General features: G+C 37.9%; 2 protein-coding genes across 2 annotated transcripts in view; one reads left to right on the top strand and one right to left on the bottom strand.

Moving 5' to 3' along the window:
• Positions 1–17,510: 17,510 nt before the first annotated feature.
• VTA1 (vesicle trafficking 1) lies at positions 17,511–42,849 on the bottom strand. Its single transcript, XM_081944690.1, has 8 exons — positions 42,619–42,849; positions 37,532–37,626; positions 32,259–32,386; positions 31,684–31,759; positions 27,412–27,520; positions 24,595–24,762; positions 23,114–23,194; positions 17,511–18,544 (listed from the first exon to the last, which is right to left on the bottom strand). Exons 1-8 carry the CDS (start codon positions 42,725–42,727, stop codon positions 18,399–18,401), a joined length of 912 nt encoding a protein of 303 aa, XP_081800816.1. The 5' UTR covers positions 42,728–42,849; the 3' UTR covers positions 17,511–18,398.
• Positions 42,850–57,071: 14,222 nt separating this feature from the next.
• Positions 57,072–72,089, top strand: part of NMBR (neuromedin B receptor) — a gene marked incomplete at its 5' end in the record, with an annotated part of 16,389 nt that continues 1,371 nt past the window's right edge. Inside the window, 2 exons of the mRNA XM_081943906.1 lie at positions 57,072–57,481; positions 69,317–69,665. Coding sequence (XP_081800032.1) covers positions 57,072–57,481; positions 69,317–69,665 — 759 coding nt within the window. The remainder of the gene's footprint in view (positions 57,482–69,316; positions 69,666–72,089) is intronic.

Here is a 72,089-nt window from a genome sequence, read left to right as displayed (position 1 = left end):
ACTATGTTGAATATACATGATATTATGGTGACTTCTCAGTTTCATAGACTAAACAAGGGAAGTGTTAAAGCAAAATATCTCTCGAATCTGAATGGAATTTTTGGCACGAGTATTTCATGTATTGTACAAGACACATTTAATGCATGTGCAAAAGCATTACAGTGTACAGACAGATGACACCCCTTGCATCCAACATCTGCTAAACCAAAAGCTGCTAAATTGAGGGTAGCTTTTCTTTCTCTTACTCCTTTTGTTCTGAATGAAGAATTTCTACCTCTAACCTCATGAGGAGATATATATGTCCCTCTTCTGAGGGAGAAGAAGCAAATGTAAGCCTTTGTGAGTTCTATTTAAGTGGAATTAATGTTTAAAAAGCATCAGGTAAAATTTGAAGACTACCTAAAATGTGTGTGTGTGGCAGAGTGGAATGATAGTAGACCAGGGTGTCAAACTTGATTCCATTGAGGGGCACATCAGGGTTGTGTTTGACCTTGGGGCCAGGTGGGCATGGCCACGGTGGGCATGGGCAGTTCAACATCACTCATGTCGGGGGCACCTGTGTTGGCCTGAGCACTCTGCCAGCGGAAATGCAGCTCGGGAGGGCTGCATATGGCTCTTATGCTTCCGTTTTCGCTAGCAGAGGGTTGCAGGAGGTTGTTGCAGCTGAAAACGTTAGCCGTTTTTGCTGGCAGAGGTACTGCGGGCCAGTCCTTCACTGTTTCCAGGGTGGCCCTGTGGTCCAGATCTAAGCACCTTACAGGCCGGATCTGGTCTGCGGGCCTTGATTTTGACAACACTGCTCTAGGTCCTGCACATTTTCTCTGCATCTTATGAATAACAATCAGAAATAAATTACTAATTTGTAGACCAACCTTCCATTGTTAACCACTTCGGGTAGGAATTATGGGAACTATGTTCTCACATAGCTGAGACGGTTTTAGATAAATTCTGAATCTTTGGTTGTCCAGTGCATCAAAGAATGGAAAGGATGCCGAAGGCTATTGAGCTGGCACCATTTTGGGTGGTATAAAAGTAGTGCTTGAATATAGGGATGGATGAAATAGGCAAATGGACTAACAGGCTACATGAAAGTTTCTGGTAGGTTATGATATTTGTTTATGGATGCACTCAACTGTATAAAAATGTTTTTTCAATGTGATTTAGCTGAAAATTTCTTTTTATATAGCAAAAAAGGAATGTTTTCTATGGATAGTGGTCAAGACATTCAGAGATGGGCAGCAAATATATTTGATAAAAATAAGTATATCAATCAACCAATCCACTCTTCCAACAGGCTAGGCCAAAAATTAGTTTAAATAATCAAGAAATTTCTTTGGCAATCAAAGGGTCACTCTTCATTTAACTCACACTGCCAAGTGTCAAGAATAGCTGTGATTTCATCAGCTAAACATATGAAAAAAAGTGATAATGGTTTCCTTTTGCACAAAGTGATTGGGTAGAATAGAGTGTGAATATTTTTCCTTCTCTGGCTTCAAGGACTTAAGATTGATTCTTTTTTTAATTGGAAAATTAAAATTGTGGGGTAAGACTATAAAGAATGATGTTGACAAAGTAGTTTGATTTCCTTTTCTGTTCTCTTCTGTCTTCAATTCCTTTTGGCTAACTGCTTTGTGTATCTTTTTTTTTTGCACTTGGTACATTGTGACCTATTCCCTAAATAATAACATACAGGATATGTAATGATATGTGTGGATAAACACAAACATTTGGGATATCTAGCAGTAGCACCTGGGAGAGGGAGGATGTCAGATGCCACATTGCAATGTAAAACCCATCCTGTTTGAACATGTGTGCAGTGTCCTAGTGGGTAAGAAAAAGGGGCTTTCTTCACAACTTTCCCACCTGCTGATTCTTAACTTCCACCCACAGATACTGTTGATAATTATTGAGATCCCCTAAGATTGAGAACAAGGAGTTGCGGACCTTTACCCAATGAGGCAGTCCCCAACTATTTGTAAGGAAAAATAAAGAAGACTTCTGTAACTAGTTCCTTCTATTCAAGCTTTACCTGGTTCCTCTCTGCCTGGTTCTTTCTACCAACACCTTCTTTGCTACATATCTGACTGCCTAGATTCTGTTTCTTGAAAGCATTGGTAGGGGAAGCATTTATTTTCCTAAATGTAGAGATATCAGGCCCACCACCTATATATTTAACATCTGCATATAATGATTTTAATATGGTACTGTACCAGAGGTAGGTTTCTACCAGTTCGCAATGGTTCAGGTGAACCAGTGGTAATTTGGCCTGGGTTGCAGAACCGGCAGCGACCCAGGCTGGCCACACCCCAAACCGGTTCCCCGGTCTCCACTGCTGTTGCTGGCATGTTTTTTTAAAAATTTCATGATCTTTTCGCATGTGCAGAACAATTTGCAGTGAACTGCACACACACACACACACACACACACACACACACACACACACACACAGAGCGTGCGTCTGGGGTGCACACACTTGTGAACCGGTACCAATGCAGGTAGGATTCCACCCCTGTACTGTTCAACTGGGTGTATAATGGATTCTGAGTAAATTATAGCTGGGAGAGTGGAAAAATGCATCCTCTTCTCCAGCCTAAGTAAATAGAAGCATCAGGGCAAATTGACGGGTGATATGGATCCATCTTCTATTATGAGTGAGTCAGATGATATTCAGTTGTTTGTTAGATTCATAAAGTGTGTTTCTCCATGCTTCTTTTCAAAAAGCTTATATTCCCCTGAATGTCTTATTAGACATCTTGGTTTAATATTCATTCTTGACAGGAAAGAATGGTTTGCCATTTGTTCTCTTCTCTCCACAGTATTTTAAATCAAAGCTTCCATTCTGAGAGAAATAAAAAATAAAAAATGTTGTGCATTAGTTACAAACATTAAGAGGTTGTGGAACACTTTCATAAACCCTAATTTGAAAGTGTCTGGATGTCTGAGAATAAGTGGTTATATGTCTTTGTGTGTATGCAAGTGTGCAGTATGTTTGTATTTGTGTGGATGTGTATATTCAAGGACTGGGAGGAAGAATACAGAAGGCAATTCCTAGCCCCTCTATTAGCCCAGTTCATATACATGTGCACCACTGATGATTCTGGCTACGTGTTTAATAACAGAAATTTTCTCTGGAAATACTGTGTCTATTATAGGTCATTGCTGGTCTCCATTCTTAGATTCATTTGGTCCACGGTTATCCTATGCCAGCGCACACAAAGCTGGCCACTCCCTTGTCCCAGGAATAAGAATGCCTGGTTGCAATTTATTTTGTTATTAATTTTTTTTTTGTAGGATTTCAAATGTTCCATCCTATTGGCAAGTGTTTTATTATAGAATTTGAACGCTTTAATTATATTCAGAGCAAAATTACATTCCTTCAGTCCTGGCATTGTAACTTAGAAGCAGAAAGCCATTAAAAGTCTCTGGGACAAACTTTTCCATAAACATGGTTAGGGCTGGGAAGCAATTTCTATTGTTCACAATTGTAGAACATGTACAAAATTGACTGTACTTGAATTCAATTCAGATCCAGCAGTTCCAGCTATGAAATGACATCCCTTTGTTGATTTTTAAAGCCAGATTTGGAACACAACACTTTCCATTTCTTTTCTCTATTGGGGCTATCTATTCCTGAAAAATAATATTGACGGCAACCTTTGATCCCCAGATGGTAATCTATCTTTCCCTTATTCATGTACTAAATTCTTTTACGTTACATTGACCTTATTTTTGAATGAACAACAGTACATAACTGAATGGCAGAGCATATGGATTCCGTATAACCATGATGGTGAACCTATGGCTTCCGGTTGGTCTGTTGGGCCTGATTTTCACCCTCCCCAGGCTCCAGAGGCTTTTCTGAAGCCTAGGGAGGGTGAAAACGGCCTCCCCCAGTCTCCCAGAGACCTCCGGAGGGCCAGGAGGCCATTTTCGCCCTCTGTAGGTTTCAGGTAAGCCTCCAGAACCTAGGGAGGGTGAAAATTCCCCCCACATGGGGGTCACTCACCCATGCACAGTGGGGAGTCACTCGTGCATGCACAGGTGCAGGGTTGCTCAGGCATGCACAGATGGTGGGAACGTGTGCCTGTGCACACCTACAGTTTTGGCATACCTTTAGAAAAAGTTAGCCATCACTGCCCTATAGTTATTCTTATTGAACTCATGGCACTTCCAGGAAGATGGGAAAATGTTTCCAAAAATCTGGATAATCATGGTCAAGAATCCTAGGCTAACTGAACCACTCTGAACCACACTCAGATAATGTTCTGATATGGTGCTCTAAGATATTATACTTAGCTGGCACAGAAAGCCATCTAGATTACCCCTAGTGAGTAGGAAGCTCCACAGACAAATAGACAAGAGCACAGTGTCTAATCCAACAATTGTATTACTTCATAGAGTTACTCCATTGGCCATCGTCTTAAATGATTGCAGAAAAAAATTGACGAAGAATCTTCTATCAATGACATAACATTTGAGGGTTAAAATAGCCATCATGTTTGAAGATCATACATAATATATGGGATGTTGGGTTCATACAGCAGAGAAGAATCTGTTAAGCCATGTAGGATATTAACATGCTAAGCTTGGCAGAGAATGTATTTTTTCATATATGAGAATACATTTCTTTAAAATTTCCAAATGATTTAATTCAATACAATAGCAGAGTTGGAAGGGACCTTAGAGGTCTTCTAGTCGAACCCCCTGCCTAGGCAGGAAACCCTATACCATTTCAGACAAATGGCTATCCAACATCTTCTTAAAGACTTCCAGTGTTGGGGCATTCGCAACTTCTGGAGGCAAGCTGTTCCACTGATTAATTGTTCTAACTGTCAGGAAATTTCTCCTCAGTTCTAAGTTTCTTCTCTCCTTGATTAGTTTCCACCCATTGCTTCTTGTTGTACCTTCAGGTGCCTTGGCTGACTCCCTCTTCTTTGTGGCAACCCCTGAGATATTGGAACACTGCTATCATGTCTCCCCCAGTCCTTCTTTCTATTAAACTAGACTTCTTTCTATTAAACTAGATACTCATTGGATAATTCAATGAGTATCCAAAGATTTAGCACTGGAAACATAGTTAATAACAATAAACTTGTGCATAAACTATATATAAGACCAGTCTGTAGAGCATTTACAAATGTTGATCTCAAATGTCTGAATTTCAGACTTGGAAATTTAAGTAGATTTTTTTATTGTGGATTGTTGCTGTTGTTCTGGGAACAGCTATTGATGTGGCAATGCAGAGCAAGTGCCAAACATTTTTGCCATGCAATCAGATAAACAGGATTATATAAAAAAACTTGGCACCATGATTGAACTATATTTTATACTGGAACTCAAAGGGGCATGTACAGCACTCCTTATTTGCCTACAAGAACAACCCTATGGGGCATATTGACTGGCCTAAATTCTTCCCGGGACCTTGTATGTACTGAGAGTAGACTAGAACCTTGTTCACCACCTTGAACTACTTATAAAGTAATAAATGTAGGATAAAAATCTAATAAATAAACAAGATTCAGAATGTAGTAGGATGGGGGACATATCCCATTATCCCCAGGTGACTCTATTGCTGCAAGCTGTACTGATTATCCATCAGTTTTTGGGTACAATTGAAGAAACTTGTAATTACCCATAAAGTCCTTCTTGGCCTAGGACAGCGATGGGAAACCTTTTTTTTGCTCGTGTGCCATAAGTGGGGGGAGCTCAGGGGGGTCGTGTGCGGGCGTGCCGCACCCATAATGCAATGCACGATCCCCCCAGTGCGCATGCGCGCACTACAGGCACGACCCCCATTTTTACATGCTTTTTTCAATGTCCCCAGGCTCCAGAGGCTTTATAGGAGCCTGGGGAGGGTGAAAAGAGCCCCCCTGGAGGCCCTCCGGAGGCTTCATGAGCTTCCCTGATGCCTTTGGAGCGCTCAAAACAACCCTCCGAGCAAACCGGAAGTCACTTCCTGTTTGCTTGGAGGGTCGTTTTGAGTGTTCCGAAGGCTTCAGGGACCGTCCGGAGGCTTCCCTGATGCCTTCGGAGTGCTCAAAACGACCCTCCAAGCAAACCGGAAGCCACTTCTGGTTTGCTCGGAGGGTCGTTTTAAGCAATCCGAAGGCTTCAGGGAAGCCTCCGGACAGTCCCTGAAGCCTTCAGAGTGCTCAAAACGATCCTCTGAGCAAACAGGAAGTGACTTCCAGTTTGCTCGGAGGGTCGTTTTGAGCGCTCCGAAGGCGTCAGGGAAGCTCATGAAGCCTCCAGAGGGCCTCTGGGGGGGGGCTGGGGAGGCTCTTTTCACTCTCCCCAGGCTCCTATAAAGCCTCTGGAGCCTGGGGAGGGCGAAAAATGGCTTTAAAAAGGGTGAACTCTCCTGGCCAGCACGCACATGCACGCTGGCCAGCTGACAGGGCAGCGCCCCGCATGCCCTGACAAATGGCTCCATGTGCCACCTGTGGCATGCATGCCATAGGTTCGCCATCACTGGCCTAGGACATGTTATTTGAAGGGCCTGCCGTCTCTGGTTGTTTCTATACATCTGGTGACATCTGTAGGGTGGGTGTGCTTTCTAATAAGCAGCATAATTTAGGGACACCCAGGGTTTCTGTATCATGGCTCCTCTCTCTGGAATAATATGAGCTGTAGATGGCCTCCATCTTCATGATGATTAGGAAGGTATTAAAGACTTGGCTGTTCTGACCAAACGTGACCAAATGATCTAATTTTACTTTATTGTAAGGGTACATTAACAGAAACTTGTAAGTCTAAAAGTACTTATTTTTCTTTGTTCCTTTTATAGCTCCCAAGGAAGGGAGGAGCTTCTAAACCACATTCATGCTATCGGCTGCAGTCCTTTTATCTGTGTCTTCTTTTGATGGTGTCTTGTTGCCTGTCGCCAGTGCTGGGATATGACCGGTATGCCCCAGTACAGTGCTCCGGAGGGCCCACCTGCCCATCCCCTCTCCTTACCTGCATTTGAGCTGATCGGGGCTTTCGCGCATGGAGCATACTGCGCCTATGTGATGCTCTGGAGAACAGCTGGATAGTCGCGGGTGGTAAGTATGCATGAGCGCCCTGCGCACGTGCTGTGCATGTGCACATGGTGGACACCAGGCCCCGTTGTAGCGTACTAGCTGCAACGGTATCCGGAACCCACCACTGCCTGTCGCCCACTGTCTTTCTCACATATCATTACACAGGGATTTGTGTGGGAATGTGCCAAGCCCCAATTTATCATGTTTGCCTTTTTGTATCACATGCAGGAGTGAAATGCTACCGGTTCCTACTAGTTCACCCGAACTGGTAGTAAAAAAAATGCTACTGGTTCGGCCAAACTGGTATTTCCAACGATCAGTTGTGATGCTTGATTTATATTAGCTAGAAAGCAGGATTTCCTTTGCATGGCAAATTTCATGGCACAGTGGATTTCCCCCCCCCCCCGGCAAATGTGACCGTGCGCTCATATTTGTGAACCGGTAGCAAAGGTAAGTAGATTTCATCCCTGACCACAGGTCCATGCTAACCAGGTCATATGCAGTTGCTTTCTGTGTATAATACTGTAAATGCAGGTTCTGTGTTAACTTAGGAATCTAAATACTAAAATTAACAAGATTATAAAAGTCTAAAATATCTACATACTAAATAATAAGCTGCGGTTGACCACATGTCTAAATAAAAAAACACTATGAAGGTCAGCAATATAAATTCTGTACAATATATACAGCTATTAAAAGTTAAGGGACTAAGAGGTGCAAATAGTCAATGGGACATGCACACTTTACAACAGGCAAACCTCTATTTGAGGAAAGGTAGGAGGTCTTGATATTATCCATCAATCTATTAGCATCTGGAAAGTAGACTGAGCAGGAAGGAACATGGGAACAGAATAACTGGAAACACAGGAGGACAAATAGGATATCATAATGTATTTTAAATGTATTTTATTGTTATGTCTGTATTTTATGCACTGACTGTACACCGCCCCGAGTCCCTTTCTGGGAGAGGGGGCGGTTTAAAAATCTAATAAATAAATAAATAAATAAATAAATAAGCATCACTGAATTTGGTGGGATAACACACAATTGGAATATGTCTTGGAAAGCTCCAATTGATTTAAATGGGACAGACTCAATAGAAAGGGATGTTGCACCGTACCTAAAGCAAATGCCTGCACAGATGTTAATGAAATGGAGCATGAAAATCCTGTTGAAAGTCTTTGGGTAAAAATAAAAGAGAGTCTTTATTAAACATTGCCTGGATAGATTAAAAAAAATAGAAATGTTGGTATATCAGATGAGCAAGCTTTCAAAAAGGCTTGTGATGAGCCACTGTGGTGCAGTGGTTAGAATGCAGTACTGCAGGCTACTTCTGCTGATCACCGGCTGCCAGCAGTTCAGCAGTTCAAATCTCACCAGGCTCAAGGTTGACTCAGCCTTCCATCATTCCAAGGTTGGTAAAATGAGATTGTTGGGGGCAATATATTGACTCTGTAAAACTGCTTCACAGTGCTTTATTGCCATCTCTAAGTGGTCTAAGTGCTATTGTTATAGTGACAATGGAGGGTTTTAGTAGTCTCAGATGAGAATCTGACTCTGACAAGAATCAGAGGTCCACCAAATTCTTGTACCTTTTATTGGCAATTTCATTTATCAGAAGATGCGGGGGAAAAGAATAAAGAAATCTATTACCCTAGATCTAATCCTCACCAACATGGAGGAATCATTTCAAGGTGTAATGATGAATGGAAATGGTGTTGAATCCACTGGAGAAAAATATCTGTTAACAGGGAACATTCTAAAAAACGAGATCCTGAAGGCACGATTGCAAACAATTTGTATTTGAAGAAAAAAACCAGGAGTCCACCTGTGGAAGAATAAAAATAGAAATATCCCTTCTGATGCAATATGCTACAAGACACTGATAAGTTTGCAGCATAATGTAGTTTATTTAATGTTGACTTTGCCTCATGTGTGAATCCGGGCACTCTGTGCCTTAGTCCATTGCGCAACCATATTAAAATAAACCCAAATGGATAACTTATTTGTTTTAACTAAGAACAATTGATAAATAGTGGAAACATGGATGGATGGTTCAGAAATTGCAAAATACAACCTCTATCATTCTTCCTTATTTTTGCTTCCCGAAGTTGCTGAGAATTGTAGTTTGACAGCATCTGGATGATTAATGTTCTTTAGGCCTGATTTAAAACAATTGTTCTAAGAGATCTCCAAGATGAAATGAGCAAAACTCTATTAGAATAATTGTTTTAGGGGTAGAATATTTCTGCTTCCCGTACAGGATCAAGGCAGCTAAACTTATTAATGAGTTTCTTAAGAAAGCAGGATTGCAGCTTCATCCGGTGGAAAATGGGATTCCTGTGGGGAGAAGGAAGCTTGGGGTAACATCTTCCTGCTGTGTTCTTAAGTCGGTTCAGAAAAATGTTTCTCCCTCTCAGTAGTATAAATACAAAGCTAATTATAGCAACATATGGACTGGAGATTAAGTTTTATTTTGAATTCATAAAATATAAATTAGTTCCAGTCATTACCATTACTACATGCAATGGTTTCTACTCCAGATGAGCTAAGCAATGGAGGAAACAATTTGGTAGAAAGAATAGGGATTCACCTTTTGTGTCTTTAATGAGCACTGCCTGTGTATTCATATAGAAAAGCTTTCTTACTGCTTGGTATTCTTCTTTTTAACTGGTTCTAAAGAAGCCTACAGTATTTCAGAGTGATGTCTCAAATGAATTTGGCTTTCAATTATCTGTCTATCAAGCCCCCTCCTCCATGTAATTTTTCATGTTGATTTTTCAAAGGGGAAAGCCTCTGTTTCCTATTACTTCCAATGAGTCAGTACATTGAAGGAACTGTAATTTAGCTGACACTTAAACAATGACAGTACATCTTCATCTTATTACAGCATTCACATGGCAGAACATAAATAGAGCATCCCAGAGCAACCAGTAAACAAGGAAGAAGCAAAATACTGTTCTTTTTTTTTTTAAGTCACAACATGTAGCAGGTAGGAGAGGTCTGAATTACAGCACTGGGATCTCTTTTTGTGATTACCCGTCTTTGTTTGGAAAAATTCTGGACATTATTTATGGGACAAATAACATTTTCACTGTGTCCCCAAGCTGTTGGAAATGTAAACAAACATCAGGCACATACTACCACATGTGGTAGATCTGTAAAAAAGCATGGAAATTTTCGTTACAAATTCATACGTGGTTAGGAAAAATGGTTAGACAACGTATAGCGTTCAGAATTATTTCTACTAGGCATTATCACAGATGGCTACAATAACGGAACAATATACCTAATACTACACATCCTGACCGCAGCAAGAATGGTATATGCGCAGCAATGGAAGAGTGAAATCACCCCTTCGAAGAATGAGATAAAAAGGAAGATACTAGTCTGCGCAGAAATGGATAGACTAACATTAAAAATAAAAGACAAAGGAGAGACAGAATATTATGACACATGGAACAGATTCTATAAATGGTTAGAAGCATGAGGTGGAAGTCGGATTATGAAAAAATTAGGGTAGGGGGCCTGGAAATCTATATATGAATTGTGGTATTAGAATGAATAGGATGGTTAAAAATAATTGTACAACACAAGCACTGTTTACGTAGCATATATGCTATTTGTTTTCACTTTGGTTTTTATGGCAAGTGAAATGCCAGGACAATTACACTGAGTGTTCAATATACTTATATGTAAATAATAAAATATAAATTTTTAAAAAAGAAATTTTCACTGTAAATTATATGCTATAGGTAGCCATGAAATGTAATGTTATTGTATCATGCCACCAGGACTCACAAGGAAATGTAGTTTGGAGGGTTCAAGATTTTAACCAGTCAGTTGCACCCTTTTCCTGGACTTTCAAACTCTTATGATACCCTATTTACCACAAAGGAAGTTAATATTAATTAAAGCAGTCATCTCCATGGAAGATTATAAACACAAACAAAAACCATCTATTGCATTGCCGTAGCTTCAATGAGAAGAAATGAGAATGTCTTCTATTTTTAAGGCAAATTATTTGAGGGGAGAAAAAAAAAACCCTAGCCTTACTTTTCACTTCCTTTTAATGCACAGATGGTCTGCCTAGTATTTACTTTTACAGAATTGTATTTTACGTACTGCTAGTGCTTAGAATATTTTTTGAAATGACAGAAATTCATAATTTTCCTTTGCTGAATTGGGAGGTCTATGGAGATAACAATGAAATACGATGGCTTTAATTATTATAGCCGTTCCTAGTTCATCTCACAAATTGGGGTTTTTAAATTCTGTCAAATACTGGAATTGACATATCATCAGACATGACAAGAAAGCTACTGCTCAAAGTTTACACTGGTGCATATAGTCCATGAAATACATATCAAAAAATGAATCCAGTTGGATTATCTAAGGAGGTTTCCTTCTCATGCCATTATTGATACGTAATATAGGCAAGAAACCTGTAAAGAGAGATGGAATCTGTACTGGGAAATCGTAAACTCTGAGCAGCAAATGATTGAGAATAAAGCATGGATGCAAACCTCTTTTCTGACCATGAGCCATCCACACCTGAGGGGCTTAATTCAAAAGCAGGTAGGACAAAAAAATGGGTCTTGCACATGCACTTAATTTCATTTCATTATTTAAACACATTATTATTTTTCATATTTTTAATTACTTTCTTCTCCTGACCTCCACATTTACTATTCACCATTAAGTTCTGAGGGTGTGCTGTCAAAACGTTTCAGGATTATCCCTACAAAAATCTAACTGGTTATACTGCTTTAAGATCTACTGAATCAATTTTCCCACCTTGGTCAACCTTCAAATGGCAGGACTCAAGCTGCAAGAACTCTGCCGCATTCTCAGTCTTCAAAACTGAAAACACTGCAAGATCCCACTGGTTCTATTACGTGATATTTAATTCCAAGCAAATATTCTTTTGCTTTCTCAGCAAAATATCTTATGAAACTATTTGTTCACAGAAAAGTCCATCAACCTGCCCTGTAGAATGAGGCAGGTTTCTGGATGGCACTCCACGGATGCCACAAGGGTGGAGAAACACTGGTGTTTCATTGTCCTGATTGCCAAAGAGTAGGCCTGTACTTGGCTAGACTCAGGGGTTTTTTCCATGTTGTTTTCCACCAGAAGTTGTTCAAACATTCTTTTGTTTCTTTATTTCCTGGTGTAGCAAGAATCTTCCAGAATTTAATTTAATTTTTCATTTAATCTTGATTGCAGGAAAAACGATTTCAGCAATAAAATAGTAAATGCGTGAAACACCCCACCTAATCCTGTTAGTTCCTCTAACCCCCATACCTTTTACCTTAAGCTGTCTACCATGGATCTTACGCATTTCATAAGAGGTCCCTAAGGGGGCGTGCATAAGCGCACCAGCGTGCCTACCGTCCCTGTCCTACTATCCCATTTATATGTATTCTTTTTATGTGTTTATGGCTATGTTTTGCTTATTTTTATCCATTTAGTTGTGCCATATTTTTCGTGTGTTTTTCCTATTTGTTTCCTTGTAATTATTAACAAATTAAAATAAATAAAAAAATACTTTTTTTTAGTCAAGAAGGTCCCACAAGAGCACTATGTTGTTTAATATACTTGCAAAAGTAGAGCTAAAGGTTTTCCCTGCCAGTTGTGTCTGGGGATAGATACTCCTCTCTGTTTCTTACCTGAGGCAGCCAGGATCGTCCAATTGACCTTTCTGTGGTCATGTGGCCAGCATTACAATACACCACGGTCCATGGAATGCTGTTACCAGCCCACCAAAGTGGTACCTGTTTATCTACATGCTTTTGAACTGCAAGGTGAACAGGAGCTGGGGCAGGAATAGAAGCTCACCCCATTGTACAGTCCTCAGGTCTCAAACTCAGGCTGTCAGCTTCCAGCTGAGAAGCTTTAACCACTGAGCCATTGTGCCTCGAATATACTTGTAGTCTCCCTATTCTGGAGGCTAACCAGGTTTGTGAAAGGATGGCTAATCATATTGCAATGAAATTCACCAAGCCATCTGTTGAAAGTTGAGCACTATTCATTCATGCACACCCTTGCATACAATGTAGGGAAGCCTTGAAAGCAGTCATACAAATCTTCCAGAGGCTACTTTAGCCTCAGCGTTTTGAGGGGCCCTTTGTACAAGCCTACTTGCTAAAAGTCACATCCATATTGATGGTAGGAAGTAAATGAACAGACTACAGGGTACTGATTCCATCAGAGAACTGTTTCATGATCAGCCAATGAATGCTGTGGTTGAGTTAAATATTCTTCTAGTTACACAGATAAATGGCTTCCATATGGTGGAAGGTCTAAAAGGAAACACTGTGCTCTCATGATACAAAGCCATTACTCTTTTGGAAACTCTGAAGGAAGATCTAAACTACTATGCATTGTCAGAAGAAGTTCAGGCAATGAAAATACCAGAAGTTCAGGTATGTTTTTTTAGAAAGTGTAGAATTGTTAGGAGACAGATTGGAATTTCCATCTTGGAAGCTTCAGGAAAATACTGCTTCAGGTATACAATAAATTAATTTTTCATAGTCTGCCAAAGAAAACGTGGGAGTATTAAAAAGAAACCACGACATGGCTTAAAAGAGAAACAGCTCTTATAAATGCAACTGTCTGTAAGTAGGGGCTTCTACAAAGGAAGCCAACATTGCAGCCTTCAGTGTTCCTAAACAAGAGCTTCTATTTCTTCTTGTGAAATAGTTGAATCACTGGAGAAAAAAATAAAACATTCCACTTTCTATCAATGCCAGGAAAATTTGGAGAATGTAGTAATTTTAATTTTTGAAATTTGCAAATTCTCCAAGATTTCTTTGGATGAAGGATACTATGTAGATTTCTCCTGGCTTTGCAAAGCTGAGCAAACTGAAATCTGCGTTCATGGATACAGTGGAGAATTCTAAAATGAGAACTCGGAAAGTAGCAATGGGTAAAACATTTAAACCTGATATATTCTCACCTTGGAAGACTCATTTTGATTGTTTGGAGGAGGAAAGAAGATGTATTTTGAATTTGGAGTGTTTTGCTGTTTGGTTTCAAGCATGAAACAAACATTGGCTGGTATCAGTTGTTCTTAGCACTGGGACTGTTGTTTCTTTGGCTAGTGAGTCAGTGCCTTTTTCAAACTTTTTCCAGTCTATCCAGCGCATGTCTCTGCTAATATTTTAACCTAATAGCTAAGAGGAATGTTAAAAGACATGAAGCAGTTGAGGATGCGCTACAACAGAAGAAAACTACTCACATCTTACAGTTGCTATTTTTTTAAACAAAATTCTTTGTTCTGGAGAAAAATTCAAATGAATGTATTGGTAAGTTTGCATCAATGTTTTGCTTGTTTGATACTGCAAGCAAATACAGTAGTGCAAATAAAACATTACTGCTGGTCACTTATAAAGCATGCTAATTATGCTCAAATGTGAATACAAAGATCAGCGCTGCAGAGTTGATGTGCAAACTCTCGTCTCCCATTGATGTTAAGCTTCAGAAAGCACACACACACACACACACACATCCTTTTTGATTGGGCCAGTTTGTGCAGTATAGCACTTTGTCTACTCTATATGTACTTTTTGTTGTGATATATTATCTAATGAAGCAACATTGGCAATTTTATTTTTTGCAATTGGCAGCCCCTATCTCTCTCCTCACTGCCAAAATGTGATACACTGCAATAAGGAAAGGGCCCCATGGTGGAAAAAATCCTTCTCTGAGGTGACCAGGGCCTGGGGTTGAGTAGTAACTGAAAAATTAGGCCCTTTGCTGCAACCACTATCTCTTCATTATGAACCAGTTTCTTCCTTTTGCCCCAGTTCTCTGAGGTACCAGGAGAGGGTTGAAGGGAAATCCTCTTCCTGCCCCAGGGTTTGGGCTGGACTACAGGAAGGGAAACCAAACAAAACTTTTGGAAGTCTGCACCTCAGCCAAGCTAAGGCGGGTCTTAAAAGGCCACCGGTCAACTCCAAGATTTAAACAAAAATCAACTTTATGAAAGCTGCCAAAAGAAGATAAGGTTCTACACACCCAACATATAGTTGAAAAGAGGTAAAACACGAAAACCTTAACACAATTCTAGTTACAGCCAAGCAACTCAATTTCTAGCCTTGCCTGTGGTGGTCCTTCCAGAATTCAAGGCAACTATCTCAAAAACCCTAAAATTCCTCCTGCCTCCCAACCTGATCTAGCTCATTTCATTTTGTTTATTGATTCTCAGGGGTCAGGTCATTCCTGCTGGGGGAATCAGCTGGGTTATGATTTAAATAGCCAGTTATTGCCCTCTACGCACCTTTATTGTATAAGTGGAATATTACTCTCTCCGGGAAAACTGGGCAAAAAAAGCTGTTATTTTAGTAAGGAAATCTCATAACTGTATCTAATTGAAATAAGCGATAAAAGTATTACAGGGGGGAAAAAAAGAACAGCTAATCTGTTGGCTGACAAACCAGGGTGTTTATTTGAAGAAACTGATAAAAATGGGTTTCCTCTGTTGAAAAGCTGGGGTGGGATCATTTTAATAGCAGATTCTAAACCAATTCTTTGTATCCTATTTAGGTTTTAAAATGTTCATCTTGAACCAGTTCAAAACAAAATGCATTTCATGCATACCCACCTATTTCAAGTAGCTGGCCTGGCTCAACCATAGTTCGTTCACACTGCTCCTGACGGGTTTTTTAATTTTGTGACTTTTGGAATTTTATTAGGGGATTTTAAATTGTTTTAACTGTTTTTATTCATCTTCTTACCTCCTCCATGTACACGTATTAGTTTATTTTGTCTGTGTATTGTCTATATTGTTTTTATTTGTTTTATTGTACGCCGCCCCGAGTCCTTTGGGAGAGGGTGCGGCTAAGAAATATTATTATTATTATTATTATTATTATTATTATTATTATTATTATTATTATTATTATTATTATTATTATTATTATTATTATTATTACTACTACTACTACTACTACTACTTCCTCCTGAAAGTTGCTGATACGGTCCAGGCAAGGTAAATAAGAAATGGTGTAAGGCAAGTCTTAGGAACATTCATTTTTGCTGTACGCACACTGTAACACGATCAATAATATAGCTTGAAGGGATATGTGCTATTTTATGAAATGAATGCCTTAAAGATTAATTAGGCATACTTGCTGAATGAATAGAAAATTGTCCAGCTCTCTGCTTCTAAAGCTGTTTTGAAAGGCTTTCCTGGTTTGGGAGAAAGGGGGGGGGGGATGAAGCTGCACAAATACTGGAGGGCAACTCAGTATTTGGCTATTTCTATTCACATACAATTGTGCATCTTGCTTGTACATGGTGCTTATGATCCAATTAGTCTTAGAAGAACTGGAAAGTTTAATTGAAGAACCTGAATACAAGCAGACTAGCATAGGGGAACCATGCTATTGCCCCTTTCCAAAGTTCATCATGTTCAGAAGTTTAAAATACACAACTTACATTTGGAGCACATTAGGATTTTAAAGTGACATTAAAAAAGTTATATTGAAATCATGAAGATCAATGAATGCACATAAATCCTCAAATCCCCATTCACATTATTTGTGACATTAAAAAAGTTATATTGAAATCATGAAGATCAATGAATGCACATAAATCCTCAAATCCCCATTCACATTATTTTAAAATGTGTAACTAAATGACCTAAGAGCAGCAGACTTGTAATGTCCTGATATTAATTTCCCATAATTTTGAATTCCGTTGCAAATAACAGAAGCACCAATTTTTAAGAATGCTTTTTTAATCTCTGAAAAGCAAGCATTCATAAAAGCCCAGCAGAGAGAAACACATATAAAGTTATTTTAATGTAGCCCTTGAACAATATAGTAACATAAAACCAAAAGATATAATTTTATTGCTATTACCTGGCCTTTTCTTTTTAATGTGCACACACAGTGTGCACTTCTATACTAGGCAGTTTGGTAACAAAGGAAAAAAAGCACAGTATTTGCATTTAGCATGTAGTGAGAAAATTCAACAGGAGGGCACTATTTACTGAACAAAAGAGTTCAGTGAAGAAAAGAGTTTTTTTGTTAAATGTAGCACTTGGAATGCTAGAAATGGCAAAGTTTTGTTTTAAGCTTAGTATATACCTAATTTGGACAACATTGCTCAAAGGTAGGTTTTATTCTGAACTTGAAACAGTAGAATGTGTTCCCCATTCCATTAATGTATACAGGAAAAGTTAGGAAAGTCAATGATTCAAACTCTGAAATAATAATTGAATTTGAGCTCTGAGTCAAATCAAGAGGTGAAGAATTCTGTAACATTCAAAGGGAAATCACTGTTTTTCAATTTCCCAAATTTGGGACCTAAAATAAATCTTGATATGTTATTTGTAGAACAAATATTTTTGACATTTAAACTGTTTCTTCCACCTCCACCCAATTGAGTTGGTGATGCACAGTGTAAGGCAGAACTAAACTATTGTTTATAAAAGAAAAGCTGAGACAAAAAAGGGAGGCATATCATATTTTGTACAAAATATCCATTTAAACTAAATTTATTAACAAAAACATATTTAATACTAAAATATTTTTATTTGTTAAAACATTTATGCATTTCAACATTAATAATTCAAACACATACTTAAAGGTTCCACAATATTTTAATAGTCTACAGAAGTTAAACATTTCCATTTTTTTAAATGATGGCAATAAATATTAAATTCCAGATGTTTCTAATTTTGATTAGGTTCTTAGTGTTAGAATTAAGCATGGCTGCTTTCAAAGTTCAAGATATCTAAAGCTAGGCTTTACATTTCAGATGTATATTTCCTTTATCCTCAAAACTGAAATGAACCACACAATGAAAAAAAAAACCACACACACACAAAATTATATTGCTTTAATGAGTACTGAAACCAGGAAACATTACAATGGCTTTCCAGCAATATCAGTAAAGCTAAGTATACCTTCCCAACTTAATTAGAATGTTTCTAAAAAAAATCATTTCTGCCTTATTTGCTGCATTGGTTTTACTATACAGTGTCCTCTCCCCCCAAATGGTCTGGAGATTTCAATTAAATGCATGTTGCATTTCAAACAATCTTCTCTTATAACAAATTCCAAACAAATACGCTGTCAGAAAGCATTTCCCTCCTTTCCCTGCCCTATCTTGTAAAAAGGACAGCACAGCCATGGGAGCATTTTATAGTTTTGGGCAAGGAGTGCCACAATTGGTGTGCTGAATGTAAACCTCTGGCCCCAGATAGTTCTTATTCATCTGACAGAAAGAATGAGACAGACATAGAGGCTGTATTCTTATCACAGAAATCAAAAGCTTTTGTGCAAATGCATTTTCCTGACAAGAGTTAAGAGTAACCGCCTGTTAGGTTTTTTTAGGTACAAGTGATGAAGCCAGCAGACAAAGGCATCATTCTCTGCCTGTCGTCAGTAACTTGAGGGCTTTCTGTAAATTCTGCACAGCAGTGCTCACATCTTCATACTGCAAAGCACTGCCAGCAAATTTGCAGTATTTCTGGGCCCTGGCAAAATCTTCGGGAGTCAAACGAATTTCCCCTATGAAAACAGAGACAGATGACTAAGGTTCAGCTTCCATAAATGACACACACACATATTTATTTACCACCTGAAATGTTTTGTTAAGCTCAGTGAACAGAAACGCTGTCTGAAGCTTAAAGTGTAACCCAATACTTTGAGAGAGATTTGCCCTTTATCTATGTCTTCTATGTCTTTAGAAGCTTCAGTAATCATGTTACAATCTGCACAAAAAACAAGGACAATATCCTGTGTGTTAACTTTAGATTCTCCCTTCCCCCCCCCCTCAAGTCTGGGGTGCAACTGAGGCCATTAATTGATTCTGCCTTTGTATAATTTGCAGAGATATGGGATCATCTCGTTACAAAATAACACCCATTCCCTAGTAGAAGAATCGAGCGCTGTGATATTTTATTTTTCCTGTCAGGTGAAAGAAAAGGCCAAACGTGCATAAGATACCAAGGCACTAGAAACTTAAAAGCAGTAACTTTTTTGTAATTTTCATTTTGCCTAATGTAGAAGAATGAAAAATGTCCTCATTTCTAATAAAACTATACAGCAGTATAGTTGTTAAGCATTATTTCAAATTGAATACACTCTATAGAGGTCAAAACAAATGACAAAGGAAAAGTTCGCATTAAGTCTTTTTTACACTGAATGGAAAGTAGTATTACTGAACGATGCAATTTCTGTTACAATTTTTTAATCAACAAAAGCAAACAAATGCTAGCTACTATACAGCTAATATTGACATATTCATATGATCTGTTTTGATCGTTTTGAATACTGTGGCCAGACAGATATATGCTTACCATTTATCCTGATCAATCTGCATCTAACAAAGCCTGAGAGGCATACTGTATTTATGCATTGTTTAAAATAAAGTTTTGTTTGTTTTGCTGCATTTCAAAGGAATGAGCCTATCATGTTAAAAATACATTATAAACACAGAAATTTAGTATCCTATGTCAGAAGTTCCAGCTTTTTAAAATCTTAGTTTTCGTAACTCTCTAAGAGAAAGAACATTACAGTTATCTTCTGTTGATGGATTGACGTTGCAAACAGTTCTGAATCAGTATTGCCTTATTTCCACTTCAACAAAACCTTAGGACACAGTATGATACGTGCTTTAGAGGCAAGAATTTAATAATATATACAGTAGGATTTTATACATATTTATATATGCATTTATACATTATCTTTTCCTCACTTTAGTTATCATTGTGATGTTATCACAATTATTTATATGTGAAATTTTATCCACTATAACCTAAGAGTGATAAAGATAAAAAATGTTTTAATTTGTTTCAGCTTTATGTAATTATTGGTTTCTTCATTCATAACTCAAATTTGTAACATAAAAATGTTTTTATCTTTTTTCTTTGAGAGATTAGATGGTTTGCTTTAGCAAATTAAAAAAAAGTTTTCACACACAGGCTAGGCTGTTTCTTTTGGTACACATTTGTCTTTTTGAAGTGGATAAATTTTTAATCCAGTCCATATTTTTCAAAAATTGTTAATCAATTAGCTAAATCTGATTTTAATCAGTGTAGCCCTACCTACAGTTTAAAAAAAACTCTTGCAACAAGCCTATTATTTAGTAAGTTCACTCTGCATGTTGTAGAAAAAAACCTGAACTTCAAACGGATTTATTTCAACAGGAGTCAAGTGTGTATTTGCATAGAGCAGCAATTTTTTTCAAAGAACACGCCATGTCACAAAATATAGAGTCACTTAAACGTTCAATCTGTAACGTAACATCCATGACCTGATAAATGTATAAATCCACAATTAACTTTTAAGGTTTGGTCAATGGTGGCCTCCCTCTCTTTGAAAAACACAGTGTGAATACATTACCTCAAAGACTATCTCAAGGACATTTTGTTTTCTCATATTATGATGCCAAAAGAAACTTGAAAATCATTCTTTTAGAAAACAGCCAAGGCATCAGTCCAGTATTCAACTGATTTTCTGGAACAAAGCCTAAATTAACCAATCTAATCTTATTTTTACAGTATCTACTCTATTACATGCTCTGTTGGCAAAAAGCCTTATTTATTGTTGAGCCTACTTCAAATATTATTAATAATGTGCATCATGCAAAATTTTAGTTTTAATTTTAGATATTATTAATCACATCATTGGGCAGAACTAAAATTCTGAGGTGCCAAAAAAAGTGACACATATTCATGGCTTATGCTGCCTACCAGAAGCGAGACATTTTGCAAATAGAAAGATAATATTTATATTTATTTATTTATTTATTTTTTCAAAAAGTTTTATTGGTTTTTTTAAAAACATTTATGTGGAAAAGGGTAGGTGGAATTACAAATTTTGGCAGTTGCAAATGTGGCAGACGCCCCCTCCCTCCAAACTCCTAGGTTACATCAAAATATCAAATCTTAATACATAATCATAAAAAATCAGCATCTTAATTCTAGAAAGAATAATTTTCAATCAATCTATATAATTATAATATATAGTCTAGTTATAAATTCATTTTTACTTTCGGTCTGTTTATAACATTGTGATTTTCTTATTTATTTTTGTGATCTGAGCTTTCTTGGTGTTGACCCTTCACCCCCCGCTGGCAGAGCTCCGGCCCCTCCCGTGTCCTGTATGACCGTTGTGGTGTCTTCTGTTTTTTCTAGGTTGGCTTTATTTTTTTCCATAAAGGCCTGTGCCTCTATGGGTGTATTAATTCTGATTCTTGTCTCCTCCCAGAATATCAGCATACCTTCAGGCATCAACCATCTAAACCACACCCCCTTCTGGTATAATTTATTCGCCAATTGCGAATAATTTTTCCTTTTTTCCCTAATTTTTTTGGGAATCTGCTTTAGAATGGTTATCTCCCTACAGGGCCAGGAGGAAATTAAGAAACAGTTAAGGGAAATGAAAGATGAAATTAAACAGAACCAAGCCCAAATCTTTAAGAACTCACAGAGACTGGACCTTGTGGAGGGTGGGGTGGTGGAGGCGAGGGGGGGGGTAGAGGCTTTACAGAAGGGGAACAAAGAACTTGACATCCAACAAATGAAAATAGAGTTTGAGAGAATGTCCTTTTATCTTAGATTTCAAAATGTAATAGAAGCAGATGGGGAAAACATAAGGGACATTATGACTAATATTTTAGCTGAATACATACACAAAGATAAACAGCAGATGGAATGGGAGATAGACCTAGCTTATAGAGTGAATTCAGCATATGCCAGAACACATAATGTACCCAGGGAGGTTCACATTAAATTCCTTAGGAAAACCACAAGAGATGAAATTCTGGGTGTGCAAAGGGGGCAAACATTGACATACAATATTTATATTTATTTTTGTTAAGCTTTTATCAAGTACACTTTATAATTAATGATAAGTCACTTAACATTAAATAAATTTGTCCATTTAGCCATATACTTGAAGTACCTTCGAAGTTCTATGTGAAATTTATTTGAAATTCTTTGTAAATTTCTATGTGAAAAGCATTTGCTTAGGTATCAATATAAAGAGCTTAATTTGAATATGCTGCCTGAGATTGGCAAATCTTTATGCATTTTTTTTTAAAAAAGAACCGCTGTCCTTGCTAAATGCAAAATTAACAAAAGTAAAATCTTTCTCAAAACACAAAAAGTTAACAGTTCATAGATAAGACCACATAAGAATTATTTCTCCTTATCCACTCAAATATATTATAGTCAGGTCTTTCAGAACTCTAGTGGTAGTAGGTAATGATGAAAAATTGGTAATCACCCATCATTCTTTGGCCTAGATAATGAGCTCCTAGGTCGATTCATAGGTTATAATTGTAAATACATGAAATGTTGGGATCACAATACAGTCTACATTGTATCTGCTACATGTTTTGATACCAATTATGATTATGAATTCAATCTATAGTCCCGCCTTTCTATCAGAGGGCACTCAAGATGGCTGCCAATATATTGCCTCAACATACTAAAATGGAACTCCTTTTTCCAGGAATTGTGGAATCACATGATCAATTAAGATTCTCTACTAGAGATACCCGATTTCTATATTTTCCCCTTTACTTTGAAATTATTGCTTTTGCACTGAGTTTCATATATGTTATTCCTTATACACAAATACAGGAACAAACTTTTAAGTAGTACCAACAGTATTTTTTTTTTCTTTATGGTCAGTATTAGGTTCCAGAGGGAACTATTTTGCACTAAAAAGACTTGTGTTAGGACTGGGCTATTTCAATTATTTTGGAAGTGTTTTCTGCTTAAAACAGAATGCTGGGAATGTGGAAAAAACGTTGTTCTGAACTCAAAACACCTATAGAATCATTGAGGCAGTCCGTTTTTAATAAACCTAACCTAATATTTCAAATACAAAATGGCGGCTTTGAACTTGATGTATTTCTTATTTGAAATACTCTGAATCCAAATGTCTTGCATATTCTGAAATATTCTTGAATCTATGATTGTAAACATGGATACTTTTTTCTTGGAGTACCTCCATGGAATTCAGCAAGAATTATTTTGAAACAAATTCATGGTTGTGTTTATAAGTGCAGGTGTGCTGTAGCCAATTCTTGTCAATGATGGAAACTATCAGGAAAACAAAACTTACCTGCAGTTTGGACATTATAAAGTGAAGGATCAACCAGGGGAACATTCTGAGGTGTGGGTTGAATTGGATTACTTGTTTCTCCTATAAATAATAAGAAGAGAAAAACAAACGTGCAAATTTAGAAATATCATATTAGCTGGAAAGGAATCTATGATTTCAGAATAATATTTGAGAACTTCTAAATAGTAATTAGAAATTGGGAAGAATGTAATGCTTATATAGCATTAATGTTTCATATCCATTAGCAATTTAGTTTCTATAGTACAAAAATGTGCCTAACTTGATGATTAATAGAAATTTCTGGTAATTGCATGTCAGTTCTACTAAGAACAAAATGAGAGAAGAAAAGATCTAGTAAGTCCAGTACTTTTATCCCCACAAGAATGTAGAATCCCTCTCTATGTTATTTAACTATGTTGAAAGAGCATTAGAATGAATCAACATAAGCCACTGATATGGCTTACGTTGATTTTTTTAAACTATATACTTTCATTTTTTCCTTGTAAAGTTAATGCCATAGTCCAAAATATAATGGAACTACTTCAAAAGGAAGCAGCCTTTTTAAAATATAATGTCTTTCACTGCTTACCTGTACCACCTAATTTTACAGTGATTAGATGAGTGAAAAATAGGCAGAGCACTTAATATGCAAGTCTAAAATTATGATTTTAGACAGATATACTTAACATAACTTATTTGAATAGTATATTAAAAGTATTTTTACTTGGTTGGTTACAGAGTTGGCAACCACTTGTTTAACCTATGAGTTCAAACCTATGATAGCACTGAATGGGTGGTAGTTACAACTTTAATATTGCTGATGCATCGTCATTCCTGCAATCAATTGATATCAATGTGCAACTTTCCCTGCTGGCTTCCCATAAACAAAGTCAATGGAGAAATTGGCAGGATATCAGAAATTGTGGTCAGATGAAGTCCTTGCTTAACAACCTTCATGGTCTTAATTCAACAACAGAAAATGGGACTAATGGAACTGCCAGCACTAAATGATGCAGTCACATGTTGTTTTTTTTACTTATGAACATGTCACCTAATGATGGAACTTTCAGTCCCAATAAGCACCAAGAAACAAGGACTACCTGTAATGGAAGTAGGAGGTCTCTTAATATGAATTGCTAAAGAGCACAAATGGGGTTAGTGTAGGTTGCATCCCTTGCCATAGATTTCATATTAATGGTATTTGCTTTTGGTTATTCAGTATGGGAACAGAACAATTATCCCTCTTTGGACCTTTTGGTGTAATTGAGCATAGTTTTTCCTTTGTATTTATATGGTGCAATTAAATAGTTTCTCTTATCTTTTTAAACCAGCCTGGATTTATAATAAATCTGACGGCACTATTTGGGATAGCTTCCTTTCACTGCAAAAACTCTAAGAAATAGTTTCCAATGTCTTATTACGTGGTTAACAAATCTAGGAAATGATAAACACACACTGTTAAAAATATACAGATTACTCACCTGTGCTATGGGGTACCTCTGCAGGAGTGTTAGCAGGAGCATGCGCACCTGGTGGGATATGTATGCCACTGTAACTGCTTGTGGGAATATTACTTGATGGAAAGGTAGATGATGGTTCTGATTCTTGGCTGGATGGTGTTGGAGAACCTGCTTGTTCATTTTCATCATCTTGCAAATAAAAATAGAGACATGTTGATTTAAAAACCAAATAGCCTTTGTTTAGCAACTGTTTTATTTAAATGACCATTTGCAGTTACAATAGTGATGAATAAGTAACTTTATGGTCACTTTTTGCAGTCTGCAAATTTTATAAGGCTGTAAAACAAAGGAAAGTTGAAGTAAGATCATAAGAACAGTTGTGTTTCATTTAGTGACTGTTTTGCTTAATGAGTGATCCAAACTGTGGTTGTTAAACAGGAACTACTGATAGAATTAATATCTGTGGATAATGCCTTCCAACTTCACCTATTTTGGATAAGCACCGTGAAGGTAACTAAAAGCATCTTGCAATGTTATTTATTATGCTATAAGAATGTAGCAAATGTTTAGGATAAATTAACACATTCATAGGATCAGTATTCAGTAGCTATTATTAACATCATCTAAAATTGACTGGGGGGAGGGAGACAACATTTATAGAGTCATCTTTGATGAGATGGATAGCACAAAAATTTAATGAAAAAACAAACATGGATGCAATTATATTGACAGAAAATTTAGTCCAAGAAACTAAGAGGTTCTGCTGGCACAATAATAAGTATAAGTATAATCTTTATTGTCATTGTACTTAAATACAACAAAATTGGTTTTAACCTCACTGGTGCAAAATTATAACAGAAACTAAAAAAGAAAGAAAAAGAAAAAACATAGCATGTTCATGGAGTGATTGTGGTTGTATTTAAAAGTCTCACAGCCCAAGGATAGAAACTTTAAACCTGTTTGTTCGGCTGGCTATTCTTTGATGCCTTCTGCCTGATGGTAGAAGTGCAAAGAGACACTGACCAGGGTGTGAATCATCTCTGAGTAAGTAATAATGCTAAGATTTGAACAGAAAATGCCCATGCTCTGATTTCAGCACAAGAAAGTTGCTATTCCTTTTACCCTTAGGGTATTCAGTTCAGAAATTACTTTTCTGCATAGCAGCTGCTCCTATTATTCTCCATTATAATTCTCATGACCTTGTTATCCAATCAATTGGCAATGATGACTATCAGTGTGTCTAATATTATAAGACTAAGATTTTCAAGAATAATACTTTCAGAAAACACAGTGATATCTAAACGTTAGCTCATTCTAGTTCAGTACTTTTTAGTTTCAAGAGAAGGAAGAAACTGAGCAAGCTGAAAGGAATGGGGGAAGTCTTTCAGTACATTTAAACAATGCTGCTTTTCTTTCTGAAATGCACAAAGCAAGAACTATGAGTTCTTCAGATATTCTGGAATACAAACATTTCCATATGAACTTTGGCACGATAATACCCTAAACTTTGTGGGTCACATATCATATAAAATAGAACTTTAACAACATTATTTAAAACCAATATACTCATTTTTATCTTACAAAATTAGTGTAGTAAATATACCATGAGCTAGAAATTCATCCTATCCAATGAATAAATTTATTATGTATTGTATTATTTAATTTTTATTATGAAATGAACCAAATATTTCAAAATATTGATTTTTAAGCAATGATATATACTGCTGTATCTGGTGATTTCTCAAATTATTACTATGCAAAACTATGCATTTAATACATAAACAGACACACAATATATTTTGTAGTTATTAAATTGTGTCAAATGTCAAGTTTTCTTTCAAAGCTGAATTAAACAAACAACTCTCCATACCCCAAGCTCAGTCACCCAGCAAAACATGATTAGCATCAAAATGAAGGATGCATAAAAATGCTATTCTCCTCAGTGCTACAGATGTTATAAATATTATTTGTAATAGCTTTTAGTTATATCAACACCTTTATATTTATTAGCCACAATGGGAACATGGCTGCAACTTTTTTTTTGAATCTCTCAAAGGTAAGTCTAACTTAAAACAAATGGTTTTAAGGAGAGGGAAGTTTCTAGAAGGACTTCTGAATGTATCTCATTTGACATATCCAATGGCAAGAGTTTGTAACAGATTTTGACAACCTAAGTCTATAAATTGTTGCAACCAATGCTAAGTTAAGCAATGACCATGCCATTGTGGTTAAATTTCAGACACGTAAAGACATAAATAAAACATACTTTTACCCATATTTCATTTTGTTTCCAAAAAGTGTTTTTATTCACTAATAAAGTTTCAACCAGACCTAAAAAAAATAAAGTTTCAACCAGCCCAGAGCAAATAATTTTTAAAGTAATGTTCACGTCTGTTTCAGTGCCCCTAAGATATACAATATGGAAATTTGAACTGTTACATAAAATACTCATTTATGTGTAACTGTTATATAAAACACTTATTAATGGATGAACATGGTTTCATGCTCATTCATAAATAAAAACTTATTTTGACAAATTATATATGCTAACCCAAAGTTGTTGGATTATACTTATACCCAAAGAAATATAGTCACTCAAGGAGCAATGTTTCTGAATTTTGAAAAGTAGGGGAAAAAAGCTGAATTGGGTGATTAATATATGTTAATATAATTGTATGAGGGACAACTACCATTTCAACTTTTTGGAATACCTTGACAAAATGAGTCTGACAGATTGAGAAATGGGGATGAGAAAAAATTATAAAAGACAGACTTTTATCACATTAAATATATTTCATATGCTATTTATATTTAACAAAACATGAACAATAATGTTACCAAGTTCTTCTTCCATTCCAATAGGTCCAGATTGGGGAACCTCTCCATTTTTTAGACAGTTATGAATATATGTTGCCTTCCACCGGGCATATTTTCTATGCTGAACATTCTAGAAAGTTAATGGAGAATTTATAATTTAAATTTGTTCATGTCTTAGGTTGCGTAAGTTCAAAATTGAAAAGTAAAATAGAAGAGTTTCTATACAAATTTAATAATTTAAATTATATATACAGTAGAACCTCTGGTCACGATCATAATTCGTTCCATAACTTTGGTTGCAAACCTATTTGGTCATGACCCGAACCTAATTTTGGAAATTTGGTGCTTACAAAAAAAAATGATACTGAAGGGGAAATCAGCTGCGGAAAAAAATATTGTGAATTTTTTGGTCAGAACCCGATTTGGTTGTGGTGAGAAGTGTTTGGGACCAGAGGTTCTACTGTATTATTTACTACTTAATTCTGCTACATTTATTCCTTGTAAAATAAGAACTGCAATATGAACTTTTACTGGTCTTCTAACTTGCATTTTTACAAATTTATAGTGTAAAAGGGAAACCTAGCCCAAATGAATGGATAAAGCCATCTTAGAGGAAGTTCTTGTTCCCCACTATATCTGTTTCATGATGAGCCATGCACTATGTATCTGGATCCATTGAAAAAGTTGTAAAATGGATAAAATGTTCAGGGAACTTCTCCCTGAACATGGGGGATATGGGCAAAGTACAGCTGATGCTTTGCCTAGCACAGTGATGGCGAACCAGTGGCACGCGTGCCACAAGTGGCACGCAGAGCCATTTGTCAGGGCACGTGAGGCGCTGCCCTGTCAGCTGGCCAGCGCGCGCTGGCCAGCTAAGTTCACTTTTTTAAAAGCTATTTTTCGCCTTCCCCAGGCTCGAGAGGCTTTATAGGAGCCTGGGGAGGGCAGAAAGAGCCTACCCCGCCCCCCTGGAGGCTTCAGGGACCGTCCCTGAAGCCTTCGGAGCGCTTAAAACCACCCTCTGAGCAAACCGGAAGTGACTTCCGGGTTGCTCGGAGGGTCGTTTTAAGCGTTCCGAAGGCTTCAGGGACCGTCTGAGGCTTCCCTGATGCCTTCGGAGCGCTTAAAACGACCTTCCGAGCAACCCGGAAGTCACTTCCGGTTTGCTCGGAGGGTGGTTTTAAGCGTTCCGAAGGCTTCAGGGACCGTCCGAGGCTTCCCTGATGCCTTCGGAGCGCTTAAAACAACCCTCCGAGCAACCCGGAAGTCGGGTTGCTCGGAGGGTGGTTTTAAGCGCTCCGAAGGCTTCAGGGAAGCCTCTGGACGGTCCCTGAAGCCTCCGGGGGGTCGGGGGAAGCTCTTTTCGCCCTCCCCAGGCTCCTATAAAGCCCCTGGAGCCTCGGGAGAGCGAAAAAAGCATGTAAAAACGGGGGGGGGGTCATGCGTTGTGCGCGCATTCACACTGGGGGGGTCGCGAGTTGCATTATGGGTGCGGCACGCCCGCACTCGACCCCCCTGCGCTCCCCCCACTTGTGGCACGCAAGCCAAAAAAGGTTCGCCATCACTGGCCTAGCACATCCTGAAAGCCATCCTAATGAAGAAGGCATACAGTGAAATTGCTAGTCTGACAATGATAAGGGAATGATGACTTTTATCTTTATTCTGCACAGGGATAGAAAGACATAGACAGCTATTGCTTCTTATCTCCTCCTCAGGAAAATGCTGACAAGAGAGTAGGGCTCTTTCCTTTTAGCTCAGCATCCATTGAATCATCTGGCCCATTAGGGAAGGTATTTAGGAGTTAACTTTAATATCATTAATACATAGACAAGATTTCTAGGCCTACAACTCTAAAATTCCAAAATGGGCATTATTAAAAACAATTCCAAAATGTACATAATAAAATACAAACTATTCTCTCACATTTGGTATGAACAACTCTTCATCCTTCAAATCTATACACTCTGACTTATTCCTTTAAGCCTCAAAATATTCCTCTTAGCCCTCAAAACATGTTTTTTGCAGAGGAAGGACAAGAAGTTTACTGTAGAATCATAACTATTTGTATTTATTTGATTTGATTTTATTTGATTTGATTTCTAGACCGCCCCCTCTCCCCAAAGGGACTCTCGGCAGATGCTTTTTAAATCAATTTTCCCTTCAATAAAAATGTTTGGGATGGTGTCACTAAAGAGTTAGCTACCAGCTGGGTTTTCGTCTTTACTAAATATTTGGGAAGAAGATAAACGACAGAAGTGTTGTGAATGTTCTAGTCAGTCCTTAGAATGAAGCCTTGAAGCAAGCAATTTTCTAGTCAGTGCTTAGCAACATGAAATTCCTTTTGGCTCAATAATTGTAATTTCTTTCAGATCATTTTAGGCGCCAACAATAAAACTGTTTTGAAGCAATTATTTTTCTCTCATGCAGCTTTTTTTAACCAGGTAGCAACCCAACAGCTTAACAGTTTTCTATAATTTTTTATTATTCAGAAAGTAGTACTTTCCTAAGTAAATTTTCAACAGGAAACAGTCACAATAACAGGAATGCAGCCCAGTTCTTACGGATGCTAGGTTATTTACTCTCTGGAACATTTGTGATTGCTGAGGAGAGAAGGTCATAACTTTGAATCTCAACAGGAATAATCTGTCTTGCCTCACGAGTGGCATTAAACCAAAAATCTAGGATGGCTATACATTATTTCTAAAACACCAAGTGTACAGTGTAGTTTCAAAAAAAGTTAAGATATATCCTAACTCATTCCTTGTTCCTACCAGAGAAATATAATGATCCTGAACAAGCCATTCAATTTCTGTTGTTTTTGTCAAGTATATGACATGTGAATTGAAAATATATTTATTCAATCTCACAAGTGGTGTCTTTTGCAAGTTTTCAGGAATTCATGTGTCTTGCTTCTGGGTGATATGTTTAATGTGCATTAATTATCGTTTTAGAATGTTTTTATTTCAGAATTACTTTTGACATCTGCCTATATTAGTTTCATGAATTTCAAAGATGGCTTTTCATCTTATACAATTCCTTCAATTTTAATCACCAACAGCTAAGTGAAAAAAAAAATAGAACTCCTTGTTAAAATTTGTACTTCAGCACATCCAGTAAAACCTCCTGCATATTTAAGAAAATAAATTGGCAGGGGAACTGGCATGCAGAATTTGAAGCAGTTTTTACAATAGTTTACTCTTTCCTCTTCTGTCTGGCATATCTAACTCTAATCCAATGCGGCCAAAATCAAATAATGTCTGTATAAATAGTTTCTTAATATGAAAAAATATATTTAAAAGGACAGATAGTTTAATAGGTAACCATTGCATAGATTTCTTTGTAGTCAATGGAATCTCCCAACCAAAGTGCTATTTATTAAAAAAAAAATAAAAAGGCATTTGGGGTGTGCCTCAATATATTTATAGTCCTCAATTTATAATTGTTTAACTACAGTCTGAAATTACAAGGATTATGGAACAGGTGGTTTCTGGCCACTGCAAAAGGTCTCACACATCTATCCCTCACAAGATACATAATAATGATCTAGGTGATGGCAATCTATTTACACTTATAACTGATTGCCAAATGTACTGCGATCATGTGTAATCCATTTGCAGTCTTCTCTGCTGATTTCCCAATAAAGTTTATGGGATTATGGTCATTGAGCAAAGCAATCACGTGATATCTCATTTAATGACTGCTCTGCTCAACAACCAAGATTCCGGTTTCTAATTGTAGTCATAAGTTGAAGACTACCTGTACTAAGCATAATAAAAAGGATATATCTATTTATACGGTATAGTTTTCTTTCTGATTATACTGGAGAAATTAATTGTCAATGAATTCTAAATTAGAAGCCGGAACAGGAATATACATTGCCGGTAAGTCACTCTCTTCTTGAAAGGACATCTGTCATGCTTTGTCCTATTCTGTGATTTTTGTTGCCCCTTTTTGGAGTATATTAATTCTGGTTAGACATTTAAACTGGCCATACTGTAATATTCCATAGTTTTGTTCTAATCTGTAAACAATGATAATGCATTTCAATGACAATGTCTCTTCATTGAGGATTCCGGAAATAAATTTCTCCAAAGCCCAAAGAAAACTGTTGCATTTGCATTAGAATTCTTCTCCGCAATTAATATAACTAAATGGTTACTAAATATGAGTTTTCTTATAATTAATATGTAACACTTGTAACCAGGATAGTTAAGTACAAATTTAAGATGATTAAATTACAATGTTAAAAATTGTTTCCTTTGTGTTTGATTATTTATAATATCTTTTACTTACCTCATCTGTTAGTTCTCCAAACACTGTCAAGACATCTATGAGAAGACTTGCAGTATAAAAGGATTTAATCATATTTCTGGAAAAAATAGGTTTTTTTTAAGAATAGGAATAAAAATACACATTTGAATAATAATTAGACAAGTACACATTTTTTACATTAAACTCACAGGCAAGGGCAGAACTGAGAGCACTTTCAAGTTACATTCATTCTAGTAGTTTTCCAGAGTTTTATGCAACATGAAAGTTTTAATATTTTTATTTATTTATATCCCGTCTTTATATTATATTTACAAATAACTCAAGACAACAAACATATCCAATATACCTTTTCCCTCCCATTTCCCCCACCACAATACCCCAATGAGGTGGGTTGGGGCTAAGAGAAAGTGACTGGTTCAAAACCACCTAGTTGGCTTTCTTGGCTAAGGCGGGATTTGTACTCGCAGTCTCCTGCTTTCTAGTCTGGTCTAATAAAAACCATTAGCCAAGATGGCTTTTTATTTAGATCAAATTTAGGCTGCATTGCTTCAATAGCTCATTATTACATCTAATATATATTTTCCTTTGCTACCTACTTGTGAAACTGACCAGCGCGATCTTCATTATCAGCATAAAGAAACATTTTCAATGCATAATTCTCCACATGGGCACAGCCAACTATTTCCTGAGTAATTGCTTCATTATCGCCAAGCTGTTTCTTCATCTAAAATATATATATATACACACACACAATTTAGCTGGTTATTTATCAGGCTCCATATTGTAACTGCAGGAGCAAATCAGGATTTCTGCTTCTCAAGTTGGGTTGCAAACTTTACTTATGTCAACAGGGAGAATAAGATGGCAACGTTTACATTTTGTTCTTGTCAGTGCAAGTTGACAAGTTAGATTTTAATCTTTCACATGATTTAGAAATAAGAGGGTATAAATTATAGTAATTATAATAAATTCCAAGTCTTTTGTTTTCAAAATTCAATTCACTCATACTGTGAATTTATTAATATAATTTAATATAGTTATTAAAATAAGCTGAAGATCTCAAAATGGCGTCTTGTCTTCTCACTGACATGGATGAATAACATGCAGATAGGATGAGCAAGGAAATATAGGAAATAATTGTATAGGTCAAGCAAACCTACATGGGCATGTTGAAAATAACATTTTTAAAACTCGATTTTTTCATAAGGTTATTTCTTTCCTCTGTCCACTTTTTCAATCTTAAATAGCAATAGTTCTTAGATTTATATATTGCTTAATATTTCTTTACAGCACGCTCTAAGCAGTTTACAGTCAGCATATTGCCCACAACGATCTGGCACTTCACTTTGCTGACCTCAGAAGGATGGAAAGCTGAGTCAACCTTGAGTCAGTCAGAATCAAACTACTGGCTGTCAGCAGAGTTAGCCTGCAATACTCCATTTTAATCATTGTGACACCATGGCTCAGTGGAAATGGAAATCACACTAAGCAGTTAACGAAATATAAAGTCCTACAAAGAAGCCTGGGAGTATCAGATATACTTTCTAAGCCACGTAATGAAAATCCTTGGTGTGACTATTTATTTACTTGACCTATAAGTCACTCCAATCAGCCAACTATGAATGGCATACAACTCCTCAAACCTGTAATTTGGGAATAAAAGCAGATAGTTTGACATAGTTTTAGCTTTAAATTTTGACTAAGAATTGACATTTAAAATAGGTTTCCATGGCATCACTAGATGAGAGCCTCAAACCAAGAAATGTGTAGAGCAACCCCATTATCCTAGTCGATCTTATTCCCATTCCAGGAAAAATTGCAACTGGTACACAGGATGAAGTGGTGCCATGGCCCTCTTGGTCACAGCTACCATCCATTTCCTGAATCAGAACTGTCAGTCCAAGAGGATTCCCAAATTATGAACCAGTTGTATTTGGAGAAGTACAATCGTGTTCCAAATTAAATGTGGTATGTCTTTGGAATCAGTGGGCTTTCAAATGCAGTCTGTCTTGCTACAATTAAATTTTAACCTGTTCCCCTTCATCCAGATCTGAACAGTCTCCAGCTACATGAACAATATTTCAATAGCTTAGGGCTCAGACTCTCCTTCCCAATTAGAATCATCTTTTCATGAAGGAGGACAATCCATGCATAATAGTGTCCTTGACATCCAATCCTCAGATGCATCCCAGAAGTTACCATGATTAATGGTTTGAAACCTACTGACAGATCAAGCAGAACTATGAGGTTTACAACATATCTATCTCAGTCTCCTGAAAGTTCATCCACAAGAACAATTAATGCTAACTCTGTTCCTGTGCCTTGTGCTAACTGAAATGGGTCTATATAATACATTTCTTCTGGGGCTTGTTGAAGTTGCAGCCCCACAATTTTCTCAACAATCTTTCATAAGAAAACACATTAGTAGACAAGATTGAAAATTGTCTATTCAGTCAGACTCAAATGATGGTTTCTTAAGGAGGGCATACACATGTCTCTTTTAGAAAGGCTTACAACACTAGCAATATTATCTCTTAAGGATGAATTTACCATTGTGTCAACTCAACTTTCTGTCAACTCCTGAAGGCTTTCACGACCTACAAAAGGAAGAAACCCAAACCACAAGTAGTTCTGTTAAAATGGCAGAAAACCTCATCCAGTTCCTCAGAGAATCAAACTGTGGTCATTTGGGATAATTGTGCAGGATGAAGCACCAGACATATGTTCTAGATTCATCTATCTAATGTCCAACTCTGAACTCACCAGAATAATTTATCATCCAGAAGTTAGAAAATTTCGCACAATGACCTTAGGTATTAGAAAAGGAAGGGCAGGTTGGCTAAATTTAAAAGGACCAATAGGTTGCAAATGTCAGATTACATAATAAAGGATATGTTTGATGTTCTTATTACTATAGTGTAGCTTGAATGTTACCTATTATTTGAAATCAGCCCTTCCTTTCATGACCTTGGCAATCCAGGCATTTCTTGGTTTCCTTCATGTTACTGAGCTCCTTACCCTCAACTCTCTTGATCAGTGAGCCAGGAGAGGATGGACAGGTGCAATTTCATCTAAACCTATCACCAGTTCCCTATTCTGATAGTGGCTAAGATCTAGAAATCTAATTAATAATAAACCTGTAGCAAGGCAGCATACTGTCAGCAATTCCATTCAAAGTGACTTCCATGCATGCACATGGTTGCTCGGAAAACCATGAAAGGCTTCCAAATGCATCCACCAAGACACCAGGCACATTATGAACTACCTGTTTTACAAGATATATCGTATTTTTTGCACCTGACCATAAGACGCACCTAGGTTTAGAGAAGGAAAACAAGAAAAAATATATCAGGTGGGGGCCTGAGAGGACCACTGATAGGTGTCCTCTCATGTGCCAGCTCTGCCTATTGACTCCTGCATTGCGGAAAAGAGATAGAAGAGGCAGGCAATGACAAAGACAGAAGAGGTGGGATTCAGCACTGTAAAAGGATCCCACAGCAGCAGCCTGATTCCTATTCACCAAAGGACCGGCACTTTTGTTAGGGGGGGGGAAGTGCGTTTTATGGAGCAAAAAATACGGTAATTATCCACATTATGGAGATGGCATCAAGATGATATTCTGATCCTTGTGGTTGCTGTGAATCAGTGTTACCAAACATTATTCATAGAAACTACATGGTAGGTCTAAAATCTACAAATGTATCCTGTGGGTGTCTACTGATACTAATAAATAACCATTATTGATTTTGAAGAATCTGTTTAATCAGCAAAGTTTTACACTGTTGTCTGTAAGGGTCTATAAGCAGCAGAAGTTGTAACAGAATTTGTTTGGACACCAAATCCTACCAAGATATAATCAACTATCACAGAGAAAGTCTTCTGTTTCTAAAATGGTTGCTATGTGATAGTGACAAATATCTGTACCTTGGTATAGGATGAGAGTGGAGGCTCATGCTCCGAGCTTGTGAGTTGATTTCCAAATGTTTTGTTACTAGGCTAGGTAACATCTTCAGCAGAATTTAGGGGATGTCATTGTTGTGTTCTTCTGCTTATAAGGGCTTTGTGTGATCAGCTGTCTTGTCAAGGGGAAGTTACCCTCACCTGACATGATTTCCCTATCACAAGACCTACTGGCCATACAAAGCCCTTATAAGCAGAAGAACACGTACACTGTTATCCCCTAAATTCTGCTGAAGATTTTACCTAGCTGGGTAACAAAATATTTGGAAACCAATCCACAAGTTCTAAGAATGAACCTCCACCCTCAATTGTTGTTATATTTAATTTCATTCACATTATAAACTACAAATATTAGAAATCTTTATTTAAAGAAAATGAAAATTATAAATAAAAAATGTTCAGATAACTTCATTCTAAGCCACAAAATAGATGATATTCAAATTCAGTTCAATTTTAGCCTTATGACAATTTACCTCCCCATTCTGCCCTAATAAGGCACGTAGAAAGATTCAATAATAGTTCATTCATAACCTAGTTCATGCCAATGAATGCAATAGAACTATATAACCTCTTGTAGAACAGCATGAGACATTTAATATAAATAAAGATTTAATTAAATGGAGAGTTGATAGCTAATTTAATTGTGCCGAAGACCTTGAGAATTACAGGAATGCTTAGTCAAGCAGTCTAATGCAATTCAAAGAGCTGTTTTCAAAGATGTTACAGATTACAACATCTACAGTTTCAACAGGTGGATGCTGAGCTGCTGAATAATGTCACTGTTGGGATTTAGAGAAACTCTTGTTTATCCTTACAAAACAACACCATGAACATTATGTCCCCCTTGCATTTCTTATGTTGCCAAAAAGATTGGGAAAAAAAGAGGGGAGATGACTTAGTACAACTTTTAAAAATGTAGAAATCAGAAAGCTGTATAACACTGATGGTGCTGGTAAGCATATACAAGTTTGATTTAAATCACATTCTATTGCTCTAAATTAATAGATCAGGAATGTCTTATATATCCATTCTTCTCTACTCCATTATTGTACTTCAATTTTACAATTCAAACAATTGTAAAAAAAATATGGACATCAAAATCAACAATGTCACTGAATGGATTGGGTAGACAGCAAAATCCACAGGAGGGCAGAATGTTGTAGGGAGCGCAGAAATGTAACTGCTAGACTCAAGTCTGCAAAAATATATTTAAATCCATGTTATCAGTGCCTTGTTAAACTCCAGAACCAAATTTTTTACTAATTTGCTTGTCTTCTGAAAATAGGCCTTCAGTTTCCTATATTTATCCCATAAATATCAAACTCAGAATTATGTAAGGAATTCTAAACACAAAATGATTGATTCATTAAGATTGTTATGTTTTGCATAAAACTTGCAACTGGTGAAAACTTTATACTTAGCCAAAACTCACACATGCACACTTTCAAAATTGATCATAAAAACTTTTATAATTAATACAGCTCAGATTTTATAATTATTAAGATAATTTCATATAAAAACACTGATAGAATACAATTCCAGATATAATATGGTACACATTCAGCTATCCCTTCAATGCAATGGAAATGTATATGAATATGTTATGATTTCAAATGTTTAGCCAATATCACCACAGTGAGATCAATAGATATTTAAATCTAACAAAAATAAATAAATAATATATATTCATTAGAACAATTTACAAATAATATTTTTCTGGAATGAGAAGTTTTCAAATACTGGAAATTTCTTTCATCGGCAAATCACAAACCCATGCCATTTTCATCCATATGAAGCAGCAAAGGATGGAAATGTTTCTTTTCAAAATAAATACTACATAATTAAGAACAGATACATTGTAACTTCATTCATGTTTTTATTATTACCAGTAATATAACAAGAAACTTACAGCTTCAAGCTGATCCATTAGTTTACACAAGAATTTACGACATTCTGGGTTTTTACTATCAATCTTCATACCTGTCTGCATAGCATACAAACGACCTGTAAAAGAAAAAAAAGACTTAATGAAGTTTAGGCCAGCAATTTACCTGACTGAACAAGATTAAGCAATTGAATTGCATATTAGTAATAAACCCCCAAGCACTGATGTGTTAAAAGAAATTGTGAAGTGGCGAATAGTGTCATAGCATGTGTTATCTCTGACTCACATTTTTAAGTTTTCAAATATAATACAGCTTTCACTACAGCTTCATTTGAGGAACATCTCAAAACAAGTAGTATAAAAGCTGTGATTGATACACAAATCAAGTCTAAGACAGTAATTGTATTTTTTAAGGATGTAACAAACTATCATTTTAGTAATATGAACTTTTGATAGTACTTAAGTGTGAAAACCTATTCCAATGTGAATATTGCTGTCTCAGAATGAATCTTGGAAAGTCTTCAATAGTTTGAATAAATAGTACTTTTCAAAAATTGACTGAAGTTCAGACATTTCAATTTTCTTGAGTGAATTGAAATTGAAAACATATTGGAATGACACTGGTAAATGAAAGTCTAAACTGGATTTAATCCAAACACCAGAATACAATCTACAGTTTTTCTTGGAATAATTATAGATTTGCTACTATGTGTGCAAAAGCTAGGAGATTTAACTTACAATTAAACTTAAGCCATTTTTATTATGTAGCAAAAAAAGAATACAATTCTCAAACCAATTCACAAAAATAACAGAGATAAACATGATAAACATATGCAAAAATCATGTGAAATACTTCTGTTGGATTGCCAATTCACCTAAAACTAGTCTTGTATATTTTCCCACCAAATAGTTGTGTGCAGCTCACTTATATTTGACTGTGCAAGTTTTTAATACATACTGGCCTCAGGTTAAATTCTAAAAAAATAAATAAATCAGTATCATGAGAATTAAACTGTCTTTAAAATGAGACAACTCATTTGTAAAATTGATGGGTTTTATGTGAGAGAAATGAAGGTGAAATGAAATAGAAGGCAGGTGTTTGCACTGGGATCAAGAAACATAAATCTATGAATTTTACTATACTAAATATAAATGAGAATAGCTCCCACATTCAAAATATTCTAATTTAAAAGTCTTCCTATTTAGTTTATAAAGAAATGAGCCCATTTTACTTTTAAATGGCACCAGTGTAAGTATTTCACTGTAAAATCTTGGTGGTTCTGAACACATAAACAAGGAGTTGGCAAGTGCACACAACTCCAAGCTATTCATCTTTGATTATATTTTATTGGATGCTCACACAAGGGTTTTTCACTTATTTTCATTTATTTTATTTATTCTTCCACCAGCTTTCTCTTATGTGCCAATAAAACAAACAGAAATGTGTGAGTGAACAGAAAGTAGAAAATAAAATTCCCCACACTCCTACATTTGTTTATTTCCTAGTGAGTACTAAGAATCTGTTTTAATTCTCCAGAGTTAGAACATTAAAGTGCCTCAGCAATCATTTTGGAAGACATGCATTACTTCAATAAAGTGTTTTTTAAACCAGTAAAGTGACAATTTCGAAACAACTGAATTGTGCTTCCATGTTAACTTCAAAGATTCTCAGCTGTAACTGCATTTCCTCCATTTATTTATTTAGTGAGAAAATGTATATGGTCACCCATCGTAATATACCAACATGTAATGGTAAGAGGTATCAGATTGTCAGTTTCTAAACTGGACCCAATTAATTTTGTTGTTGTTGAAAGATAGGGTGAGACGAAATGATTTGAAACTGTTTTTAAAAATGCACTAGGGCTGTATTCTAGTAAAATGGTTCAGAAATTGTATTTTATATCTTGCACAAATGCAAAATAACAGTAACAACAACAACAACAACAACAAGGAAACTAATGACAATGCACTACAGTTCAAATCCACGCGGTGACACTGATGACTATACCTGCCCCGAAAATCAGGTGGCAGAGGATTATTACAAGTGAAGCCAATAGTTGAAGAAGAAAAACATGCACTGGCTGATTATTTAAAAGAAAGTCAAGAACATCTATTAATCGAAGTAAAGAACAAAAATCTACTGAAGGCCCAACAGACGAAACAAGAATACAGAAAAGATGTGATAAAATCAAGAATGGAAAGTTGGCAGAACAAAGCATTGCATGGTCAATTTCTGGAAAAAATAAAATATAAAGTGGACAGTGAAAAAACTTGGTTATGGTTAACAACAGGTACATTAAAAAAAGAAACAGAGTCACTAATCCTGGCTGCGAAGAACAAGCTATCCGAACAAATGCCATTAAGGCCAAATTCGAAAAACCCTCTGATGATGCCAAATGCAGACTCTGCAAAGAAGTTGATGAAACTGTTGACCACATACTCAGCTGCTGTAAAAAAATCGCGCAGACTGATTATAAATTGCGGCACAATTCAGTAGCACAAATGATCCACTGGAATTTGTGCCAAAATTATAATATTAAAACAACAACAAACTGGTGGGAACATAAGCCTGAAAAAGTCACCGAAAATCAGATGGTCAAGATCCTATGGGATTTTCGTATACAAACGGACAAAATACTGGCGCATAACATACCAGACATCACAGTGGTTGAGAAAAATAAGGTTACAATCATAGACATCACAATACCAGGTGTTAGCAGGGTCAACAAGAAGGAACATGAAAAAATCACGAGGACTTAAAAATTGAAATTCAACGATTATGGCACAAACCAGCAGTGGTAATTCCAGTGGTAATCGGCACACTGGGTGCTATTCCAAAAGCACCGGAATTACATTTAAAACAGTTAAAACTTGACAAAATCACCATCAGTCGAATGCAAAAAGCTGCACTGCTTGGATCTGTACGTATATTACGAAAATACGTTACGACGTCCTAGGCCCCTGGCTGGGGCCCGACTAGTAATCAATGCCAAATCCGCAAAACAACTGGCCGCTGTGATACAATCGTATTATAATAATAATAATAATAATAATAATAATAATAATAATAATAATAATAATAATAATAATAATAATGTAGTTTTAATGAACAGCAGAGCAGTGTTGCACTGATGCAAGACATGAAGTATATCTCCCAAATAACTGTTGAAGTGTATAGCCCAAAAATAAATTCTAGAAATTATAAAGTACAGAAAAACAAGCTGTTCTCCAAAAGCAAAAGATTACTTTATGAATCAGCTCTTTTTGAGTTAGATTTTTCACAAAATATATGTAATCAAAATTTTGAAAGCTTAAAATACATCAGGAAACATGGCCAGAACTTAATAGCGTAAGGGTTACTGTTTTCATCCTGCCTTTATATCTATTATCCCTTCTATTTGATTTGTTCAGAGAATGCACAGTAGAACAATATATACAAGAGACAAAACCAAAAACATGTTATTCCAAAAATTACACAGGCTCAGTCAGAAAGCCTGCCATTTTGAGACATCATTTTTATTTATTTATTGAACATATATCATCCCCACCACTCCCATCTCAAAGACTGAGTCTGGGCAGCTAACAGAAAATAAAAATAAGATTAAAAATAATAAAAACATCAAATAAGAAACATATGATCCAAAGATAAAGTCAACCAACATCATTAATATAGCCCAGATATGGGCTCAACCACACAACCAAGTCCCCAAGTTCAGCAGTCAACCCAGGTTTTTAAAGCCTATGGAAAGCCATAGAATTGGGGCAAAGATAATCTCTGGGGCAATAGTATTCCAGAAGGCAGGTGTTGGTAAACAAAATGCTGTTCTCTGCTCACCAGAGCCAGTGTATGATTGTCTTGATGGACTTCACAGAACAGGTAGCTACAGCCTTGCCCTTGTCTGCATTCATCCACCAAAAAGGGTCACTAATACCTAATTGACAGCTTTGGAATATTATTAACATATTAACACCCCAGTTTTGGGGTAAAAAGTCTTCAAGGGAACAACCCAGGCCATTGCTTCAACTTTCCAGAAGAATCCTATGGAAAACCATCCACTGCGCTGTCACCAAGATAATTTCATTACAGACCCCATGTAGTTACCAAGAGTCAAAAAAAGGAGGTTTTTTACTCAAAGCTCTCTGGTGTGTTCACACTTTGGTACAAATTGCAAGATTCGTTTTTCTCGCCATGTACATGTATACATCAGAACTAGGCTGTGTTTCTCCATATCACATAATATACACGGGTGCAGGCATGCATAATGTATGTATGTATGTATGTATCTTATCATATTCATGTAGTGTATATTGGAGGTGGTAACCCTTTTGAGAGCTATATTCTTCTTCTTGTGCCACATCCGTCATCGGACATTGGCGATCGTGTTAGCAACTCTATTTTTGTCAACAGCCGCATGAAAAAGCGCTGCTGAGTTTTGTCCAAACTAGACCCTTAAGATTTTGAAGCCATGATGTTCTTCTTCTGTCTGGACCTTGTTTGCCTTCAATCTTTCCCTGGAGGATTAAGTGAAGGATGTCGCGTCACATGCCCAAAATATTCTAACTTTCCCTTTTTAATGGCTTTGATGATTTCCCTTGGCTTCCCCAGGCGGCTTATCATCTCCTCATTTGTGATTCTGTCAACCCAGTTTATATGTAATAGCCGTCTGTAAGTCCACATTTCAAATGCTTCGTTTCTTCAAGTGGTTTTTTGTCAGAGACCAACTCTCTACTCCGTAGAGCAGGATAGAAAAGATGTAACTCTGACAAGCCTGATTTTCAGACTTAGGCTTATGTCTAAGAGAGCTATATGCAACGAAATTTCATTTTAATGTAAGCCGATTACTGTACTTTCAAAGTGACAATAAAGTTATTTTCTCTGTCTGCCTGTCTCTCTCTCTCTCTCTGCGCTTGTGTGTGTGTGTGACTCACCGAAGATCTCTCGCCCCCAGCTACGGCTACCCCGCCCCCAATGATATTATAGCTGCGCAATAACAAGGGGGAAGGGTCGGACCTAGTTTTTTGACAGTTAGGATACCCACAGAGAACGTCAGCGGGGAAAGAGGGGCGGACTGGGGGCTTCGCCGACTGTTAACCCCTCTCCCCTAACTTACAATAATAAGCTACCACAGGCTCACGCTTCTCGAGCTCCTGCGCGGTTCTCAGGAAATGTTGAATGGGCTTGAATTGCGGAGGCAGCGGGGGGAGTCCCGAGGCAGCCATGGCACTATGGATTCACTTCAAGGAAAGCGATTCAGTTAAGAGAAAACAGCCGCCGCTACTACCGTACTCCTACTACTACCACTCCTGCTATGGACTACCGTTCAAGCACTTCCGCTTCCGGGCCGAGAACCGAAGAACGGGCTCCGACCGGCTCCTTTGAAGTGCGCATGCGCGAGGGGCGGCATCTGGACGCGCGGGTGGGAGCCGGTTGGAACAAAGAGGCTGTGGCTTCTGTGGTTTTTCTAATAAACGTCCGGGTTCCTTTCTGGAAATGGAAGACCTCCATTTGCGGATGGAGAGAGGTGGAAAGAGGAGAAGTAGGGACATAAAATCAAGCCATATTTTAGAGGGAAAACGGTTTGGTAGAAGATAAATAGGGATTCTTTTTTTTCCCCCCAGGCAGGCATTGGTCACAACTTTTTCTGGTAGATATACATTGTTTTGCTTAGGGATGAGCTGACGAAAAGGCTCCCTTTTCTCTCTCTCTATGTTCTCCTATCTTGATGGTTTTATTTGGGGGAATTTCTTACTATTGGATCTCAATGTGCATTGTTGCAGGACCAACACTAAACAAAAACACCTGAAATAAACTTGGTAGACAGACAGCGTGTTCCTGGCAAGGATTTCTGTTAATGGATTTCTGTTATTCGCAAGTATAGCAACATTGCTCTATATCAGTGTTTCTCAACCTCAGCAATTTTAAGTTGTGTGGATGCAGCATATTGGCGTGCTTTTTGGGGGGAATATTTAGAAATGAAGACCACACAATGTAAAGTTGCTGAGATTTAGGAACAGTGGTGTTTATAATAGAAAATGCTTTGTTTCTTAGTACTACAAACTTCCAGAAGGGGGTTGACACTTGAATTGATATTTTTTAAATTTTTACTACTTCATTTGTTTTCTGAATAGAAAAAAGAGGTTGTTTGCAAGTACTTCTCAGGCGTAAAAAGTAGAGAATCAAGTCTCTTAGCTTGTCCAAAAACAATCCAACAATCATTTTAATCCTAACACCCACCCATTCTGCGGTATTTCTGCTTAATGATCATGCATTTGGGCTTGTAGGTTCCTCTTGCATTTTTGGCTATCAGGATATTGTCAGCAGCGTAGTGCAAGTTACTTGATGTTTCTTCCTTCAGTTTTAAAATCTAGCTCATTCTCATTCAGTTCACCTTTCCTTAATATTCAGTATATAAGTTGAATAAATTAATAGGAGTGTATGCAGTTATACTCCTTCGCCAACCTGGAACCAGTCTGTCTGTACTTTAATTTCTTGGCTCGTATATAAGTTTTTCACAAGGACAATGGATGTTCGCAGAGTCCCATTTTTCTGACCACTTTCCACAGCTTTATGTGATAAACACAAATTAAAACATTTCTATAATTGATCAAGCAGATATTGATGCCTTTTTTATATTCTTTGGCTTTTTTGATTATCCAGCCTGCATTAACAATAAGGCATTCTTACCAAGTGCATTAATTAGCATAAGGGAACAATACAAATCCCTTTGTAATATCCTTCCCTATTCTAAATCACCCTTTCTCCAAATTCAATTCTTACAATAACCTATATTTCATTGTAAAGATTTCTCAAACTAGGGATCAAGCAAACTAGGGTCTTCTCAATTACCTTAATACGTTCCATATTCTTGCATGCTCTTGTGTGTCTTATCCAAAAAATCTGCCCGGTAGCTCCGTATTTGTTTCGATACACAATGCTATTTTTCTATGCAAAATTTTAAGCGATCTAGAGTTCCTTTGCAGTGAGATGTGCAACAAACAAATAAATAAGTAAAGATCTTTGCTTTTCTGAGGAATTAGTATTGTCAATTTGCTTTTTCTCTTCTTTAATGTAAACATATACATCTAGATTTTCCAATCTGTAGATCATAGACCTCGTTCCACATTTATTTACTTTACTTTACTTTATTTAGATTTATAAACCGCTCCCTCTCCCTGAAGGGACTCGGGGCGGTGTACAGTCAGAGTTAAAACACCATATACATACATATACATAGAGGAGGCGATATACAAACTGTACAGTAATAATAAAATAGAGACAACATTAAAATCTACCCCAAAATCTACCTCATAATTAAAAAATAACTGCCAGGAGGATTAAAGAATAGTACTATGAATGGGCCAGGCCAGCTAATTGGAACAGGTGGGTCTTGAGTTTCTTGCGGAAGGAGCGGAGATCAGTGGTGGTTCTAATATGAGGGGGGGGGGGGGAAGGTCATTTATTGACATAGAAGTTTGAGTAATTTAGTTGATACTTCTCCTATAGCATTAAGCAGTTGAAGGGTATTTCATCTGGTTTGTCATCTACACCTGGGGCTTTTCTGTTTGATAGCTGATTTATTGCCTGTTAGTCCTCAATATTCTCCTGTAAAGATGTTTCATTCTACAATGTTATAAGTGGTTAACAGTTATTTCTGCCATTCTTTGACCTTATTTGTTATTATTTCATCCCCTCAATTATTACTGTTCAGTAGGATTAGATGCAGCGTTACCTATGATTTTTTTCAGAATATCTCAAAAATATGTACCCAAAAATATTGGATGGCAAACATTAGCAAAATTTACATCTGTCAGTTGCAAAAGACAACACTGCTTGATCCACACATAAACTATTCTGATACTTTACAGCATCCTAAATTCTTGGGAAAAACTTGCTGCAAATGAAGGCCAGCACCAGGTAAAAAACTGACAGCTGTGATTTTACATTGTTGTGAATAGTATTAATAGCTTACAGTTGTGTTACACATCTTCTATTCAAAGCTTCTAAGAATGTTTAAAATGACATTCTTGATTTTGTTCAACAGTTTAAAGTGGCAGATTATAACTGTCTTTATCCAGAATTAGAACTGAAAACACTTATATATTAGCTTCTATGTCCCTGGAATTCTTGAAACCTGCTCCAGAGAACAAGGCAACCAGGCAACTCTAGCATATGAGGAGCTTAGAATTTCTGAGCAGAAGTGTTCTTGCTTCAGGATAATTACATTGATACATAACCCATTGTTTTCTGGTTATGCAATGTTACAAGGGATGAAATCATAATTCAGCACATAAAACATGGTTCCCAGCTACCATTGGAAGCCAGTATAACAAAATCCCCACTCATGTCATAGTGTGATGTTGTTTGGCAGCCACAGTCTGCTTCCTGCTTGTTCAGGGGTGTCAAACTCGCAAGGTCACTTTGTCACCTGACATATCGCGATTTCCCCTCTTCACTAAACTGGGGATGGGCGGGGCCAGCACTTGAAGCATCTGGTCTGAGGGGCCGCGAGTTTGACATCCCTGTGGTTGTTTCACTGGGACTGATTTTTCCTGATTTTCCATCCATTCCATTTCAGTTTAGGAATAATAAGGCAACACTGTCATCAAAAACAGACTGAGCATTAAAGGCAAAATCTCCTTTAAATAGAGCTCTACATCCAACGAAATTCTTGGCAACAACGTGAGCATGGTTTTCAGCCCCAGGATTTCCTTGTGGTCTCCCTCCAACTGCTAACTTGGGCCAATCCTGTTTACTTTTTGGAAATAAGCCTAGGTTGGTTAATACTGACACATGGTTGTGCATTGGATCAAAGATGTGGCTGAGATTTAAACCTGTCTAAAAAACCCTTACGCTTCTAGTAGCTGATACAGCATTGAATGCATACTTGGGGGAAAAAAGGCAACCATGGTGTCAACTGCAATTATACAAAGAGAGTCCTAAAACATATTCATGGAGGAGGAGAGAAAATGCTCTTTTTATGATAGCAAATATTATAATAAAGGTGATTCTGTTACTGCTTCACCAAAAGTTCTAGAACACGGATATTAATCAGAAGGGAGTTGTTTGGAGCCATGCAACACATGTTTAAAAGGGCAAAACTTTGATCAACAAGGTTGCGGTATTTCAAAACACCCTGCAGCTGCCCCTGTGCCTGTAGAATGAAAGTTTGTGTGGAATGAAAATTCAGCATAAAACTATAAAAGTGTCAGCCCAGAACCCATAGTGAGGTACAGTTGAATGCAATCATAATGGACATAGTCTTGCAACACTAAACTAAAACTAATCTTTTAACCTGCTAGATATATTCTGAGAGTTTTTAGGATGTGGCTACCCTGAACTACTTCCTCATTCCTCCATACTATGCAGTCTCTTAATCTGAGCCTCTTTCTGGTGGGATTTACTGACTCCTTGGTTGCTTGGTGGTCATGGCAGGGGAAAGATACTGTGAAATTTCCATTCCCTCTCCACTCTAGGGGAAGGTTACTGCAAAATCCCCATTCCCTCCTGATCAGCTAGGACTCAGGAGACAGAGAATAGATGGGGCAGGGCCAGTCAGAGGTGGTATTTACCAGTTCTCTGAACTACTTAAAATTTCTGCTACCGGTTCTCCAGAACTGATTAGAACCTGATAAATACTACCTCTGTTCTGCAGTCTAATGCAGCAAGAAGCAATTTATCAGTGAATATTTTCTGTAGCAAAATGCTCTCTGTGCTGATGATTTCATAACAGTGCTGTCACAGAAATGAACAATAAATTTACAACAATAATCACTGATCATTAACAGCAAGAATAATTGTGTCAAGAATTAAAAACAGCTTGGCACTGTGGCTAAAAACAGACAGGTTCTAATATAGAGAAAGAGGAAGAAAGAAGATTTATTTTCCCTTGCAGAAGATAAAGTACCTGCCTAAAAGGTGTTCTGACTGCTATAATGAATAAGATGGTGGCATTCTGGACATTTTTGTTTCAATGTGTTCACAAGTTTCTGGAAAAGTATGTTCAGTAAAAAATGTTAGCAGTGATTAACTAGTGTGTGAGTGTAAAATTCATTACTGATGAAGAAAGAAGATAATGTCAAGTCAAAAACCTTTCTTGCCCAAGTCATTAATAGAAAGCTGGATACTTCAAAAACATGTGCAGCTGGAAGTCTTATCATGAACTTCCATTCTCTTTTTTTCAAGATGTTCTTTGCTTAGTTGGATGATATGGTAGAAGAAACAGAAAGTACATAAATCATTTCCTATCAGTGGTAGAAACAAAGCTTGGTTTCTGATTCCAATCACACCGCCCCCCCCCCATATAAGTAGGGTTCTACTTGGAATAGAACAATGCAACTGATTTTTTTCATCACATAGTATCAATATCTAATGTCTGCCTACATATCTTTTTTGGTGGTGATGATAAAAGTAGCATTTTGTCATCACAATGTAAATTTACTGACTTATATGCTTGTTGGACAAGTATAAGAGGGTTTGCATCATAGCATCACTTTTCTGTTATGGGTTGCTATCAATGGCCATGTCTACATGTCTGGGATCCAGAAACAGACCTAATAGGTTACAGAATATGCCTGTGATTAGATTTACATTTTGTACTAAGCTGTGACTTGTTTCCTCTTTGATTTAATTAATAAATTTCAACAAGTTTACATTGTGTATATTGCATATTAAAAATAACGACTTGAATTCACACAATACACTATAATCAGACTCACCAAACTGTATAGTTTATACAGTTTGGTTCTGTGGGTGTGGCTTGATGGGCATGGCGTGGCTTGGTGGGCGTGGCTTGGTGGGAATGACAGGGGAAGGATACTGTAAAATCTCCATTCCCTCCCCACTCCAGGGGAAGGTTACTACAAAAACCCCATTCCCTCCCAATCAGCTGGAACTCAGGAGGCAGAGAACAGATGGGGGTGGGGCCAGTCAGAGGTGGTATTTACCAGTTCTCCGAACTTTTCCACTATCAGTTCTCCAGAACTGGTCAGAACCTCCTGAATATTACCTCTGTATGGAACATATCCACAGGCAATAACTTGGAAGGTATAAAATATCAACAATTAGTAATGGATAACTGTTAGAAAGACTTTCGTAGTCACTAGTAGCCTAGGTTATGGAGACAAAAAGCATTTCCTATATATTGGTTTATTCTGAAAAAAAAAGGCAGTATGTCTTAAAGTGTCCATTGCTTGGGTAACTTAGGTAACTTAGTGTTGGGTAACTTAGTGTTGGATAAACATAGCCTTTGAACATAACACAAGTTGTGATCTTTCTTTTTCCTATTAAAAAACAATATTGAACATTAGTACAGTAACAATGAAACAATAGCAACAGAAGCATTTTTCACTAGATAGTTGAATTTCTCTTGTCAACTTTTTGCTTGGTACATAAAGATTCTATACAATCTTTATATAGAATGATGTCAGACATATATTGATTTTGAATATGCTTCTCTCATTTATTGATACCAATCCCTTAAATCAGTAGACCATTAAAACAAAAAGATGATACTACAACATCTCATAAAAAAACTCTCTGAATTCAGATCAGCAGTCTGGTCTTTACCAAATCAGAAGTTTACAAAAATTTATGGATTATTTTAGCAATTCTGGAAAACAGCACAATAGTCCACAGATGGGAAGAATTTAATCTGCACACCAATACTAAAGAAAGGAGACTTAGCAGTGTATCTAAACCATCATGCAATATCTTTAAATTTTTTGTGCTAATAAAATAGCACTTAGCATCATCCAATGCAGATTAGGAAGGGCTGAGGAACACAATATATTACCGGTCAGAACAGAATAACAGAGCTGGAAGGGACCTTGGAGGTCTTCTACTCAGACCCCCTGCTTAGGCTGGAAACCCAATATCATTTCAGACAAATGATTATCCAATCTCTTCTTAAAAACATCCAGTTTTGGAGCCTTCACAACTTCTGGAGGCAATTTGTCTCACTAATTAATTGCTCAAATCGTCAAGAAATTTCTCCTTAGTTCTATGTTGCTTCTCTCCTTGATTAGTTTTTATCCTTTGCTTCTTGTTCTGCCTTCAGGAGCTTTGGAGAATAGCTTGACTCCCTCTTCTTTGTGACCATTGGTGATGGTATGATAGATAATTCAGAAAAATAGCAAAAAGAAGTCAAGGCCAGTCAAATATTTTATTGTTCTACTCCAAGACCAGATACATACAACAATAAAGAAAAAAAAACAGGGGAGAAAAGATTAAGCTACAGCTGTAATAGGGAAGACTAGAGCAGAGTCTGGTTTGATTGTGAAACAGAGATTAACATTTAGAGGTTAAAATTTAGAGTTTAAAAGGTAGGAGGATAAATCAAAACATTTAAGATTATATACTTATAATGTTTATGAGCCTTGGGACTAGATATACAATACAATACAATACAATACAATAGTAGAGTTGGAAGGGACCTTGGAGGTCTTCTAGTCCAACCCCCTGCCTAGGCAGGAAACCCTATACCAGCGATGGCGAACCTTTTTTGGCTCACGTGCCATAAGTGGGGGGAGCGCAGTGGGGGTGTGTGCGGGCATGCTGCACCCATAATGCAATGCGCAACCCCCCAGTGCGCATGCGCACACTACAGGCGCGACCCCCATTTTTTGCATGCTTTTTTCACCCTCCCCAGGCTCCAGAGGCTTTATAGGAGCCTGGGGAGGGCGAAAACAGCCTCCCCTGCCCCCCGGAAGCCCTACGGAGGCTTCAGGGACCTTCAGGAGGCTTCCCTGAAGCCTCCGGAGCAGTCAAAATGATCCTCCGAGCAAACTGGAAGTCCGTTCCTGAACTTCCGGTTTGCCCATAGGGGTGTTTTTTTGCGCTCCGGAGGCTTCAGGGAAGCTCATGAAGCCTCCGGAGGGCCTCCGGGGAGGGCGGGGAGGCTCTTTTCGCCCTCCCCAGGCTCCTATAAAGCCTCTGGAGCCTGGGGAGGGTGAAAAATGGCTTTAAAAACTGGCCAACTGACAGGGCAGTGCCTTGCGTGCCCTGACAAATGGCTCCGCGTGCCACCTGTGGCACACGTGCCATAGGTTCACCATCACTGCCCTATACCGTTTCAGACAGATGGCTATCCAACATCTTCTTAAAGACTTCCAGTGTTGGGGCATTCACAACTTCTGGAGGCAAGCTGTTTAATTGTTCTAACTGTCAGGAAGTTTTTCCTCAGTTCTAAGTTGCTTCTCTCCTTGATTAGTTTCCACCTGTTTGCATCCCATCCCAGTGGGGTGGTCATGGATAAATACACAGGACTATAAATCCAGGACTCCATAGACATCCTGGATTAAGTACAGACTGCTAAAATCAAGTGTAATACCAAAAAGAAGTGAAGATATGCTTCATTAATTATCGAATGGTCTTTAAGTGTTTTGATCATGTCAAGCTATGAAATGTACATAGGAGGTTGAGGATCTTCCTTGGAGCAGCAAACAAGGCCTTGGGAAAAATTACATTTAAAAACCAGAACTCTATAGGCAATAGTTTTCCCTTGGACACTCTTTGTAACTGAAAGTTGGACTTTGAAGAAACAGAAAATCACTGATGCCTTTGGATTTCAATGTTGGAAAAATGTGCTGACAATACTGTGAATATTCAAGAAAACAAAGAAATGAATTAGAAAATAAATAATTTCAGACTTCTCATTTAAGATACAAAAGACCTGAAATTATCATACCTGGACACATTAACATGAAGACCCAACTCTGTTAAGAATACTATGGTGCTGGGAAAGTTGGAAGGAAAGAGAAGAGAATGACCAGGAATAAGATTCAATTACAGCAGTATAGCTGCGCCATTGGAAGAGCCAAAGGTCGGAGTTGGAGACACCAAGCAGGAGCAGAAAATTTATCCATATGGTTAGGATAGACTTTATAACACTGACTTGATGGGGGTAATTGTTGTTGCCAGCGTACTAGCTATACTTGCATTGGACAGTAATCCTTCTGAGTTTACTTTAATCTCTGAGATTAGTGTATCCTGGATAATTCAGGTGTAATGACCTGTGACTGTATTAAGATTTAGTACTACTGTAGATAGTTGATTATGTTTGGGAGTTAACCATACCTTGTGCTTATTGTGTCCTTGTGTTTCAGTTAATGAGTGATGTTACTAATCAAAATCTGGTAATATTAATGATACTTATATCTGAACAACCCCACCTTATCTGAGAAGATTTCTTGGCAAGGGATAGGTCACGCTTGAAAGGAGAGAAGGCTTGTCAAATGCCTTTACGGAAATGCACCTCAGGGCAAAGTATTAGTACAATCTATGTGCATCTGTTGGTGCAGTCATTGAAAACTTGGAATACTAATTGCAGCTGTAGTCATCAAAGCTCACTGGCTGAATTTGGCCAATCATTAACACCGTATTTTTCAGACTATAAGATGCACTGATGTATAAGACGCACCAAGATTTTGAAGAAGTAAGAAAAAAAGGTTTTTGTCCTCCCCAGCCCCCAGGAGCACTCTGCAGGCTTCAGCAGGGCTGAACCAAAATGGGGGCATTTTTCCTTCTCCCCAGCCCTGCTGAAGGTTGCAGAATGCTTCTGGGGGGTGGGGGAAGGCAAAAACACTCCCGTTTTAGTGGAAAATGGCCTGTTTTTTGCCTGTGTTTCACCAAAATGGGAACATTTTCCCCTTCCCCCAGACCTGCTGAAGCCTGAAGAGTGCTTCTGGAGGGTGGGAGAAGGCAAAATGCCCCCGTTTTCACCCATTTTTCACAAAAATGGGATGCAGGGGGAGGGTTTTGGGAGGCCACAAATGGCGTATTCAGTGTATAAGTTGCACCAACATTTCCATGCTCTTTTTTTTTGGGGGGGGGGGGGAGAAAGGTGCATCTTATAGTCTGAAAAATATGGTAATATACATCACAATTGCTACTGTGGGGAGAAAAATAGAAGAAGGAATGATGTAATTTCTGTTTCAGAATCTTGGAGGACAGGTGGGTTGTAAATCTTAATGAATGATGATTGACTGAATTTCCACAGAAGCAATCATCTTAGTCCTAACAAGAGAATACAAAAAGTCTTCTGGAAGTATAAACATTTTTTTTAAAAAATAATCATAAACCTGGACTTCTAAAAATGACGCCATGTTTATCTGCAGACTCTTTCTTTGGCACTTGCCAGGTATTTTTGATTATTTAATTCATATAATTATTTAAGCAATTGAAGTGGCTGCAACTCACACATTGCAACTCTGGGTAGCTAACATAAAATGAAATCCAAACACAAAACCCAACAAAAATAAGAACAACAAAACCAAACACCATTGGTTTCAGCCCACAATTGTTCCACAATCGCTGGTGTTGTATAAAAGCAACCTTGCCCTAGCTGCTGTAAAAATATTGAAAGAAAATTAAATGGGAAGTTGGCATGCTGAAACAGAAGGTACTGTCTTCTGTCAGACTTTATTGCCAAGGATGTTGGTGGGATTTGCAGATGGACCATTAAGAAAAAAGGAGTCCCCAGTGCTTTATTGGTTGTACTTCCATCTGATTAAAAACAGTTGCTAAAATCCATCTTCAGGCTCTAAAAGTGACAGACCAACTGACAAAATTGCCTTTTTATCTATTAGTGCTTTAGGTCTGACTACAGTTTTTCATGGCAGCCGCATTGGGAATAAACAGGTCCCACTCATCCAATGGTGAAAGTCAATTTTTTTTACTACTGATTCTGTGGGCCTGGCTTGGTGGGCGTGGCAGGGGACGGATACTGCAAAATCTCCATTCCCTCCCCACTCCAGGGGAAGGACACTGAAAAATGCCCTCCTCACTCCTGGGGGGAAGGCTATTGCAAAATCTCCATTCCCTCCCCACTCTGGGGCCAGCCAGAAGTGGTATTTGCTTGTTCTCCAAACTACTCCAAATGTCTGCTACCGGTTCTCCAGAACCAGTCAGAACCTGCTGAACTTCACCCCCACCCACTCCCCACTCATCCCCTAGCCTCCAAGTAGGTAATTGGTGAAAAGTGTCCATGATCTGCTCTCAGATGCTCTATTATTCCCTCAGGACAAAAATGTCAAGGTTCTTGCATAAGCTTTTGTTGATTTCAGTTTTTTCTTCTTCAGATGCCTGAAGTGTTATTTTGAATTAAGAACACATATACACACTTCCATAGCTGAAGGGATAGCTAGATTATAAAGACTGAAAGGGGGGGGGGGGTTGAAATCAATGATGTACTGATTCTGGTAATAATCTTATTAACAATAACTGTTATTTACAATAGTGCTACACATCCTTGTTATAGTGGTAAACTGATAAATGCATGTAAACTCACGGGACACATAGAAAACTCAGCTATCTTAGCCCATGATTTAGGTAAACAGACCAAACTGATTCTTTATAAACCATGTATATCCAGGGGGGGGGGGGGGAAGCAGTGAACAGAAGACATACAGAACAAATGTAGAAATGTCTCAGCTGCTGCTGTAAGTAGGACAGAAATTCCAGGAATTAATGTGCAACATCAAGATTTCCTATTTCAGCTTCATTTTCTTTCTCTTACAATATCTTCTGGATAGATAATCATTCAGGAATGTTGTCTCTCCAAAAATTGAATTTCAGAAAGTCTGAGAGGTAAGTGTCGCAATAAGAGTTATGGATCTAGTGCTGAATAAAATGCTGTTTGTAAGTACTCAAGGTAGCTAACAATATTAGAAAATCATATGTCAAAAGCTAAACATTTATGTATTAACTCTTCTCAGTGGTTGCCACAAAGAAAAGAGAGTCAAGCTATTCTTCAAAGTACCTGAGGGCAGGACAAGAAGCAATGGATAGAAACTATTCAAGGAGAGAAGCAACCTAGGACTAAGAAGAAATTTCCTATCAGTTAGAACAATTAACCAGTGGAAAAACCTGCCTCCAGGAGTTGTGAATTCTCCAACACTGGAAGTTTTTAAGAAAATGGCATAGGGTTTCCTGCCTGAACAGGGGGTTGGACTAGAAAACTTCCAAGGTCTCTTCCAACTCTGTTATTCTATTTTAAATGCAAGCATTAATATATTAAAGAACCGGAGAAGCATTTCTAAATGCAAAGGCATGGGTGGTGGGAAGACAACAATGCATCTCCTGAGAATATATTTTGTACCCTGGGAGCAATGCAGAATAATTTGTGCCAGAAAAACAAGCTCCTGATACCAAAGCAAGGGGACACATATTCAGAAGGCTTCTGCAATTCTTAAAATACAGGTAGTGTCAGGCACAAGTGTTGAGTTTAAAGTACTAAAGATTTTTTACATTCTACCTGCACACAAGAATCTGATCTACAAATGGTCAAGCCAAATTGGCACTAGATAAGAGTCAATGGAATTCACAGGGGGAAGGGACTTGGGTCTCTTGTGGGAGTTCAGCAACCCCAAACTAATGATGATGCAGGCAGGTTTGTAACAAAAAAGATGTTCCCTTAGACAGCCAGGCTTTAACTCATTTAGAGCTTATGATCAATACCAATGTCATGAATTTGTGGTTACTAAACACTTGGTTGCTAATGCAGATTTTCCAATATAGGCCTGTGTTTCCTGTAATTTGCATCAATTAGCAATTTCCTGTAGTAGTGCACATAAAATTATTTCTCTCCCCTATTCTGCTATATTTGTCTTTCCATCTCAACAGAATTGTCTTCATTGTGTTTGGATTCTGTCTGGTCTATTTTGTGAACTTCTGGATCCTGCTGTCATCTCATTGTCCTCCAAAGTTCTGAATAACTCATTTGAGACTTCTACGGTATGTTAATAGACTGGATCATCTGTCAAGAATGCTTGTCAAGACAACTTTAACCTGTATATTAACTTTTAAAAATGTCACAGAATCTAGATTTTTAATTGCCTTCAGGATAACAGAATGTTAAAACCTGAGGCTTCATCTGCTGTGCCCATCTATTGTGATTTTTTTTTCATTGCCAAGGAACATGCTCTCCAGGAGGTGGTTTATTGTCACACCAAAGTATCTTCTCTCTAAATGTAATCTTTGCTGTCAGAAGTATGATATAAATTGAATGAATGAATGAATGGTATTGTAGTTCAATACATCTGGATAGCAACATTTTAGAGAAAGAGAACCCCAACTCTTTAGATCCTGGAGACTCTTGGATCCCATTTCTTCTTTTACTTAAAGATTTCCAACCTAGTTGCATAGAGGACATCATTGCTTGGAAAGTAGTCAATTATTTTAAAGTTCTTCTTCAAAAAGAAAACTGCAAGTTGATCAGAAAGGACTTTGTCACCCAGCTGCTTTTGAATACAACTTACTGCACCATGAAGGAAAACAATAAATATGGGGGATTTGCTTCCAAAGCAATATTGTAATCCATATCTGAGCCAGCACAAAATCATATGTATGTGGAACAGGGAATGCAATCCATGTCAAGGCATTCTGCTTGCCCCCTTTTCATTTTTCCATCCTAGAGAGTTGATCCGGTCTTTCCTTTTTTGCAGCCTGCCTTTCTGTAATAGACATTCTTTCAGGGCTCCTTGTAATAAGATGAAAATGGTCCATCAGTACATTCTATATTGATGGGCTATTTATTTCATCATTTACTCAGGAACAGAAGATTAAAAACTACAAGATAATAGCATTTTCTGCTCCTCGATACCGATTAGGCCACAAATATAATTTATCTCAGTGGATAGTGGTTCCCAACCAGCCATAATTACTGTAAACTCTGTCCCGAATCTAAACAAACGAGAGATTAGTTTCAGAGAGCTTTTCAGCACCAAAGCTTCGGACAGTTCCAATTTATCTCCATTTACCTCGTTTGCGCATTGAACCATTTGTTAGGCTGGGTTCCCATAAGCCTCAACTAAAACCCTAATCACGTTTAACCCTAGTCAGGCATGTTATGTGGAAGTAGCCATCAGGGTTGTAACCTATGATATGTAGGGTTCTATGATGATATACTGCGAAGAGTATAGATTGGAAAAAAAAAATTAAGACCCTAACTTCAGATCAGTCTCTGCTTGTTCTGCCGCTCCGTTTGCGCCTAGAGTAATTACAACACAGAGGTCAGTCCTAAAGTTCATAGGGAGGACTTTGAAATGGACCCCTAAAAACGAAAGAATATATACAGGCATTCTCCTGGATCTTGATGAGGGGAAAAACCCTTTCCCCCCACCCTACCTCAGCTCGGGGGCCCGGTTGTGCCTCTCGCGCACTGTTCCTCCTTGTGGAGGCGGACTCGCTCGCCTTTAAAGGAAAAGCGCCCCCCTCTAAGGAGGCCAAAGCGAATTCGGCTGGAGAGAGTCGCGCTCCAGACAGAGGAAGAAGAGGGGCTGCGAGCCAGGCGGTTTCTCCTAACGCTACACTCTGCAGAAGACGGAGCAGCCCTGCGGACACCCAAAGCTTTCCCAAGAACCGTTCAGACAGAGAACTGCCAGTGTCTCGCTTCTCTTCGTCCATCCCATTCCTTCGGAGGTAAAGAGGACGCTTGACTCCGACAAGACTTGTTTCCTTCTTGGGGTCTTCGGGGAGAGAAAGATTGGTTGGGGCGGAGGAGGAGCACCTCCTGCCGGCTCCTAGATCGAGGACTTGGGAGAAGGCCGTCGAAGGAGAGTCTCCGCGATGCCACCGAGATCGACAGAGTCCACGTGGCTCCAAGGGACGGTGGCGGGCAACGAGAGCGAGGCGGCTGCTCCGGGGACCTCGTCCCCTCAGGCTGGGGCGGTATTCGTCATCCGCTGCATGATCCCCTCGCTCTACCTGCTCATCATGGCCGTGGGCTTGCTGGGCAACTTCACGTTGCTGAAGATCTTCGCCGCCCGGAGCGCCGCCCGGAGCGTGCCCAACATCTTCATCTCCAACCTGGCCGCCGGAGACTTGCTGCTGCTGCTTACCTGCGTCCCGGTCGACGCCTCCCGCTTCTTCCTGAAGGACTGGATCTTCGGCGAGGTGGGCTGCAAGCTGCTGCCGGCCATTCAGCTTACCTCCGTGGGCGTTTCCGTCTTCACCCTCACCGCCCTCAGCGCCGACAGGTGAGTCCAGGAGCGACCGAGGAAAGTCCTCCAGAGACGGAAGGCGGGTGGCGGAGCGAAGCGAATTCGGTGGGGAGAAATCAATCCCTAAACGGCAGGGGGGGGGGGGACACTGCAAACTTCCCAGCCCACATGCCAGCCATTGGCTCCCTTTCATGTCCTTAAAAGTTCCCACTTTTAACTAGAGTCCGCTAGAGTTGGGACGCCAACAAATTTAAATGAATGAATAACTAATTGAATTAAAAATGTTCTAGCAACCAGCCTTGGTGAAGCTTCTGCTTCATTAGAAGTTTGGAAAAGCATCGGTCCCTCTCTTTTTTTCCCCTCCACACTGTCAGACTTTCAAGATGAGAAGGCTGAAAATGAATCCCTGTCTGATGGGATTGGCAGAGATCAATCAGCCCCTTCAGGAGTCTCATAGCTCATCCTATGCTAACCTCACCCAGAAGTAAATAAGGAGATCCATCCTCATCTGGGGGTACTTCTATTTATTTTCTTTAATGACTTCAGAGAGAACCAAATGACTTCTGTGGACACACAGAAATAGGCTTAACATTACCCTAAGGAGTGTTAACAAGGGAGTTTGGAGGAATTCATTAAAAAAAAAATCAGTCCATCAGCTGTGATAGATGAACTGAATGTTTCTTTTTAGATGCAGTTTTTCCCTAAATGCTAATTCCAGGGAACAAGAAGGAGCATCCTTGGCTGTATTTTCACATGAGCAGTTTCCAGAATGCATCTCCTATAACTGGTCACATTTGTAGACATAAAATGTGAATAAGACAAATGATTAGTCTAAAAATCTCATGTTCTTCTTTATAAATATTTATCTCTTTATTCTTTTTGAATTATTATTATTGTTTTATATCATGCATTCCACTTCTATGTTGAGCAGTGTGTTCTCTAGGTGTCCAAGGTGTTATCATACAAACATCATCATTATTATAATCTGTGTCTGTATGTGTGTGTGTGTGTATACCAATATGCAATAAAGTATAAACAAATATATGATAATATCAAGCATCTTTATAGCGTATACTATCTTCCATTATAGTATCAATTATACAACCATCAACATATTTACTCATCTGTTTTCGTTCTCATGTAGACCATAGAAATATTTATCTTTTCAAATGTATTAAATTGGGAGATAATGTATGTATTATGTTCCTAAGTAAACATAATGAAAGTTGAAATTAAGGAGAAGAAATTAATTTCCACACAATATTTAGGGAACTATCAAGCAGCAGAGAACAAAGAACCAAGCAATATATGATTAAAGATTGCTTTACTTTAATACAAAGTTGGAAAAATAGAGGAGAAAAAGGTCATCATTTAACATCAAGATTAGAGGATTCTGACCAAAATCATCAGCAAAAGAATATGTCTTTTTCCTCTATGGACAAACTTGCATAGTGATGATAAAATGTACTGGCATTACTTGTTTCCTTACTGAAATCTATCAATTTGCAGTTGAAGTAAAAAAAAAAATGGTGGCAATAGTTTTTATTCAGAAAACGTGTGAAGCCACTTGTATGAACTTCCTGAAACAGACAAGTTAATAGTCTATCTTGAAATGTTTATAGATAAATAATAACAGGATGTTGGAATAAAAAAAGTTGCCATCATTACTGGTCCTCTCAGCTTGTTTTTCCTTTTGAAAAAGAATTAAATGAGATTACAATCTCATTGCATGCTACATTTTCACATGAGACTAGCACAACCTCAAGGATAAATCACACAACCACATCTTTGAGGCTACATACTTTAAAAGCTCCCAGGTTGTTGGAAAATTATTAGAACTTGTAACCAGCTAAGCCTTAGGCTTTAAAACAGATGTAATATTGAGAACACATAGGTGCAAACTTACACTCATTCATAAATGCACATGTTTTCACCAATGTGAAAAACAATGACAAGTTGACTGACACAGTAAGTGGCATAGTAGGCACTTGGGGAGAGTTGTTTGCAAAAACCAGGAATGCTTTTTAATAATGTGATGTTTTGTCCTAGCACTCATTTCTATTTGTGAGAAATGAAGATTGGTATCACAATTACATCATAGGGTAAGCCAATGCAAGCATGCTGATAAATAAGCCCAGTGAATTCCTTGTGTATAGAATTTTTTTGTACAGAAAATCATCTCTCTCTCTTTTTTTTGTACAGAAAATCATCTCTCTCTCTTTCTCAGTCTTAGGATGGTCTCCTCTTTGCCAAATTTACTATTTGCACACATGTGCAAAGAGATACAGCTGTGCCTTCTCTAACAATGATTTATTGTCAATGATTACTATGCACACTGATATAGCTATGCAACAACAGATAACAGTATGCAAGTGGTTGCAAGCCACTTGCTATCTGCTCATGCAGGAATATTTCTTTTATCAGAAGAAAAGTGATAACATTGCAGACTGTTTCCCCCCCTCTCCTATATTAGACCAGGGGTGTCAAACTCAGTCAGGGTTGTGTTTGACCTTGAGGGGCTTGGTTGGCTGCAGCCAGGATGGGCGTGGCCAGCTTACATCACTCGAACTTGGCGGCGTCTGTGATGGCCCAAGTGCTCTGCCAGGGAAATCAGGCTCCAGAGCTCCATTTTCAGCTGCGACGGCCTCCTGCCTCTGCCAGTAAAAATGGAGCCCAGGGAGGCATATGCGCCATAGGCACCCCCAAACTTTGTTTTCACTGGCAGAGGGCAGCAGGAGGCCCTCGCAGCTGAAAATGGAGCCTGGGAGGACCACATGCGCCCCCCTCCCCAAGCTCCATTTTTGTTGGTAGAGGTACCACGGGTTGGTCCTTTGCTGTTTCTAGGGCAGCCCCATGGGTCCGGATCCGGCCCCTGGACCTTGACTTTGATACCCCTATATTACACTCAGTTTTCCCTTTGGTCACACTGATCAGAATTTTAAAGGATTAAACCCCAACACTAGAAGTCTTTAAGAAGATGTTGGATAGCCATTTGTCTGAAACAGTATAGGGTTTCCTGCTTAGGTAGGGGGTTGGACTAGAAGACCTCCAAGGTCCCTTCCAACTCTACTATTGTATTGTATTGTATTGTATTGATTTTTAAGATGGATTCAAGAAACAAAATATTCACTTGAGCTACCAACATCTTTTTCTCTTTCTTTTTTTATCCTGGTTTGACTCAGTTTTGAAGCCGGTGGTCTAAATAAAGGATAATGGAGAAATCCAGAATTTTGAAACAATACAACTGAGCAATATTACTACTTTGAATGTAAAAAGAGAATCTTCCTTATTGTTTGAAATATGATTTTTGTTTGACTAAGTCTCCCATCATAGCCTTTGTTCTGGCTAGAAAGATCCTGCTTCACATGTTTTCCATAAAAAAATAATTTGGGTAAGGTAAAAAAACAAACTTCATGTAAAAGAGAGTGAGCTGCATTCATCAGGAGTCAAGCCTAACTAGCTATGTAACAGATGGCAACTTCACAGGACCACATCTGATTCTGCAGTAGTTTTTTCAATAGGAGGATCCTCTTTGCTGTGTTACATTCTATAGCATCTAAAAAGAGATGGAACATTTTCCACAAAAATTAGTACTCACTAAAATGAGACAGTAAATGGGATAAGAGAGAAGAGTAAAGGTAAAGGTTCCCCTTACACATATGTGTTAGTTGTTCCCAACTCTAGGGGGCGGTGCTCATCTCCGTTTCAAAGCTGAAGAGCCAGCGCTGTCCGAAGATGACTCCATGGTCATGTGGCTGGCCTGACTAAATGCTGAAGACACATGGAACGCTGTTACCTTCCCACCAGTTTTTCTACTTGCATTTTTACATACTTTCGAACTGCTAGGTTGGCAGAAGCTGGGACAAGTAATGGAAGCTCACTCCATTACGTGGTGCTCGGGATTCAAACCACCGAACTGCTGACCTTTCTGTTCGACAAGTTCAGTGTCTTAGCCACTGAACCACTGCATCCCTAAGAGAGAATAGATCACTGCATAAACAAAGTAAACAAGGTATAATTTGCAATGTAATTTTAAGTAAGTTTAAATAAAAGTTGACTAAACGAAATATAGATTTTCATCCTTATTTAGTTGAGACATGATATATGAATGCTAGATATCAGTGAGGAACTCAAAGACAAAGAAACAAAATGTTTGCTGAATAAAAAACGTTTAGATCCATCATTGGACTTTCTCCAGATTAGCTACAGTTATGCATTCCTTATTCAATGTGATAAGTTGTTGATACCACTTTCTACAACATTCCCTTCATTTAAAAAATGTTCTGAAAAAATGTGTTTTTGGAAATATTGATAATGGAAAAAGACAAAGGAAAAGAAACATCAGATTTTGGAAAGCTACCACCAGAGGTGGTCTCATATAGCTTGAAAACTGCAGTTTTAGTAAACATTAAATTCCTTCTGACAAAATCATTGGGATGAGATTTGTTCGTTAAAAGCTTACCCAACATAGCTCTAGATGAATCTTACCAAGGGTGGTGTGCTGTAAAATACTCCATTTGATAGCCAGCAAGCTGAGTTTGTCTTCTTCTAGGAGATTCCATTCTCTTTTTGTGTTTTTCCAGATTTCAGCTAAATGTCTATGGAAATTCTCAACCATCCATGGTTGTCCCAAAGGTGGTTTTTCAAGAGGCAACTGGACTTTCTGGTTTTTCTTTGAAGATGTTTTGCTTCTCATCCAAAAAGCTTATTGAGCTCTGACTGGATGGTGGGGAATGGAAGGATTTATGCTTCTTGCAGACAGCTAAAAGAATGCAAATGAACAGCTGTCTGCAAGGAGTATAAACCATTCCATTTCCCCACTATCCAGTCAGAGCTGAAAAAGCTTCTTGGATGAGAAGTGAAACATCTTCAAAGAAAAACCAGAAAGTCCAGTTGTTTCTTGAAAAACCACCTTTGGGCAGATTTCAGCTAGCATTCCTTAAGCACTTAGAATATATACTAAGGAGTATATTAAGGAAGCAGACCTAGGACTAGGTTTAGATTTTCTCCTGAAAGGAACTGAGAAACATTAACAGATGTTTCTGCTTGTCACATATCATTGTAAATGATCCCAGTTGTGCCTTGTTCTAGTCACATCATATTGTGCTAATGGGAGTCTTTCACTGACAAACACTGACTGTCAGCACAGAAGTTGAGGGTGATGTGAATTATGTGAGAAGTGCTTGACTCCATTTTTCAAATGCTGTTCTTCTGCCAGCAGTAGAATGACACACAACTGTGTGTACAACCATCAGGTCAAGGATATGTCACTTTGGTGGCCACATAAGAGGCGTGCAAAGCACTTTGTGTGTGTATGTGTGTATGTAAGCTGAAGAGGTTTGAATTTTGGCATGAAAGGGAACAACTTGATGAAACAGTTCTTTCTGGCTAGTTGATGAGAACTGACCAAAAAAGGTCAAATTGGAATTGAATGTTGCAGAGCTTCAAACAAGTAAATATGTCCATTTCTGTTACATTTTGCTGTCTTACAATCTCAGATCAGCTTATTAAAGGCCTGCATTGTTTTAAGTATGAGAAAAAGGATGAGACCAAATGATGACTTTGGTAATGGAATGACTGGTCATTTAGAAGTGACTTCAGTCTTTGAATGCCTTTTGTTTTTGAAGGTATGGTGGATTGATTAACAACCCTTGAATTCTGTTTCTTTCCACAAACATTAGTGTCCCTTATAGACCAATTTACTCTCCTTTAGTCTGGGTGGTGCCCATTGTGGTTTCACAGTGATATTCCCTTGAATAGATTTGCCCTCAATATTTCGAATATGCCAGAGAAGAGGGGTTTGTATTTTAGCCTAGTAAATATAATTCACATTATATGTTTTACAGAAGGTGTTTCAGTACCGGATACAAGAGGATTGGGAATGGAAATGAAAGAGGAAAACTGTTTCCATATAAAATGATTAACTAAAATATGGAGGTAAAAAAAAATATCCCCAGAAAGTATTCCTTCTAAAGACTGTAGTATTTTACATATTTAGTTACTTCTTGCATCTGAAAAATGAACCCAGATAAAATGTGTATGCTTGCAAGACATACATACATATGCTTACAGCTCTAGCCAGTTTCATTTTTCAATATTAAATTTACATTTTCTTTAATCATTCCTCTTTAATGTTTTTTAATCTCACACTGCATATTCTGATAACTAGACTCTAGAGAGAAACTAGAGAGGATGACTCAAGCAGAGCAAAAGTTTTGTCTGGATAAATAGGAAACCAGACCTTTCTGTAATCATGTTTATCACTTTTCCATTATTTGGGCGTGTGAGGGGAAACTATGTGGATATATCTTTTTTTGCCACTGGCTGTGATCGCCTATCAGGTATCCATTGATTTTGCTTATCAGAATATCTCTCATTTCCTTCATTCATTCCTGGTTCCCTGAAAATTCTTGCAACTACAACCAACTCTATCAAATTGAAATCTTTTAAATGATACCCACAGAGGCATAATTCTAGAAAAATCCTGAAATATTTCTCAATTTTCTACTGGTAAGCACTATTCCTTGCCACAGATGGTGGATTTGTTATGGCTCACAATGAAGTATTAGTAAGTCTGTAACATAGGGAGGATATGTCTTTGCTGCTCCATAGGCAAATTTGTTTGAATCTGCAAACTAATTCTTAACTATGGGCCATTTGAAGAAGCATAGAAACAAATTGCCAATAGTTCATCAAGGAATGAAAAGAAAACTTTCAGGTGGAGGGATTTTAATAGCTTTTACTTAAGCAGTGTATGGATTTTAGCTCTTGCCTGATCATACATTTCTGTGAAATCCATATGCAATTCAGAAAGTTGTAATGGAGGGAGAGAACACAAGCATCCTTGATTGCTTTTCCTCTTTGAAAGCACAAAAAGAGAAGTACTGTAATTTTTCATAAATTTGTGATGAGAATTATTTATTGCACTTACTTACAATTATTTATCCTCTTTATTGAAGATGGTCTGGGGCAGGTATAACCTCTTCACTTCTCATGAACAAGAAGAGTTAGATTAAGCTAAGAAATAGTGGCAAACCACTAAATGTAATGTTTAAATCAGAATCTGAACACTTCCCTCTTCCGTTTTTCTAAATACTATTTCGGGATTGCTGAACTACAACCCGCATTACAGATAGTAAGGCATTGGAAAATACGGTTCGGTCCATCAGGAAGACATCAGAATGGGCTTCCTTTTCTTAATCTGATGCTTATTTGTTAACACAGTAGTTAATAACAGGAACAGTAATAGGTTCTTTGGATATATGATGATAGGATTACGTCCCTGGATACCAGCCAGCATTTAGCTTTGAAGACACAGACAGACCTAATTATAATGGGAGGAAAGCTCCTATTAGTGCCAAGACATGTTATGCCTCCCTTGGCTGACAATATGTACTGTAGTCTTTTTGTTAGAAGATATTCAGAAGGAAGCACAGGAGAGGGCCAAATAGCTTAATGATCCTCATCTTGAGCTGGTTAAGCCTATATATTGAAGATATGCTAGAAGTAAGCTAATTTTAGTATACCTGCCCTTTGTGTCCTGATCAATATACACCTCAGAATCTATTGGTAGCGTGACAGAGCATAATTAATGTTGCTAGCTTCTGGGCAAGATTTGTTTAACTTGTAGATATTTTAAACTTGTATTTTATATTTTATGTTGTATAGTATGCCTTATTTTAATTGTGCTGTTTCTGATATGAATAAATAAACAAAGAAGCAAACAAACCACAGACTTAGCAATGGTCAAATACATAGTATGCCATACATGATTAGCATGTGATTTTCAGTATAGGTGCAATTACTTATTGGTGATCCAGGCTCTTTGGACCATTAAAATAAAATCTATTGTTCCAGAGTGCCAATCACTCTTGTCTTGCTCCAACTGAGCAATCCACATACAGCTGCACATATACTAATAGCCTTGGATGCTCATCAGCTGGGTATCTCTCAGTGGTGGGATTCAACATTTTTTACTACCAGTTCTGAGGGCATGGCTTAGTGGGCATTGTAGGGGAAGGATACATTTTTGGGAACAAAAACGGGTGTGTGTGGGGGGGAGATCTGTACCGCACTCCTGTGCTCTGTTTTGGGCCTCTCTCTGCACTTACCTGGGAGCCAAAATGGGGTGAATTCCTGGAAGGGCAGGGGCCAGGCCAGCCAGAGGCAGTTCTCTGAACTACTCAAAATTTCTGCTACCAGTTCACTAGAACTGGTCCGAACCGACTGAATACCACCTCTGGTATCTTTCTTGTAAAGCTGTATTTTGATTTCTTTTTCAGTGCTCTGCAGCTCACTGCTTGGATTTACTAGGAACTTAGTTTTACTCAGGGAATTTTTCTAATCTAATCACCAGGCTTATTGGTTAACAAGGTAGTTAATAAAAGAAACACATTTTCCGCTTCAAACTCCTGAATGCCATTAATCATAGCTGTTTGCAGAAAGCTCAGAGGCACTTGCTCCTTGAAAGCAGAAGATGGATAGTTTTCATTACATTTGACAGGATGGAACTAAAAGAATATATATAAGTATAGCTATGCGCGTGTGGGGGTTATGCCTCTGCAATGTGGAGCTAGAATGGATATCATTAGGGACCAATTTAAAGATCAGCTGGGGTTAGTCCTTCCTGCAATGATTTTTTTTTTATGGACACTAGAGGAAACATGGCAGGATTGCAAGAAATGGATGTATATCAAATGAAAAGAGAATGAATGTTATCACCCACTTGAGAATATACATTTAGTTTTAGAATCTGATTTAATTTAAAATACTTAACGCTTGTGGAAATTCTTCATTTGTTTTCTGAGTACTAAGATCGTTTGAATGCAAAAGAGTTCATTCCTAATTAGAAAAACTCCAATCTATGGAAAAGTTTTATTTTATAATGTCAAAGCTCTTTCTACCATCAGGCTGAGACAGTGTCAAAAAATAATGCCAGGGAGGAATTAGTATTTTGCATAGGCTTATAAGTATTATTGTGTTTATTACTATTTCAGATATGTAAGAGTGAAACCTGGGGGTGGGATTTTGGTGTATAAATGTACAGGTAGTCCTCGGTTCACAACCACTTATTTAGTGACCGTTCAAATTTACAACAGCCCTGAAAAAGTGACGTAAGGCCGATTTTCTCACATGTCTGTTGCAGCATTCCCCATGGTCACAAGATCAAAATTTGAGTGATGGGCAACTGACATGTATTTATGACAGTTGCACAGTGTCCTGGGGTCATGTGATCATTTGTAACTTTCCCAGTTGGCTTCCGACAAGCAAAGTTAATGGAGGAAGCCAGATGTGCTTAGTCACTGCATGATTCACTTAACAGCTTTCAGTGATTTGCTTAGCAACTATAGCAAAAAAGGGACATAAAATGATGTGCAACTCACTCAACAACTGTCTTGCTTAAGCAATTGGAATTTTGAGCTCAATTGTAGTAGGAAGTCAAGGACTACCTGTATCGTTAAGATATTAAAATTAAAAAAAGTATAAAAAAGCAAGATACTATATAGAACAAGATTGCTACATCTGAATTTTAAAAAAACACAGTGAAAAAAAGTTAATTACTTCAACTCCTTCTCTTCTATTTGTATCTTCAATCACAGGCCATCCTTTAGATATTTGAACTTTGCATCAAACTTTAGTAATTGTTGTTAGTTTCCATTTGAATCCTAAAAACTACATTCCAGATATCTAATCTGCCTTGCTTTGTATACAAGGAAACCATTCTTACTTGAATTTATTTTATGTAATTAATTAAACTTCTATTGTACAGGTAGTCTTTGACTTAGGACCATAATAAGGATCAGAAAGTTCATCATTAAGTTATGCGGTTGTTAAACGAGACCTCATGTTTCTATGACTTGCCACCTTGTCCCAGTTTTTCCATTGACTTGGTTTGTCAGAAGTTGGCTAAGATGGGACTGCAGGACATTGCAATTGTCATAAGTGTGATGTTATCCAAAATCATGATCATGTGACCCTAGGAGAGCTATGATGGTTGTAAATGCAAGGACCGGTTGTAAGTCACTTTTTTCCATTCTGCTGTAACTTTGAATGGTCACTAAACAAATGGTCATAATTGAGGATTATCTTCTATAGATATAAATGCTGTCAATTTGACCATTGGACTATACCTTCTATCTCACAATGTCCTCCCTCTCCCCTCCCCAGAAAGCACTAGAGAAAACAGATGCTTTGAATAAATGGTGTTACAGGTTGAAATTCTTGTCTTGTTACATCAACAGTTCCTTTGTAAAACTAATCAGAGCATAAATGAGCTTGTTGATATCTGTTTGTTTGTGGCAATAAAAGTCTGATAGTTATTTGCAAGACTCAAGTTGTACTTAAGATCAAATCTAAGGGCTTCAGAAATGTTCTCTATCCTTCTTTCAGTTTTGTTTCATTTCAGCTCCAGATAGCTGTTTCAATTTTAGGAACTGTTATCCTGGAGTTAGTAGCAAAGCATTAACTACTATAAGCTTCCCCCCCCCCCCAAACCTAAGAAACAAAGAATGCCTTGTTAGATTAGATCAAACTAAGAATTGTCCATTCCAGTGTTATGGTGTAGTCAGTCATTTGCCTCTGGGCACTCATAGGTAGGTTTTGAAAGTGATTGCATTCATTCCCTTCTTGAGGCATAGTTCCTTATTTGTCCACTGACATTTTCATTGCTTTTGTAATAATAGCACAGTTAAAAGAAGCCTTTGGATTTTTATCATTGTCCAGAATTGATAAAAAGGCAAAGGTGAAGGTTTCCCTCGCACATATGTACTAGTCGTTCCTGACTCTAGGGGGTGGTTCTCATCTCTACTTCACTGTCCGAGGACGTCTCCGTGGTCATGTAACCAGCATGATTAAATGCCAAAGGTGCATGGAATGCTGTTACCTTCCTACTAAGGTGGTCCCTATTTTTCTACTTACACTTTTACACACTTTCAAACTGCTAGGTTGGCAGAAGCTGTTACATGGCACTAGGGATTTGAACTGCCAACCTGCCGACCTTTCTGATTGACAAGCTCAGCATCTTAGCCACTGAGCCACCTAGTTGATAAAGAGTGCCAAAAATTGATCTGATATCTTAAAGCAGGGATGGACAGGAAATAAGAAATGTGAGTTGAAAACTATGGCATATCAGCCTTCAAGTTGTATAGGGTAATGTCAACACAGTTTTGAGCCATGTTAAAAAGTAGCAGAATACATTATATAACTCCCCCAAATCAAGAGAAAATTGCATTATATATTTCTCTACCCTAATACAAATAAACATTTATTGAAAGTTGAAAATAAAAGGAGATTAAAGAAGAGTAGAAAATATGTTAAGATAGAGATGTAAACAATATGATAATTGTTAGTATTATGATTATGAGGATTACAATGCTTAATGTTATTATTATATTCTTATTAGAAGATATGCTAAGAGGGAAAAATGAACAGGTTTACTACGCTCAACTGTTTAATATACTATAATTGTAAGATTAGAGAATTAATATCAATGTAGTGAATGATGTTGTAAATTCTGATAGTCATTGCACAGTTATCTGTACCCAGATGACATACTGTTTAAGAAAAGATGGAATGTTCATATTTAAAAACAATAATAAAAACTTTTTATAAAAAAACAAATAAACATTTTGTGCTTTCCTTCCTTTTGCTTTCCCTCCCTCCTTCCCTCCCTCCCTCCTTCTCAAAATGAATTATTTCTGTTTAGTCACTTGAACAAAAGTCAGATAACTCCCAGTAGCCTATTTTCTTTCTTAACATTTCCCGCAGAATTGTGGGACTCTTGGTTTCTTTCAACAACAACAGCAGTAAAAAAACCCACCCCAATCTACTACTGTCTGAACAATAACATTCATGTTCCTTTCTACATTTTAGGTACAAGGCCATTGTAAATCCAATGGATATTCAAGCACCCAATGCAGTGCTCTGGACATGTATTAAAGCAATTGGCGTCTGGATAATTTCCATCTTGCTAGCAGTCCCCGAAGCCGTTTTCTCTGAAGTGGCCTACATCAATGATGCAGATAATGTCAGCTTCACAGAGTGTATGCGCTATCCCTTGAAGGATGATCTGCACCCAAAGATTCATTCGGTGATGATACTTTTGGTATACCTTCTTATCCCGCTCACCGTCATTAGTATTTATTACTACCATATTGCAAAGACATTAATTAAGAGTGCACACAATCTGCCCGGAGAATACAGCGAACAATCTAAAAAACAGGTAAGTTTTCCAGAGGAGATTGATTTTAAGCAAGTCGACAAGATAAATGAAATCGTACGTTTAGTAGACAGGTAGTTTTTTGACTTCACAACCACAATTGGAAGCAGAATTTCTGTTGCTAGGTGTTAAATGAGTCATGTCTGATTTTAAACCTTTTTAGCCATGGTTGTTTGGCAAATCACTGCATTTGTTAAATGAACCACGTGGTCATTAAGTGAATCCAGTTTCCTTCCTTGACCTTGCTTGAATTGGCTGGGAAGGTCTTACGGTGATCACATATCCCTTGGACGCTGCCACCTGACATAAACACATGTCGGTTGCCAAGCACCCAAAATTTGAAATGGGAATGCTACAATGATTGTAAGTGTGAGGACTGGTTATGAGTCACTTTTTTCAGTGGTGTTGTGATTTTGAATGGTCACTAAACAAACAATTATAACTTGAGGGCTATCTAAGCGTCACATACTTCTGTTTCTCAGTTGTTGTTTAATTCAGGTGGTACGGTCTGAATCAAATCCATTCTATGGGTAATAAAGAATCCTTCATTATATAGGAGGACAAGAGTGGTACAGTGGCCTAGAGGTGGAGCTGTCACCTCACAATCAGGAGGCTGTGAGTTCGATCCTAGGTAGAGGCACATATTTCTCTCTCTCGGCACATTGAGAATATATCTGCTGAATATAACTCCGCAATGGTGACAGGAAGGGCATCTGGCCAGTAAACAGCTCCGTTCAGTTGCCCAGACTCCACCCTGCAAGGGATTATGGGGTCATTAAAAGGAGATGATGATGATGACTATATAGGAGGGCAAGTGGTGGGTTGGAAAATTCCCATTTTTCCTGAAACAGGACATGCCTTTTTTCAAAACAACACCAATCCTGACACCAGTGGATTTTTGAAAAACAAGTTTTAGTCCTAGTAGAAAGAACTAACTCTCCCATAGGCAGAATAGTTCCAAATGAAATCAGCCCACTGTACATTTCTACTTCAGAAAGAAAAGGAAGGTATGAAGTTTAAGCTAATGATCTTTCGTAGCTCAACAGGCAAAGACAAATAATTAAAAGAACTAACAATCAGCCCTGTCTCTCCCTTATTATGAAAAATAGTGTTCCTGACACTGCATTTATTTCATGGTTAATAAACAAAACTCCACAAGACAGAATTCTGATCACATTTTGCAACTTCATTAACATGTCCGCATAGCAGATGTTCTACCAGATCCCTGCAGGCTTTTCTTCTAGTTTTCTGTAGCCTCAAGAAATTTCAGTTGTTGCAGGATCTCTAACTTAATGACTTAAACCAGTTTACAACAATGTAAGGATCTTCTGCAAAAAAACTGATCTTAATTGAATTCTGATGCATCTCCAGACTTTATACCCAATACCTGTATCGGAATTTTGTATGCCTGAACAAAGATGAAACGCTTAGCTTGAACCATATACAACATGTCCCAAAAGTTAAAGGGCAATGGTTGAAATAAATCCCCAGTTACTGAAATTTTATTAACATTTAAAATTCGCCATCTCCTGCTTGTATATAGTTATTGATTTTTTAAAAAATCGATGTTCCTTAATTCTTTTCTCTTTTCTGGTGTGTTGCTAAATTTTAACTGCTGTATTAATTCTGAAGTACTCTGTATATTCCTTTTTAAATATCCTTTAATTCTGCTTTTCATTATTTTTAAAAAATAACTGAAGGCAGCAAAGGTATCTAGTTCTTTGTCATCCTCTTATTTTCTCCACAGCAACAATCCTGTGAGATGGGTGGGGGGTGAGAGTGACTGACCCAAAGTCACCCAACCAGCTTTCGTGCCAAAGCAGGTCTCATGGTTTCTAGCCAGAATGAGAGAGCAGTTTAAATAGCCCTCCAAGCATTACTGGGAATAGATTACAATCCTGTGGTCCACGGATAATTTATGCCCAGCTGTTAAAAGCTTGAGCCTTGAGCAACGGCCCTTATGTCGAGGAAGATTGCTTCAGAATAATTTATTTTGGCAATTATAATTGACACATGCTTTGTGAAGGCCAGATTATTAGATGGGGAAATGGTTTGCACCAGAGGTGGGCTTCAAAATTTTTAGCAAGGGGCTCTCTGCCCAGTTGCAGCCATGGTAGGCGTGGCCTAGTCAGCCTCCTGCACCACAGTGGGGGGGAGCATTTTTACCCTCCCCAGGCTCGGGAAGCTTTTCCCGAGCCTCTGGGAGGGTGAAAATGGCTTCTCCAGGCTCTGGAGGCTCTTGCAATCTTCCAGTAGGCCCATCCCCCCCCACCTCCATGCAGACCCTGCATTTACCTGCATCCAAAATGGGCCATGTGGGGACTCCTGGAAGGGGTGGGGTGGGGCCAGCCAGGAGTGGGATTTGGGGGTTCTTCAAACTGCACAGAATTTTAGCTAGAGGTTCTCCCAAACCTCTGTGAACCCCCA

Source organism: Natrix helvetica (assembly GCF_964273705.1).
Source record: "Natrix helvetica genome assembly, chromosome: 2".
NCBI lineage: Eukaryota > Metazoa > Chordata > Lepidosauria > Squamata > Natricidae > Natrix > Natrix helvetica.
Note: the sequence above shows the minus strand (reverse complement) of the source record. Positions and strands in the feature narration are given on the sequence as shown.

Bases quoted from the DNA above. Each gene is read 5' to 3' on its own strand.
- VTA1 (XM_081944690.1), bottom strand. From the start codon at position 42,727: ATGGCTGCCTCGGGACTCCCCCCGCTGCCTCCGCAATTCAAGCCCATT. The intron at 31,760-32,258 runs GTAGGTAGCAAA...TATTTTTTCCAG, and splicing joins CGCGCTGGTCAGTTTCACAA to AAATATGATTAAATCCTTTT. The intron at 24,763-27,411 runs GTAACATTATTG...TTTATTTGCAAG, and splicing joins TGGAATGGAAGAAGAACTTG to ATGATGAAAATGAACAAGCA.